General features: G+C 38.9%; 1 pseudogene; it reads left to right on the top strand.

Moving 5' to 3' along the window:
• Window positions 1–16,961: 16,961 nt before the first annotated feature.
• Window positions 16,962–20,968, top strand: LOC101720643 (52 kDa repressor of the inhibitor of the protein kinase-like; annotated as a pseudogene).
• The last annotated feature ends 42,742 nt before the right edge of the window (window positions 20,969–63,710 follow it).

The following is a 63,710-nucleotide window of genomic DNA, read 5'->3' as shown; positions in this document are numbered from 1 at the left end:
ATTTCAAGATTTTTATGATTTTTGAAAGTATTGATATTAGTTAAGTGTTCTTTTCAAATGAAGAAAAATTAGGAAGTGGCTAGTAGTTAAGAAACTAAGAAAAACTTGTGTCTCTGGTGATGAAACATACAGTCTTGCAAAAATAACTACTTGTCTATGGATCTTGTTTGTTCATTTTAAAAATGCAGACGTTGAACTATATGTTTGTCTTTTTCTTCCAACATTTTCATGTTAAACCATTTACTATGTAGTGTAATTTTATAAGGTTAACTATTTCTAGGGATTACAGAAGTCCTCCTAACTAGGGAGGGGTAGTTGTTCCTTAATTAATCTTCCTTAGGGAACATGAAATAGAAGTAGGAAGGGAGACTAAAGTAATATATTTCTCAGAAATACAGCAATGTTTCTTTTCATCCCTTATAGTTTTGTTTGCTCTGATTTTTCATTTTGAATGCCAAATGCTGTTTGGAGAATTCCATTTGTTTTAAGATCTGGGGAACACTTCTTTACTTGTCTTAGCACATATGTGGCCTCGATAAAGTGAAACTTATAACAACTACAAAGTGAGGTCGCTCAGACTGATCTTGACCTTTGACTCTGAGACTTGTCTTCATTACTTCCACTGTCTTCGCACGTTTCCCAAGAGATGCCCTGTCTCCGTTTTTGAGTTTACAAGATCCCTACACAGTGGGACTTTCCCCCACTTACCTATGAAAAATAGCATCCTTCTTTACCCACATCACTTTCTCCCCCTAGTATGACTTTATTTGCTTTCATGACGCTTATCAATGATTAAACACAAAGAGTTTATTCTTCGAATTATTGCCTTCATCCGACTGTTCTCTCTGGTTTCTCCTTTACCATTTACCAATTTGTGCACACAGACGAGTGGTTTTCTAACTTCCAAGTGAAGCAGCAAATGTGAAATGAGCACCAGGGATCAGGCTGTTGTTCAGTCTTACACCCCAGAATATTGTCTGATACACATGTGCTGTGCAATAAATATTTATTGTAGTAATCAATGCATGACTTTGAATACATAATTACATACAGAGTGGCTACTGCTGATGTGTTTTGTCAGTTAGCTTCTCTCTCTCCTCCTTTTTTTTGTCAACTCCTTATTTGCCTGTGTTCTTTCATTTTCCAAAATAATTTTACACTACTCAAAATACTTTTAAAAATGAAAATTAAAATTATGCATCTGAATTACAAAGATGTCCCAGTAATTTCTTCAGGTCTCAAAAGTGCCATTACTAAAATAATAGATTCCAAAAAAGAGACTTCTAAGCTCTCTGAATTGTTTTATATTGAAAATACAAATTTGAAATCAGACTAATATCCACTTGAATCCTAGGCTGACCACTTATTAGGTAGAGTATGTGAGACAAATCACTTATCATCACTGAACATCGTGTTTATCTATCTGTGAATTGTAATCATAGGACTTGGCTGATGTGGTACTTTTGATGAAATAAGTGGTGATTTTGTTCAGTTAAAATATGAGTTAAAACACATTAGCAACGATGGAGCCACAGCTGTTTAGGGAAGGCACTACAGGACTGGGGCATGTTGGGAGCTAAGGGTCCCTCTCATATCAGGAGAAGGCAGAAGGCATGGTGCCACCTTTAAAGCCTCACTGGTAATGTGTCATCCAGGAGTCCTGGAAGAGGTGTGGTTGGCTCCACCTGTCTGTCCTGCCTATTTCAACAGGGCTCTGTGCCCTTCCTTTTGCACTCAGTCCTCTTCACCACTGCTCTTTGTCAGCCTTAATCAGTCCGTAGTATTGCTTGTCATCAAAGAACTCAACTTAATACCCAGGGCATTCAAAATTTACACACAAAATTTATGCCTGAGGCAGCTAACTCTTCCCCTTGCCTCACATTTTCTCTTCATCCCCTTCAGCTCCGCCTCAGTGTTAGAGGTCTGGAGAGAGAACTGCTCCTCCGGGCTTTGTACATCAGCAGCAGGTGTCCTGACTGCCCCGTGCCGAGGTGGCACTCAGCTGAGGACAATGGGGAAGGTGCCCTGGTGACGAAAGCTGGATGCTGCGAGGTGAAGAGCTGAGCTGTGTGGAGGCTGAACACCAGGCTGAGTCAGACGGTGTGCAGGTTTTCTACACATCCAGTCTCCCCGGTGGCACTTATGACCACGTGCTGGAGCATAGCAGGTGAGGACAGCACAGGAGGAGCAGGAGAACATCAACGGGACGCTGCACCTGCCACGTGACAGCCAGCAGCACGTCCTCAGAGGCAGAGCATGAGCATGGGACTCTCGGATGTGGATGTGGGCCACAACCAGAGGCCCAGCTCAAATCTGGAGCAACGAAAAGGGACACGCAAGTTCAGCAGCCATATGTTCATCACCCACGTCCAGTCACGCCACTTTAGGGAGACGGTCAGCTTTAATTGAGGACATTAGTGCCACGAGTAAAGTAAAATGACTTTCTATTCCCAAACTTCTCCTTTAAAATCACATAATTTATTGTTTTCTTGCCCAAGAATAATATACTTAGGCTATTTTGTCATGTTTAGCTCTATTTATACAAATAGGTATGTACGTAGGTGTATTATAATTTTTGTACGTATGTGCAATATTGGGGGTTGATCCCAGAATATTTGCACTGAGAGATACCCACAGCCCTTTGCACATTTTTAAGTTTGAGACTGGGTCATCTTGCTAGCTTGCTAAATTGTCCAGGCCGTCATCTCAAATTTCCCATCTTCCTGCCTCAGCATTCCATAGTGCTAGGGTTACAGGCCTGTGCCACCTCACTCAGGTAACTTGAAACATAATTTCCGTGAGTTGTTTTTCACAGTGCAAGTGGAAACGGCCCCACAGGGCAATCTGCTTATGTCCTTTATATCCTTAATTGATTGAGCCATTAAACGTTCACTCCCATAGATATCAGCCGAAGTACCAGCTTAACAATATTTTTGACCCCTAATTTAATGGTGAACTCCTTAAACCAACGTTGATGAAAGCAAATGGAATTTTTCAATGATAGAATGAAAAAGTAAAGTAGATTGGTACAAACCAGCCTGTACCTCTTCTGCATTATTGAGAAGCAAATGCTGTTCGGATTGTTCACGCTCCAAGCAATTTCCTACCTGAGCTCAATTTTTAACTTTTCTTTGTACATGTTCAGGGGCATAATCTCCACAGCCACCCTGGCTAATTTAATCGATGGCTTCATGCCTTACACACAGGCCCTGTCACGTTCAGGCTCTTTGTACAAGGGTATTTCTTTTCAGATAACCGAGCCAATCACTTCGGTCTAACATTAGCAGAAGCACAGTGAGAGCTGCAGAGGTCTGGACAAGCAGAAATCCTCCTTCTCAAGAGCCCTGTGTACTGGGCCCTACTCCAGCTTTCCTCCCTCTTTTGTGAGCAAAGGGTCTCATCTGCCTTCATTCCAACCCAGACAGTGCTGTCTAACTGTAATTCTAACTCCATGCTAGCTTTTAAGCTTGCAAGAGAGGATTCAATTCATCAAGCCGTGGGGTTTACTGAAACCCAACCACCAGCCTGTCAGCCACTCTACTCCCTCTCCACCACACTCAGCACCCAAAGGACCCCTCTTCCCTCTGCACATAAACGTGGTGTAGCTGTGGTCTCGAGAGACAGAAATCCAGGGAGACCCACATAAGCCCATGCCTCTTCTCAAAAGTTCCCAACTGGACCATACAAAAACATATGACTATTTTCTAGTATTCTCATGTTATAAGTGAGGTTTGACAAACATAGGAAGAGAAAAACAAGTTCAGCATGGAAATTGTCCTCGTGTTTACCCTTTTCTACTTCTCTCTGTACTCTATCCACACAGTACACATGCAAACCAGAGCCTGAGCTTGTAATTCTACTTCCCTGCCTTCGTTTGCCTTCATTAATGTTTCAGTATTTACATTTCTGCTTAATATACTAAGATGGATCACACTGCCTCTGGACAGGCCCAGTATAGGCTTCCAGCTGGTGGAATGTTTGCTCTCTTCTCTAATTTTTCTCTAATACCTAAAGCTCAATGTCACTGTTCATATTCATATTGTGTCCTCATTTTTCAAAATCTTATCTTCCAATGTAATATTTTCAAGGTAACGGCATTTACCAGCGGCATTAGTTCAGTCCCCGGGGAACATCTGAGCTACTCCACATGCTCAGTTCAGTCTTCTCCAGCTTTACAGCTTGTCCCAAGGGTCACACTGCCTTCTTGGCAAATGCTGAGCACACGAAAAGGGATAAAAATAGAAATATTAAGAAAAATCCAATCAGTTGACATTATGAAAGACCTCAGTTTTTTCTTTAAAACTTTGCATTTCCACAACAAGCCCGGCCAGGGGCAGAGAAATACCTTGAAAATCAACATACAGACCACAAGAAAATATGTGGTCTCAGAAAAGACTACAAATGATTTTCCCAAAATCCAACTCTGTGAGCAAACAGCAAAATACACTAGCACTTAACTGAAAGGTCTCCATTCTTTGGACAGACTTTGCTAAATCTTGGCAGGCACGGGGGTTCATGGAAACACAGTTTAAGGAGATGCAAGACTGGGGGAGGCTGTTGGATTTGAGACTTCAACAGCACAAGACTTTTACCAATGGACCAGAGAATGGTTCTGGAAGCAGCAGATGTTTGCTGAACACTTACAAAGCTGGCTGCACTATGTTAGATGCAATGTAATTGCTCTGTAACTCAGTGTCTCTACTGGTAGAGGAAAGGGAGACTTAGAGAGACCAAGGAGCTTGTCTAAGGAGGCAGCACAAGAAGATACAGGACCCTGAATTCAAATGCAGTTGATTTAACTTTTAACTGTTAGGTGCATGTGGAGGACATGCTGTGCCTGTGGGCATTTCCAACGAAATTTATTATGATGATAACTGTGGAAAAAGAGATGGAGACAGAGGCAGGAAGGGAGAAAGGGAGGAAGGGAGAGAGAGAGAAATGTTAGAGAGCACTACTAAACATTTCAGTGGTGAAAGCTCTGATAATTATTGATGTCTCTGACTCTGGAAATGAGACCAGAGTCTGCTGTCCATGTGCATAGCACACTTCACCAATGTTCCTCTTATTATGAGCATGTTGCTGCTTTGGATTTCTCATTAGCATTTGAAAATGTTAAACACCTATTCATTGTGACACATAAACACAAATCCAAGCATGCAGCAACCCCAAAAGCAAAGCAGCCACCCTTATTTTCACCCTGGTGGGAAACTGCAGTGGGCTAGTGTGGTGCAGACATGGTGTCCTGGTCCCCTCTGTGGAGCTTTACTGAGCTGTTTTCAGGAGCAATTTTAAGTTGAGCTTCCTGCACTGATGTGAAACATCATACTGAGATGTAATTCTTCTTTGATACCTTCTCTCTTCTACTACACCCACAGCTCAGAAGCCGCAGCTCATGTTGGGGCCCCATGTGCTGAAGTTCTTGTCTAGGGATGCTTTTGGGTAACCCAACTCAGGAGTAGATGCTAAAATCATGCAACTTACTTCAAGTTCATGTATTATTTTACATAATTCACCCTTATCAATGCTTACATTTACATCACGTTTTTGTTCCATCAAGGCGTTTCTGACTTCTGCTACCAACTCAGTCAGGAAGGATGGTGAAGTCCACGTTTGTTTGACAGAAGCTGAAACTATCAGGGACCTTCTTTTTATTTGATTGTTGAGCTACTTTATTTGTAGAAGATTTGCTTAGTTAAATTTCACTTTGGCTAATGTGAAATCAATCCTTCTTCCCACGCATCCACAGGTATCTGAAATGGTTGTGATTTGAAAAAAAGTACCCTGGGTGGCTGGGGGAGTGACCCTGAGGTCACACATTGTTATAGTGGAGCAAGGCCAATCCGGGAGCCACTGCTTCTGAGCACACTTCCTGCCACGCTGAGCACTGGTTGAGGCCACGTCTCACTGGGGTCAGCACACATGGGGACTTTGTTCATCACCCAGGCCAAATCACTGCAGGCAGGAGCAGCTACCAGCTGTCTTTTTCCTTTTAGTTCTGCATCCATTTTTAATTTTCTGGCAGTTTTTTAAATTATTTCTACTTTTATTTCATCAGATTATTTCAAACACTTCAGATGACAAATTGTTACTCATTAACCACAACAATAAAAAATTCAGCCACTTTCTCCTCCACCCCTCTCCATTCCAGCTACTTGTGACTCAGGAAGCTGTTTTGCCGTGTAACTACTTAAAACAGAGTTTGTCTTTGCTATCGTCTAGCCTTCCAATCTTCAAAATAAGAAGATCCGTATTGGGAGACGCAGCCCAGGACTGTCCTAATATTCTGCTCAGCCTGCTGAAATTTCAGACAGGTTTCTTCCTAACTATATACCTCTGCTCCTCCTTCTTCGTGTTCTTAGAAAACATGATTGCCAGGTTTTTACCAGCCCTTGAGATTTTAAATCTTCTCCCACCTTCTACCCAGTTTTAACTCACAGCGATCTTTCTCAAGGACCTGATTGCCATTGTTTGGAAATGTAATCATCAGGCAAAATGGGGCCCTATTTCCCATTCTCTGTAAGAGGGTAGACGCTTATCTTTTGTTAAACACCAATTAGCGCACACAGATGGTCAAATTATTTTGACTAATTTTCCTCTAATGTCCTTGGTCCTTTTCACTAGTTCATCTCAGCACTCAGCACTGTTTTTTCCACTTGATTCAGTACAGTTGAGTTCAAATTTCTCTCTCTTTTGTAGTAGTCATGAAACTTATATTGGGCATCCTTAAATATATTTGTCAAATAAAAATAAATTCTTCCCTGCCTGTTTACCTGTATGTGCTGCATCTTTTCCTTTGACAACGTTCATCTTCACTTTTTGTGACACATTCAGCCATAATCAGCACAGAGAAAGAGAGGCCAAGCCAATGTGCACCGAGTGTGTCTGCAATGAACCAGGAGGCGTCGGGTGTGTAAGCTTCCTTCCTCAGAGTCTGGCCATGGCATCTCGCAGCAAATAAGGAAAGCAGGCTCTGCCTCGCCGACGATCATAGTGTCCACTTCTCTTTTCTCAGCTCCTCTCCACCCTGCCCACAGTCTCCGCCTAGTCATGCTATTTTATTTCTTCCTCAGTCATGTATTTCCCCTCTGTCTCAGGTCTATTTCTTTATCCTATTCTGAATCTAGATTTTCACATGAAGAGGACAATCAACGATCATAACTGAGTGAAAGGAAAGACATGGTCATCTGGGCCTCAGTTTTGCTTTACATCCTGACTGTGTCATTTAAATAAAAGAAGTAACTTCACCACATGGAGCTTCAATTGTATATTTTTCAAAAAAAGAATAGCATTAGGTAGCTTGTGTGACCACTGTAAGAGGGATGTAAGTAAGGAACATAAAGCAATGGCAACATCCTGGACACACAAAAAACAGTGAGTCATAAACACAGATCCACATGTTGCCTTTGCCTGCAATGAAAACCACTCCCTGACAAAAATCCAAAGAAGGATTGAAAGGTAGCAGTGACCTTGATTATTATAGAGCAGGTATTAGCTCCTAGAACCCTGCTCCTCTTTCCCAACTGTGACACTGATGGTTTGTGAAATTTTCCTGATTTTTGATGGCTGATTACTTGAGAAAATCTCTTCTATGTACTAATGGGCCTGAATAGTCTTTAGTAGGCTCAACTCTCAACAGGGCCCAGGAGAAGAATTTATGTCTGTACAAAGTCCTGAATTCTCCCCTCTGAGGAGTTCCAAGGAGGATTCAGCTGAAAGGCAACAAATGAATAACAATTAAGGTGCAAGATTCATTTTAGAAAGCCTGAAATTACTGTCCTCAAAATAATCTTGCAGGAGAACTTCTTTATTGGGAATTAACAAGTTTAATATTTTATTAAGAAATGCTATATTTTCTAATTCTTTGAAAAATTGATAAATTCAAAGAGAACAACCTGAGTGATCTCCGCACCTCAACAGTGAAATCTAAACTCTGTTTACTCAGGTTAATCGTCAGCCTCACCCCTTTCTTATCTGGGTACGGATAGCCTCTGCCAACTAAGTCACGAGTCTGTCATGACTACAGCACTACAGCGGGCCTAATAATCACAACAGCATGTGCTTTTCACATTCAGAAGACACAATCGTAATATCGCTTTGTCCTCTATGATATTGGCAGACATAAATCCTGACCCTCACTTCAGAGCCTGCGTTGCTAGGCAAAAATATGCAATTGCATGTCCATGGTGACCCACGAAGACTCCCAATTACAATGCGATATTCAAACTCTTGACCAAGGTGTGAAAAGAATAAATTACGGTCTATAACAAACAGTGCCAGCTTTAAAGCCAAAAATATACAAATTCAAATCTCTACAGCAAATTGTTTAACCTCTCTGTCTCTGAGACACTGGGTCATTGAAATAGCTCAATAATAGCACATCCATTTTTATTTGTTTTAAGATATATATATATATATATATATATATAGTACAAGGAATCTACATAGTCTGTAATTAATAAATAACCAAATTACATCAAAGTCATGATTATTCAAGGGCTATTTAATAGTACTTCAAACACAACATACTGCTATTAAAATAAGTATTGCATTTTCAGAAAAAGTACCATTTTGTAAATTAAACATTTTCTGGTTTAGGTGACAACTCTTTTTTGAAATACTATAACATTCAGCCAAAGATCAGTGGAGAATTATTTAGGCTCATGTGCCCAGTGCTATTTTTAGAAAAAAATGTGCCCATAAATCCAGCATATTTAATGTTTCAATTGTGTCACATAAACCATAAGCATCTAGACCTTGGATACTGATGACAACTTTGTGTGAATGGACGGAAGGAAAACAATGGCAGAATGAAGAAATAACTGCAGATTAAACAAGATTCCAGCAGAGCCCATTCTTTCCTCATTGTTTTGTCATTTCTCCAAGTATAAAGTTAGACAGCATTTCCCAGACTTCTTTGAATGAAATGTGAACATGTGTGTGCGTTCTAGTTAGTGGACACGAGCAGAAAACACTCGTCTCTCGCTTAGGCTGGAATGATAGAATGCTTGCCACAATTCTCTCCATGGTTTGGATCATTCATTCTCCATGCATATATGAAAGTTAGACTCCAAAGGATAGGAAGATCACACAAGGAAATCCCATTCTGAATCTTCACAGGTGCAAAAGCCATCACATAACAGAAAGACGTGTCTTGGACATTTACCTCAGCAAAAGCATAATCTTCTATGATTATGTTTGTCACTTTCCAAAGTGAGGAGTCCTAGATGGTATCATTGGTCTGCTTTACATTAAGCATTCCAGTGTTGGGTTGACCATTTGCAAAAACCCAGTACACTGTGGCAAAAGCAGAGAGCGTCTTGGAAATAAAATACTGCATGCTAAACATTGGGTGTAATCTTAACTAAAACATTTATACTTAACACATTTTGTACAGGTCTAACCACATTGGTCTGATAGTGACTTGCACTTTTTACATAATTAAGAGCAGACTCTCTACTAGTCTACTACTTCCTAGGGCTGCTGTATCAATGTGCCACATACTGTGGTTATAACAATTTTTTTTTTTATTCTGGAAGGTAAGAGTCTTAAATCAAGCTTTTGACAGGGTGATACTCTATAAAAACTGCTGAACATTCCCTGAAGTTGCTGCTTCCAAGACTGTGAGAATTTATTGGCGATCTTTGGTATCCTTTGCCTTGAAGCATCGTAAATCCAATCTGTATGTTTACTGTCACATGATGTTATGGGTAGACATATACATGTCTCTGTTTTCACACGGTCATTGTATAATCAAGATATGTCATATTGGATTAGGGGTCACTGCTTCAGTATAAGATCATCTTACTTCATTATTTCTGTGATGTTCCTTTTGTTCCAAAGTTCATATTCTGAAGTACTGGGACTTAGGACTTCAACTTTTCATTTTGGGGGGGCATTTAGCATATAAAAATTAGTATTAATATGGATTACTTCAATATATCCCTGCATCCCTATAAGAATGGGTCCTTGGCTGTTCTCTGTACCCAGTTAATTCATCCTCATACTTCAAGTCCCATTGTATGATTTTTCTCATTCAGGAAGCCTTCTCCAGTGCTGATCCACAGAATTTTCTCCTTCTGTAGAACCCTGTATTATAGCCCTTAAGTTACATTCCCATTGATATTCATATCGTGTCACAGTTAGAACAGAAAAGCCCAGCCACTGAGAGACATGGATCACACACACACACACACACACACACACACACAGTGTGTGTGCGCTCATACACACATATACAAGCATGGTTTACCGTTGGTTATTGAACATAACCGTTTGAGCTAGCTAAACACTCTTCATGAGATGACTATTTCTGAGTCAGAATTAGAAAGGGGCAAAGCAGGCAGAACTTGAAAAGAGCAAACAGGAAGCCACAGGGCTGATGCGGAGTCCATGGGGAACTGGAACAATGCCAGGCTGTTATTGTGCTTGCCTCAACCTTGAGAGACAGGAGGAGAGGGTGATGCCTCACATCACGGAAGTACATATTCTTTTGTCCCAGAAAGTGAAAATTCGAATGTGGAGATGCAGCAGTTGGTACCAGAGAAGATATGGGTAAGCAGCCCAACCCAGCTAGGTGGCCAGAGGGTGAAAACACATAGGAGATGCTCCCAAGCCTCTGAATATAACCAACAGGGATTGCTTCTGCATTGCACACCTAGGGCAGAAGATTTCCTGTAGTTTGAGGTACAAGAAATATATTAGGAAAAGATTATGGAAAATGAAGTTTAAACCCAGCCAAGTTAATGTGATAAGAATCTACCACACTATCATTAAATGATTCAGAGTGCATCTACTTTCTTTCCTTGTCCATTTATTCTTTCACTGAATACACATTAAGCAATTATCTTTTTAATAACTGTGTTATGTACCAAGACAACAGGGATTAATCAGTCAAGGTCGCTTGCATCATTCAGCTTCCAGTCCAACAAAGAAACAGCCTGTAATCATTCAATTAGCATATGGTTTAATAAGTGCTATTACAATGGTATATAATAGAATAGAATTCTATGCATAGAATCTTAGAGAGCAAGGTGACCAGCTCTGCCCTGAAGCACTATTGAAGACTTCACAAGGAAAATAAAATTGTCAGGTAATAATACAAAGTTTTGCTTACTGAGGCTGTTAATAGGTTCTGTTGCTAAGCATGCATGCGTGTCATTTTTAAATCCTATAACTATCTTGTGATTCTTTTAAAAGCCCATTTGTAAGTTAAAAAACTGAGGAATAGAAAATAAACATAATTCTCCCAGAATCCCCACTGAGAGACCGGTTGTCATGCTTAAAACTGACTTCTAATCCTGAAGCTCCTAACTTCTGGGCTCATCAGAGTTTGTGAACTCAGGAGTAAGAAAGATACCTGCCAAGAGAGCACAGTGTGTGTGTTCCAGGAAAATTCAAAAATTATGACGTCTGACGGAGTGGGCTGGAGTTCTGCATGTCTAGAATTAAGGTCAGGAAAAGAGTGGAGGATGGGGAAGAGGCAGGGACTAAGGGCAAGGAGGGCTTTGAGGGCTGAGGGAAAACTGGTGTGGTTTGAAAGGCAATTGGAAGACACTGGGGCACTTATCCCGGGTGTGACTTCGCAGTGATAGCTAACAGATACTGAGTTCTCTCATTCTTACTTATCCCTGTCATGTTGGCCTTACTAAAGTCCTGGAAATTAATAACTGATATTCTCACTTCAAAGATGAGAAGACCAAAACACAGAGAGGTTAAGTAACTTCACAGAGATCATACTGCTGGAAAACTATTCAGCCGAGATTCGAACACAGACTCTAGCTCACTTTAGAAGTCGAGCTCTGCCGTGAATGTTAGGATACCTTCCATGTCTTGTCTTTATTTGGAAAAAGACAAAGAAGATCAGAAAGAGGCTTTGGGCATGGTCTGACACTCCACAATCACGGGGCAGGGGTGTGTCTTTAGCTGCGTTAGGTGGTAAGCATTGTGTCATTGATTGATTAATAGCCCAAGTTATAAGCCACCTCCATCCCTTAGAGATTGTTTGTATAACTCTGCATCTGAGCAGTGGAGCTATTAAATCTGTGGCCTGAAGAATGTTGACATCCAGAGGAAGTTCACCCTCTCATCTTAGCTCTGTCTTCAGGAAGACTGCCAGACGCCATGGGTGGGCTGACCAGCTCCTCCTCATTCACCTTAGATTTACCCATTTCAGCCCTGAAATTTCCTCCTACTGGCAATCCTCGGCCCTGGGCAATCCTGAATGGAGAAACACATTCTCCTTCTCTTAGTAAATAACCTAAATTACATTCTTCTGTAAGAAAACTTGCACAAAAATGTTTATATATTTATGCCTCAAGGTGAACAGCCCAGCTTCTTAAAACACACAGGAAATCAGTTCTCTGATTTGGAAAATTTGGGGAAAATTTTCACTGAGTGCTACAGCGCCCTCTACAGGTAGTGTCATGAGCATGTAGTCCGTAAAGCAAAACCAAATCTGTTCAAGCCCAGCTTTCCCTACTGTGAGCTCTTTCTTTTCAACAGAGCTTCGTTTATCTCCGTAGCACTATTTGTACACACCAATTAGCACTTTCCCTGGGAACGTTAGTTGGTACTTCAACCTAATGTAAATGTAAAAGGGTGTTAATGAGTTAGGAATCATCTCTTACATGTTTTCTACTTGTAAGATTCAAATGTCAAAAGGCTAGTAAGTCCTTTCACCCACTCATTCACACACTTATTTTTGTACTATCCTTTGCTCTCTCTCAAAGTTCTGCTATTTGTTAGTTATTATGGAGGTCATCATCAACAGATTTTCTCTGTGACCATCCAAAAATGCTTCCTATAGACCCAAATAGAACTGGGAAATGGAGAGAAAATTTAAAATGTAGTGGTGCTTACCATCCATGCTAAGTGTGCTTGCCTAAGGTTGTGTGCTGGCTTTGAGGCTGGCAGAGAGTAGAATCCAGCTTGTGATGCGCAGGTCCTCATAGCCCTCACTGGGCTGCATCTGCCCACAGGGGATGCATTTCTCTGATTTAAACCAAGTTACTGCATGGTACTGTGAAGATTATTCAAGGGCCGGAATCTTGTGTCAAATTTGATGCAATCATTAACTTGAAGCCTATCAGAACAATTTTTGGTTAAAAATGGATACAGAAAACAAACACAAAAACTTGAGCTTAATAACTCAGAAAGAGAGCAGGCTAAGAGAACAGTAGAACAGCTCTGGTGTGGTGGCCCTTGACTATAATCTCAGCATATGGGAGGTTGAGGCAGAAGGATTACAAGTTCATGCCTGCCCTGTGCAACTTAGTGATTTAGGAAGATTCCATCTCAGAATAAAACCAAAAGGGGCTGGCAGTGTAGTTCGATGTGAAGGATTGCTTTAAATCCCCTGTACTAGAAAAAATGAAAGAACTTGAAAACAGTTATTTTTTTAAGGTGGACTTTTGAAATCAGACGACCATCAAGATGTCCTCCTCTGAGCCACTATCCCAAGCTCCTAGGGAAGAGAAGGTGAGCCACGTGGGTGCCAGAAGCATCCTCCACCCATGGAAATGAGAAAACATGTAAACAAGCCTCAAAAACAGATTTCTGGATCACCTACAGCAACCCCAAAGGGAAAGGAGATGGAACAATCTGATACTCAACCACCGGGACTCTCTGAACTGGAAATAAAAGAGGATCTGGGAAAAATGAAATCAGAAATAATTACTCACATAACAGCAAATATTGTGCTCATGGTGCAAGACATGATTAATAAATCTAGAGAGGACACAGATTAAAAATAGAGGATCTAAGGAAAATTATGGAATACCAACATAGGAAACAAATGGAATCCATAAAACAGATACAAACAGATTTCCAGGAGATTAAAAACTCCATCAAAAGTCTGTGTAGCAGAATGAACCAATGTGAGGATGGAATTTCACATATAGAAGAAAAGATTGCAATTAATGACCAGGAAAAGAAAAATTGCTTTAAAATTGTAAAGGAACATGAGAAAACAATCCAGCAGCTGCTAGATGATGCAAAGAAGAATTACATAAGACTGATTGGAGTCAATGAAGAAAGAGGAGAGAGTGCAGATGACATAAAAAAAACTGTTCACAGAAGTGATGGCAGAAAACTTCCCAAGGAGGGGAAAAGAATTTGACATACAGTTAAGTGAGGCATATGAGATTCCAGCTAGCCTTGATCAAAAAAAATCTACACATAGGCATATAATAGTTAGGATTCCAGAAATCCAACAGAAGAACAAAATTCTACAAGCAGGAGAGAAAAGAAATAAATCACATACAAAGGAAAGTCCATCAGAATCACAGCAGACTTCTCAATTCAAACCCTCAAGGCAAGAAGAGCTTGGAGTGATGTATTTCAAGTCCTAAAAGAAAACAGCCTCCAACCCAGATTGATGTACCCTGCAAAACTATCTTTCAAAATTGATGGAGAAATAAGATACTTTCATGATTAAAGAGCACCTCAGGAACTTCATGAATATCAAACCGGCACTCCAAAAAATTTTAGACAATACCCTAGGAAAAGACAATGAGGATCCCAACCCCAGGAAACCCAGCAGAATGAATCCATTGGGTGTGACAAATTAAACGCAATGGGGGAGAATCCAACAAAAAGAAAAAGTCATGACAAGGCTTTTAAAACTTTTAAATTCATCTCCCTAGTGAGTGTATAATTCAACCTTGTTATTGTACTGATTAGAACTTGTCTGATCCTAGAGTTGCATACCTTTCTTTGTGCTATACTTGCTATTTATCATGTTCTTATGTCTACTTTTTAATTGGGTTGTCTATTAATAAGTCTAAGAATTCTTTATATATTCTGGTCATAGGTTATATGCATTGTAAATATGGTCTGTTTAAGGACTACTTTTCATTTTAATGATGTCATTTAAAGTTCTAAATTTTGATGGAATCTCATTTATCAATTTTTTCCTTTTATACATCATGTCTTTTGTATCCTAGGTAGTTCTCACCTACTCTGAATTTATAAACATTTTCCCTTATAATTTCTTCTTAAAGTTTTATACTTTTAGGCTTTCATATTTAGGGTTCATAGATCCCTTCAAGTTATTTTCATGTATGGAAATAAAGGGTTGAGGTTTAATTTATACACAGATACCAGGTGTTCTAGTGCCATTTGCTGAAAACACTATCTCTTCCTTGGCTCTTGAATTGAGTTTATATTCTATAAAATGCTAATGTTAAATAATCTTTCAAAACTAAGTGGAGCATATATGTATGATTCTATTTCTAGATTCTCTGTTTTAGTCAAATGATCTATATGTCTTCCCTCACACCAACACTGCCTTGATTACTGTAGCTTTAGAAGAAGTCTTAAAATTAGGTACTAAACATCTTCCAACACTGTTTTTGTTTTTGTTTTTAACTTTTCTAGGTCCTTTGTACTCCTACATAACTTTTAAATTTCAATATCCAATTCTTCATTTATAGCAAGTATACACAGACCTGAATTTTTATATATACCTTGTGCTTTCTAATCCTGCTAAATTCAAATACAAGTTCTAGGGGCTCCTAGAGATTTCTTAGTATTTTATCTGTAGATGATCATCTACATATAAAGATTTTGCTCCTACCTTGACGATCCTATCCTAATTGTGTCATTTTATTGCCAGACTATTTTGGTGGGGCCTAGGTTTCAAAGTTTAATGGACAGATAAAGAGTAAGCATGTCTGTCCTTGTTCCCCACCTTAAGGAGAAAGCATTGTATCTTCTCCATTCATATAAGGCATTTTTGCTGGAAGTATGGAGTACATGTCTTTAATCTGTTGAGAAGGTTCTGTTCTACTTCTAGCTTCCTGATAGCTTTTACCATGAACAGCTGTAGAATTTAGTCCAATACTTTTTCTCTAACTAGTGACAGGATCATATGGCTTTTTCCTTTTCTCTGTTAAAATGGTGACTTTTGGGGGTGGATCTTCCAATGCTGAACCAACACTGCCATCCCTATAACAAAACCGCTTTCTACATACTGCCAGATCTGACTTCTAAGAGTTTGTTTTGTTAAACAAATTTCTTTCTATGTTCATATTTTTTCTTCTATTATCTTTATCCAGTTTTAGGATTAGCACAATGTTGATTTCCTAACATGAGAGGAGAAGTGTTCCTTCTTTTTTCTGCTTTAAATGTTTGATATAATTTATCAGTTAAAATGTATATGAGCCTGCTGTTGTCATATAGATAGGTTTTCAAGCTAGGAATATACTTTCTTTAATAGGCGCTATTCAAATTTTAAATTTCCTCCAGAGTTAGTTTCATTAATTTGTCTTCCAAGGTACTTCTTAGAAGTTGTCAAATTTATTTCAAAACAGATTTTTGTAATATGCTTTCTATATCCTTCTAAATTCTGCAAAATCTGTGGTAATGTCTCCTAGCTCTTGATATTGTAATTTTAAAAAATGTATAATTGATATTGTGTAATAGGAAGAAAAGGTCTAAAGGAGCAGGGGAAGTGGGAGTGGTAGGGGAAAGGACAAAAGGGAAAATAAAAAATATCAGAAAAGACAAAAAATGGAAACCAGGTCTTTGCAAATAGGGAAGGGTAGAGGGGGTGAAGGGAGGCCAGGGGAAGGGGAAAAAATAAGAACCAAGATACATCATGTAAATGTACACAATCCCAATGATGTGTGTAACTGTATTTTATACTGAAAATGTACCAATAAACTTAATGGGAAAAAAAAAAGATGTCCTCCTCTTGTGTTGGAGCTTTCTCCACAAAGCCCAGTACACCACTGGTAGAGCCCTGGTTTCATGTGTTCTTGATTTTACCCCATAAGGAGGCCGATCCAAATGTTATTTCTGGTGCCAAGGGCAAAAACCCTAGGGAGTTGGCTCATTTTCCAAGTTTGAATCAGGAACTCAATCAAACTGGGTTTGATAGGGTTCTAAGAAAACATTTTCTTCCCCACGCACCGGCCTGGCTCCCCTCTCCGGCCCGGCTCCCCTCTCTGGCCCAGATAACAATGCCGAACTTCTGCGTGGCCCCAACTGCACATGGAAGAGCATGCAGCTGGACCTTGCCTTAGTCAGTTTTCCGCAGGATCTGGCCAGACGCTGGAAGTGGGTGGAGAATTGTAGGAGAGCAGACTTCGAAGCTAAAACACCTGATCAGCTAAATAAACATTATCGGCTGCATGCCAAACACTTTGAGACCTCTACAATCTGTAGAACTATACATTTTGCAGAGGCATCAGAAAACTAAAGAATGATTTGGGTTATTTTATTTCTCAAAATTAATTGAAGCAGATACTTGTGGAGTCATTGGGTGAGGCCTTACAGGACTGTTCTTGGAGACAATGCAATACCAACAATATTTAATCTTACCAGGCATTTGAACAATCCACATAGTAGACACAGAAAACGAATAAAAGAATTGAATGAAAATGAAATCAGGACACTGAAACAGAAAAAAATTGATGAAACTTCTGAACAGGAACAGAAACATAAAGAAACAAACAATAGCAATGCTCAGAATCCCAGTGCCGAAGTGCAGGGGCATGAGCAGGATGAAGACATTTACCTTTGACCCTTGAAGCAAAGGAAAACAAAGAATCCTGAAAGTCTCTATTTGAAATTTTGATTCTTATGGGAAAACAAGACATACCTCTGGATGGGCATGAGACCCACGAAATCCCAGAAGGTTTCTTTATGCCTGGTAGCTTTCAAGCTTTGTTGGAGTGCAGGATAAATTCTGGCAAAGCGGTTCTGAGAAAGCACCTGGAGACCACAGCCATTAACACATTGTTCTGCTCAAAAGCAGAGCAGAAGCAGATGCTAGAGATCTGTGAGAGCTGTACTCAGGAAGAACTCCTCAGGGAAGTGAGAGACTCACACTTCTTTTCCATCATCACTGTTGATGTGGTGGACATAGCAGGGGAAGAGCACTTACCTGTCTTGGTGAGGTTTGTTGATGAATCTCAACCTGAGAGAGGGTTTGTGAGCTTCCTGCCTTATGAAGCTGATGTGGAAAGTTTGGCTGTGAAATTTCACACAATAACTGAGAAGTGGGGACTAAATATGGAGTATTGTCGTGGCCAGGCTTATATTTTATCCAGTGGATTTTCTTCTAAAATGAAAGTTGTTGCTTCTAGACTTCTAGGAAAATATCCCAAGCTATCTACATGCTCTGCTCTTCCTGTGCCTTAAACATGCAGTTGGCAAAGTCAGTGCCTGCGGTGGGAGTATCAGTTGGATTAGGAACAACTGAGGAAGTTTGTTCTTTTTTCCATCGATCTCCACAACTACTTTTAGAACTTGACAATGTAATTTCAGTTCTTTTCCAGAACAGTGAAGAAAGGGGTAAAGAACTGGAGGAAATAAGTCATTCTCAGTGGACAGGCAGGCATGATGCTTTTGAAGTTTTAGTGGACCTCCTGCAAGCACTTGTTTTATGTTTAGCTGGTATAAATAGTGACACCAATATTAGGTGGAATAACTGGACAGCTGGCCGAGCATTTGCACTCTGTAGTGCAGTAGCAGATTTTGATTTTATTGTTACCATTGTTGTTCTTAAAAATGTCTTATCTTTTACAAGGGCCTTTGGGAAAAATCGCCAGGGAAAAACTTCTGATGTCTTCTTTGCAGACAGTAGTTTGCTGCATTACACTCACTCAATGAAGTGATGGAAAATTTTGAAGATTATCACGAGTTTTGGTTTGAGGAAGCCACAAATTTGGCAACCAAACTTGATATTCACATGAAACTCCCTGGTAAATTTCGTGGTAAACTGCATTGTTGGAGAATCAAATGAAAACATAGAGGGAAAGACGTAGAGCTCCCATCTACTATTTATGAAGCCCTCCATCTGCCTGAAATTAAGTTTTTTCCTAATGTGTATGCCTTGCTGAAGGTCTTGTGTATTCTTCCTGTGATGAAAGTTGAGAATGATGGCCATGAAAATGGACAAAAGTGTCTCAAAGCATACTTGAGGAACACTTTGGCAGACCAAAGGTCAAGTAACTTGGCTTTTCTTAACATAAATTTTGATATAAAACATGATCTAGATTTAATGGTGGACACATATAATCAAACAATGTACAACTAAATCAGAGCTTCCTACAGATAATTCAGGAACTGTTCAAAATATCTAAGAGACTTTTACAGTGGGATTCTTCTTATATTTGCTGTTTGAAAGAAAAGCTATAAAGGGGTATGTATGCCACCTAATCACTGAATATGTTAGCCCACAGGCCTGTCATTGGATATATTAACCATTGATAATCTCCATATTTAAATGGCCCCTCTGAACCCTCATGCACCTGAGACCTGTCTGTTCTTCTCCATGCATGGTTCCACCACCTGCCTCGCAAGTGCAAGGTCCTGAGTTCTTTCCCTGGTACCAAAAACAACAACAACAACAACAAAAGAATGGCAGAAGACAGCATTGTAAGTGCCACACTTCGCTTTGGCATGACCTCTGCTGGTGGCATTATGGAATTGTTTTATTAAGTCATTTTAGACAACACACTGTCATTGTGGATCCACTTTCAAGTATTGAGTTGTCAGTTTTTGAAGAAATGAATTTTGAGGTGGTGTGGGAGAAAAGAATGAGTCTTATAAAATCTTATGGTGAAAGCCATCATTGACCTGTGATTAGTAGGAGTTTTAAGTATGTTATTAAAAATGTAATGAGCAATTAAGGAAATTACTAAAGAGAAGTTTATGAGCCTACCAGATTTCAATGTAGATTTTGTCTTTATTAAGTGAATTTAAAAGAAGAGTTTACAGTTTAAACTTGAATGGAAGCACTTCCCATTGTTATTCCACATCTGGTTATTGCTGTTTACATTCCTTTGTGGAACCTACATCTTCATTAGCTTTCTAGCAGGTAAATGTTGAACACTTCTGCTTCATTGTCGAGACAGAATCAGAGGCCATCCATACAGGCAACTGACTTGTCTATTTTCTTGTCTTTTTCTGTGACTCTTATCTACTACCTCATCTTGATTTATAAGCAAAACTGAAAACCTACAAAATGAATGTTTTGTGGTTTATCTAGAAATAATGCAGAAAATATTGCTGTTATTTTTGGTGAAGAAAATTTTGTATATTTTATTTCTATCTAAATAAAATGTGAATTTTGTGTAAAAAAAAGAAAATATTTTCTCTCTAGAAAACAGTGAGGGCCTGAAGGGGTTGTCTTCCTGGATGAAGAGAATCATAGGCCAGAAGATGAGCTCAAGGCCAATCTGAACGATTAAGCACCATTTCAATTATATGAAGACTGTAAGATCAGGCATTATTACACATTTGGGGTTATCTTCCTAGAAAGCAAGATATAAAAAGGGAGAAGCAAAATATATACTCAAACTAAAGCCTCAAATATCTTACCCTTCAATTTCAAACTGGATAGTTCTCTTACAGTTTGTTCTGTTTAAATCCCACTGAAAAGCAAAGCTCAATTTATATCCCTCATTCTGCTAAGCCTTTCTCACTAGCATATTCTTCACCAAATCTTCTATTTTCCCCATTCTTGGGGTACAGCTATCTTGATATATATATATATACACACACACACACACACACACACACATATATCTGTCTCAATCACACATCGATTTAATTTTTGATTAGTTGAATTTTAAATTCCTTGAACCCTTCATAATAATTATGATGAAGAGGACTACTAATTAGCAATCACCTACTTTCTGTTTCCTACACTTGGGTCACACTGAGTGGGCTTTTTGTAAATGTGTTTGGGGACAGATCTTGAGAAAATGAAAACATTGCTTAAATGAAGATTGAGTGCACTAAATGAGTGCCTTACTCTATTATTACAGAGTTATCCAGACACATAGAAATGATAGCTAGAGATTCATTATGGGAGGTGGTTGACTCAGTTATGGAGGCCAGGTTTCATGACACCATGTACAAGCTGAAGTACCAGAAAGTTGGTGACATAATCCAGCTTGAGCCTCAACCTGAAAACCTTGGAGAGTTAGGAAAGGTGCTGATAAGTCTGAAGACCTAAGAATCTGGAATTCTGATGTCCAAGGGTAGGAGAAGATGAATAACTCATCTCTGGAAAAGAGAATTTTCCCCTCGTCTGCTTATTTCTCTTGTCCAGGACCTCAAAAGATTGGTTGATGCTCATGAACACCAGTGAGCTCAGATCTTGTTTATTCAGTGCTGATTCAAATGCTAATCTCTTCCAGAGACATACTCACACACATACTCAGAAATTATATTTTATCAGTTACCTGGGAATCCCTTCAGCCAGCGAAGCTGACACCTACAATGAACCTCCACGCTTGCTCTTTCCTTAGACTCACTGAAACATGTGGTAAATAATGATGTCAAGCTAGAAGCTCAGACACAAGTGTTTGCAGTATCAGCATCAATGCTTTGTCCCCATAAATTGGTATAAACAAGTGTAGTAAAGACTCTACATCTCTCTCTTCAATTTTCTACTTAAAGTATCACCTAAACAAAGAAGTTCAGAAAATTCACAGAAAGGGAAGTTTTTGGTAGTTCCCGGCAAGCAGAGAAATTTGTGTTTCAGTGTAGATTTCCACCCAAGAAGCTTGTCAAGTCTCACAGGCAGTGAAAGGGATTAGAACACTAGTTCACTCTTTGGAGTAATTAAAGTAGCAATCAATTTGAATTGGAGAAAAGATAATCGTGAGGCATAGTTAAGAAACACAACAGCTGGAATCTAATTAACAATACGTGACAGTAAAATTTTTGACAGGGAACCTTTTATTTACTGAGTACCAGATGAAGGTTTGCACTAGCACATTTACAGTTAGGCTGCAATGTTTGCAGAGTGATAGAAAATAGATTTTTTTCTAAAGTACAATGTTGTGTTCTTTTCATCACACTTGCTATATTATTGTTATTTAATTTAACCTGAGGATGACATCTGTGTGTGTGTATGCGTGTGTGTGTGTGTGTGTGTACTACTTTGCAGTTCCAAAGTAATTCCTCCTTAAACTCTGCACAATCAGCTAGGAAAGCAGAACTGCTAGTTTTCCACAAATGAAACTGAGGGGCTTACAGATTTATGATTTTCCCAAGGTCTGAAATGAGTGAGACATGGCACAGGATCAGTGAGCAAAAGTCTCCAGTTCTTGATGTACCATGGAACCATGGATCTGATTGCACAAATTGTACAACACTGAGTTCCGAGCACACTGTATTTTCCTTGAGAGACACATGTTGCTATACCAGTAGGAAAACTATAGGGTTAAAACACAAAAAGAAGATAGGTGATAGATCAAAACAGTGATGAGAAAGAAGGCAATAAAACTAGAGTCCAGGTACACACCTCATCCCTGAGACTACAAGGGAAAAGGTGAAGACAGGAAGAAAAGGAGGAAGTTTTGTTCTGAAGAATTCTTTATCTCAATGAAGGGGACAGATATATAGAGAAAGAGGGGAAAGGAGGTTGTTGCTTAAAGAATTTGATAAGAAAAGATAATTTAACATCAGAAGGAAATGGTAGACAATGTTCACCAATAGCAGATGACAGGGCTGAATGTTGAACCGAGACTACTGTTTTAATATTTTACATAGAAGAATCATAAAATAATTTTGTTAAAAGGAGTCAGATGAAAATGAACACTGTAATTCCATTTATATTATATTACAAATACAAAGAGGTAAAAAACAATCAGTGGTTGCTTTAAGGAGGTGAGGGGCAGGAGGAAATGTTCACCACATTGGTTGTGCTATGGTTTCATGTGTGTGTCAAAACTTGATACTGTCTACACATAAAATATAATGCTCATAGCTCAATAAAACTATGAAAATAAAAAATCTTACAAGCACAAAACTCTCTTCACTCCTTATTATGTTTTGAATAAGCCCCCCAAAGCTCATGTACTGGAACCTTAATCGAGTGCTATAGCGTTGAGAGGTTGAGTCTTTGAACAAATGAGTAAGTCTTGAAGGCTTTGCTCTGTGGACAGGTGGATGTTGTTAGCCTAATGGATTTGTTATAAAGGCGAGGTCAGCCCTAGCTCACTCCCCTCACACACCCTTTGCTATGCAGTGCCATGGTCCGCTGTGGCTCAGCAAGAAAGCCCTCAGCAGAGACAGGCATGATCTTGGAAGTCTCAGCCTCCAGGACCATGCAATAAATACACTTTCTTTGTGTATAAATTACTGAGTCTATGACTTTCCATCTCAGCACAAGTCACGCCTAGACTAAGCTCAAATTCTTAGGGACCATATGGAGAGGGTCCCCCGGTCTGGGAAGAGGAGAAGCCCAGCCCTGCTGACTGGCTGAACTGATCTGAGCTGAGACCTTCTTGCTTCTTTCCCTGACATAATGCACTTAGAAAATAATGCTATATATATTCATATATATATATATGAGAGTCCAAACTAAGTGTGACGTCTCTATGCATGTGTACTTAAATGTGTTCTGTGTGTGTACATATATACACAAAAATATGTGTATAGTAGGTTATGCATATCATTCTATACTGTGTAGAATTGTCAAAAATAATTTAAAATATAATAGGTGCATCATATATACAAATTTACATTTATTTTTTAGAATAACCTGTTTTTCTTCTCTAATGAGGGCAGATAATTGGAATTATGTGCTTTTTGCTTTAGCATCCAGTGTCCCCTATTTCTTTGCTGTGTGCACTCCTACTGCAGAGATGTTCATAGAGGAAATTGGATTTCCTCTTTGCATAAACCAATTTCTTTAGTCGGTGACTGTGAAGATCTAATTAACTTGTGTAACAATGTGAGTGAAATGAGCTTGTTGGAGTCAGGGTTTGCAAGGCAGTAGATTTAACACAGGACACACAATTTCTAGGGTGATTTTATAACATTCACCCAAAAAGTCAAGTGCAGAAGAGTGTGAGAGACCCGTCCACATGCTAGAGACCCGAAGAATCCAGCTCACGCCCTGGATTCTGTCAATGTCCTCCACAGAGTCCGCATCAAGGATCAGGGCAGGTGGGGAAGCTAGCAAGTCTCCATCTTCAGGGTGAAGGCTCTGTGCCACCAGGCTGAGGAGTCTGCACGGAGCCAGGAAGAGATGCTTACGGTGAAGACCAGAGCTCCCCTGACGAGAACAGCTGGCTTCCTTCCCGTGCCAGTGAGGCCCGAGCTCCCCCTCTGATGAGAACAGCTGAGTTGGCATCAGGAAAACCACACTGCGAGCCTCTCCATGAAAATCAGCAGCCCCATCTTCCCTCCAGTTCTCCTTTTATGCTGTTCGCAACATTCTCCCCTGGGTCTTCCACACCCAGACCACGCTGACTGGGTCCAGCTGGGCGGTCCTCACTCACCTTGACCATTAGCTAATCCACCACAGAGGTCATCGGGTTATGTCGGTAATTAGATTTAATTTGGTAGAATGCTCCCTATAACTCATTTAAAATTTTAAAACGTATTGAAAAATGCTATGTAAGATAGTGAGAAGTCTTGGAGAAAAATGAAAGAAGGAGTCCTTTGTTTCTGTGAAGACATATAGGAAACCTAATTCCTATTAAGATATAAAGAAAATTACATTTTATTATTAAATATTTAATGACCAATTATTTATACAGTAAAGTGTACAATATAATGATGTGTCACACACTATGATTTTCATAATCAAATAAATTAGCACACCTACCACCCTTGTAGTTTACCTTACAAACCCAAGGTTTGCTTGTCTTAAAACTGAAAGCTTTTACATTTTCATCAACATCTTTTTTCTGCCATTCCAGAAACCACTTTTCTACTCTGTGCTTCTTTGAGGTCAACTTTTTTAGATTCCACGTGTAAGTGAGACCATGTGGTATGCGTCTTTCTATTTTTGGCTAATTTGTATCTAGCACAACACCCCCCGGGTTCATATTTATTATTAAACACGGCAGGATTTTCTTCTCTTATGGTTGAATATCCCATTGTGTGTGTATATGTGAGCACATTTATTTATATTTGTGTGAGACATTTTCTTATCCTTTATTTGTCCACACACACTTGGATTGTTTTTACATCTTGGCTCTTGTGAATAACACTTCAGTGAACACAGGAGTGCAGGTATCTCTTCACGATGCTGATTTCCTTTCCTCTGCAAGAATACTCAGACATGGCATGGCTAGGCCTTGTGCTAGTTTTACTTCTAAATTTTTTAAGGAACTTCCATACTGTTTTTCATTTTAGCTATACAGTGTGTCCCCGTATCCATGGTTTCACTTCCCATGGGGTCATTTGTAAGATGTCAACCATGGTACCAAAATATAAAATGCCAAATTCCAGGGAAAAAAAAAAACAATTTGCAAGTTTTAAATTTTGAGTCATTCTGAGCAATATGAATCACCCCACCAGGGATATGAATCATCTCCTTGTCCAGTATATCCACACTATTTTCGCTACCATCCATTAGTGGCATTTCCAGTTCAGACCAAGTTCCAGTATCACAGTGCCTGGCTTCCAGTAATAGCTAAAGCTTGGAATCCTGACTTTCTTAATAGTGGCCCAATGCCACTATTAAGCGTCAATGCCAGCAATTCAGATTCATAGCCAGAGAGCATCTACGAAGTACTTCTCTTAAGTATTACCTCATATCATCCCAAGAAGAAGGGCAAGTAAGACATTTAAAGGGAGAAAGAGAGGAAAGTCACATAATTTATGTTACATTATATTGTTATCACTGTTCTATTTTCATTGTTGTCAATTTGTTAGTGTGGCTAACTTATAAACTAAACTTTATCAGGTCTGTATGTGTAAGAGAAAATTTAGTATCAACAGGAGTGTGTGCTGTCCGTCCATGGTTTCAGGCACTGATGGGGAATTTTTGAACATATCTCTTCCAGATGAGGGAGAGGCTTCTGTATCACATTCCATTCCCACCAGCAGTGTGTGTGATTCCGGTTCTTTCATATATTTACCAACACTTGTTATACTGTTTCTGGTCTTCTTCATAACAGCTACCATATTCCTATTATGTGGGACATTCTTGTACATGCAAGGATATACTTAATAAACACTTCTGAATGACGAATTTATAGAAGTAGTTATCAGTTCAAAAAGTTTATATCTGCAATATTTTGATAAATATTAGCAGATTGGCGTGAATGTATGCTTCACCTCAACAACTGTGCTAGAGAAAGTCCATATCACCACCTGATTAATTCTTCTTTTTCCCCTTAGATTCTTTTATTGGTGCATTTTAGGTATACGATACATTTACATTTACCATTGGGTGCTTGTACCTGAACATGATGGATCTTGGTTCTTATTTTTTCCCCATTTCCTGTCCTCCCTTCACCCCCTCCACCCTTCCCTATTTACAAAGACTTTGTTTCCATTTTTTCCTTTTCTCATTATTTTTCCTTTCCCCTCACTTCCCCTATCCCTTTGGACCTTTTCTTCCTATTTCCCCATTATCAATTATTCATTTTAATCATTATTTACACTTTCAGTTTCTCACACCAAAGTCCAAATAATATAATGGAATTACACTTTAAGTAACATTAGTTTCTAGAGTCAATGAATAATGTGCAAATTATATGCAGGCAAATATCTTTACAAAGTCAGTGTGTGTGTGTGTGTGTGTGTGTGTGTGTGTATGTGTGTGTGTGTGCATATTTATACATTATTTGGGATGGATTAATTCTTGACAGTTTTATTCCTCTCAACCATAAGAACCACTGAACAATAAACAAAGCCTTAACAACAAACAAGCAAAAAATATCAGGAAATAGCGACATCTAAGAACTCAAATTATTCTGTTTTTAAAATAAACACTATGTACCTGGGTGAGGGAGGGATGGGGAGGAACTACTGAAAAAATATTTGTATTTACCTTCATGGTCCATACCACTCTGCTTTACAACAAGTCTACCACTTTATAGATAAATTTATTATTGCAACAGTAAAATAAAATACAAAACTATCCACTGCTGCCACAGATCTTCACTTTGAAATGGAAAGCAGAACTCAAAATTTAAGTCTAAACTTTGCTTGATAAGACTGATATCTCTACTATGTTTTATTGTTTTCAAACTTAGTATTTTCTCTTGTAAAAATAATGAGTGATGTCCATAAATTTTGACCCTGTTATCTAGAAGTGATACTGGAGAACGAGTAGGGTAGGAGTGGAGATTATTTTGACTAAAGTCTAAATTCAGCATTAAGTTAAACATACATAAGTTTCCATGCCACTAGAGACAATAACACATTGTCCCTTTGATGGCCAGTTTTCCTGACTCCTTAATCAGGATAGTTATGAAGCTGAGAATTCTCCATTTGCACCTTGTTCCTTTCTATTTTGTATCTATATGTGGACTACTCATCCTCTACAGCGTCTTCCATTTTGGTTGCACTGATTTGTAATAGTTTGCTACATATTCTGGATAACAGAATATGTCTCTGTTTTTTACCTATAAAGCTTTGTTTATAGTATCTATGAGAAATAAAATGAGTTTAGTTTGTAAACACTCTGAAAATCCTCCCTTTATGTCTTTATTTGGATGTAGTTCTTTAAGATTTACAATGAGCTCTACACTTCTCATCCTTTGTAATCTTCTCAAGAATCTTTGAGGATCCCATCTTATGGATGAGAAAATGAAAGTTTACTATGGTTACCTGATTAAAGATCAGATTCTAAGTATGTCAGCAGAAATCCAAGTCTTCTCCCTAAATTCTTGGCTGACTGCCTTGGTCATGAAGGTCATGGACTATTCTAAAAGAAAAGTTTGTCCAAATAGCTAAATAAGTAAGAGAGATTTTATTCAAGATGAACACAAGAGGGAAGAGAGATTGAATTCAGCCAAGCTGGTATGAAAAATAGAAGAGTTTCTTATTTATTTAGTATTATTTAAGTTGTACATACTTACAGGGCAGCGTAAGCACCTGATTAGTCTAGTGGAAAACTACTGGACCCTTTGGGCCCGAGGTTGGTCAGTTAGCAGGGGCACCTACAGAGTTAGGCTGCTGTGTTTTGGAAAGAATGGGAGACAGCAACGTGCTCTCTCTGCATGATAAGTTTGCTAAGAAATGTCTCACAGACTTTGAGAAAGGGACTCCGGGGTTGTACGTGATTTACACCCCAAATGGGCAGAGGAAGAATGTACAATCACCGGTTTTCTCTAGTGGACGTTCTAAGAAAATGAAAGTCAGGGAGAAACCTGCAGAAAATGTTTTCAAACTAAGGGAAAATTTTAGGGTATCTTGGTCACTAAAAGTGCCGAATATATTTGCATTTTGAGTGTTACTTTAAGACATGGCTTGCGACAATGTGCAGTTGTTCTAGGATCATTTTTTTCAAGTGGCAGAAATTAAATTCTAATTAGAGTATTACCTTTAGTATCCAGGCCCCCGCAGACAGAGTTGTTGGGATGATCCGAGGGGCACCCAAGCTTCCTCTCGCTGTCTCTTCTCCTGCGTCTCGAGACACAGAGCCGTCTTGGTGCATTGGTTACAAGTTCCCCAGCACCGAGTCCTTATCTCCTGTAGCTGGTCTCCCTCCACATGGTGGCCTGAGGAACAGGCTGTGAGGAAAGCAGCACAGCCATGCTAACCCATCACAGAAATGGACTCTACTTGCCCTAAAAAAGAGCCAAATGTCGCCTCTCCCTCTGCCCTCTACTTCCCAACCCATGTCTCTGGGAGAAAAGTGACCCATTCCCACCTTTTTATTTGAGCAAGTATCCTAAAATAAGAAGGAAGAAATATGTTCATAGATAAAAACCACCTCTTTACCAACTCTTGCAGTTTTTGAGCCCATAGAGTGCCCTAGATAAGTTGTTTAGGTTAAATTTAGTCTGGAGCCCCAGGTGATAGAGGAGATTTTTGTTTGGTTTTTGTTGAGTGTTGTTGCTGTCCACCCTTCCTGATCACTAGGATAGCAGAGAATTTACGAGTGATTACCTGAAACTGGGAGAAAATTCCCAAACAGCAGCCCTGTGAAGAGAGAGGGTGAGCGGGAAGAAGGGGTGGAGTGCTGAGATGGGAGCCTGCCGCGGGGTCCCGGGGGACAGCCACCAGCAGGGGCTGTCCAGAGACCGAGGCCAGGGAAGGTGCGCGGGGCCCAGGCTTCACGCTACCCTCGGGGACAGCTTTCTCTCTAGTCCTTTCTCACGGGGAAAATCAGAATCCACACCAAGCATTAGGAAAGGGCATAGGGACCCAAATGAAAACGTGCTAAAGCTGCAAAAGACCTATGTTCAGGCAGGTCTTCTTGACCCAAGGTCATAGTATTCTGAAGGAGAAAAGCAAAGCAAGGCTGCTCTTTACTGCTAATCTTTTTAGTCTTCCTATTCGCTGCTCACTCCTAACATTAATTCATTTTATTTTCCTTCAAACCCAAAGAGAATTTATATCTCACAATGAAATCTCTTACTTCTTCAGGTAAATATGCAAATGCTGTACGGTTTCTTCAAAATCTATTCTTAACACCGATTTTTCTAGTTCGTTTGTCTCAGAAATCTAGAGAGTGGACCAAGAAACTGGAGATCAGCTTTTACACAATCAATGAAAATCTGAACTCTGTTTTGCAGGTGAGCGTGGCACTGTAAGAAGAGAGGCCCATTATAAAGATGATAAAAATGAGAAGATAAATAAATGAATCTGATGCTGGAAACATAAAAGGTAGGTGAAGAGAAGGGGAAAAGTAGAATTGAAGTGTGGTATTTACATGCACCAATTCCCTACAGTAAATGTAATCTTACATACAGCAAACATGTACTACTAAAAGTCAAATAAATGACACTCTTAGTTTCTTGGAAACCCAGAAATAGAGAGCTAACTCAAATCTTTAAGGGAACTGAATTTAAATTCAAGCTTCTCTATTTCTAACATTCACCTGTTTTTATTTCCATCACGTTGCTCCAGGGCAAGTATTCTCTCTGCTGCCTTGCCTCATGTGATTCTCACTTAACAAATATTTTGAGAAGAAGATATTAATTAAAGTACCATAACTGGAATAATGAAAAAAGGAGTTTTCACAAAACAATCTTGTCAATATCAGGAAAATATATATTTTTTGAAGTAGTAGGATTGAGCTCAGAGCCTTTGCACTGAGCTACAACTCCAGCCTTTAAATTTATTTTTAAGATAGACTTCCTAAATCACTAAGTTGGTCGGTCTGGTCACGAACTTGGAATCAGTCTGCCTTAACCTCCCCCCGCCATGCTGTCATTAGAGGCAGACACCACCATGCCTACAGGTTTCTAGTATTTTATATATTTGGAAACAGCAGAGAATCCCAGTGACTAGATAATCAATATTCACAACAGAAATAGTGGTCAGACCACCCCAGACCTCCAGGCTCCAGAAACAAAAATGTTTCACCACATTCTGCTGCTCAGGGATAGGAGCAAGAGACCCTCACTTATTTTAACATTAACAATTTTCCCCTAATAAATCTACCTTTTTCCTCACTCAGGGAGTAGATCATGAGGAAGGATGGTTGCTCCACAGCCGGGGGCTTTGGGTGTGGCTGGGGTTATCTCAGCACCATTGTTTCTTTTCACCTGTCCTCGTCCCTGTGACAGAGATAAATAATAAAATAAACACTATGAAATAATCTTCATACTGTACAACAATAAGGCTCAATTTCAGACATCTCACAGACCTTCCAAAGCCCCATTCTCCTCTGATTAAGTAACTTACATAGGGCATGTGTTACAGTTTAATCTAAAATATTCCCCTCTGATGTTTCATGTGTTCAGAAAATGACTGGACTGTGGGGGCACCATAGTTCTCGGTGGATTACTCAGTTAGTCAATTCACAGCTGACTGTGTTGTCTGCAGTTAGGGCCTGGTTGGAGGAGGCATGTCTCTAGGGGTGTGACCTGGAATGGTGTATTCTTGTCACCAGTGGTCCCCTCTTTCTCTGCTTGCTGGCCACCATGATGTGAACAACTTTCCTCTATACTTCTCACCATACTATTTCTGACTTGAAACAGGTCAAACATGGACTGAACCCTCTCAAACCATGAGCCAAACAAACCCCTTTCCATTTCAATTGCAATTATCAGGTATTTTGTCCAAGAATTGGGAAAATAGAATACAGCACGTATCTTAAGACTCAGTACAATTGGTGTTGAGACTATTTCGGAAGATTGTATTGAACCCAAATTAATTGTTGCATATTCACTTTGACTTTTACTCTAGCAAAATGTACCTATGACATTTTATTACTAGATTTTCCACAAAATACATAAGAAAAATTACTAGAGGGAGATATACTTGAACATATGCCAAATTATAAACATAACTGAAAGTTTGTGACATTCACAACTTATATTGTGTAGTTTTATAAAAGATTTTGTTAAGCTATTATTTGTAAAGAGTTTGCATATATTTATTTACCAATCAGTTTTACTCAAGAAAGAATCCTAATATTTAATTTGCGTATACTTTTGGGTTTTGTCTCAGCAAACTTTGTTGGTACATCTGAAAGTTAAATATTATCAGGCTGTTTTCTGTATTTTATTGATAAAGCACAACCTTGCAAAGGAAACCAGACCTTCCATAACTAAGTGAGATTGTCTTAGTCTGTTTCTTGTCATTTAGACATGATACCTGACACCCATAACTTAGGAATGAGAGGTTTATTTTGGCTCATATGTTTAGTCCCTAGTTGGCTGGCTCCAAGGAAGGGAGGTACAGCTAAAGGGCCAGAGAGAAGAAAGCTGTTCACATCATGACAACCATGAAGCAGAGGGAGAAGAGAGGAGGCAGGGAAGGGATGAAGCCTTCCAGGCCATGCCCCGAGCGTCCCGCCCCTTCTGACCAGGCCTCACCTCCTAGCAGCACACTTAGCTATAAACTCATCACTGGACTCACACGCCTATGAGTGTATGAGGATTTGAGGAGACATGGGGATACAAACCATAAAAGGAATGTTATTATACATGTACTGTATCATGACAGGAAGCTTATGAATAATCTTGGAAACATAACCAATCTGCTGAAGATAGAAAAGAAAAAAATGGGCTCAGTATAATTCCAAATGTGACAAAGTGGGTTTTAAAAAGAGGCTTCTAACATAAGTTTTTTCATGTGCCTTAATAGTTCCCTCTGCAAAAATCCTTTTGTTAAAATCCATAATAGGCATGTAGAATATGATTTATCAGGACTGCCAGACACAAGCCAAGGACTACAGCAAGTCTCAGCAGGATGAATGAAGTAGTGTACACTGTATCACCATGTCAGGAAGCTAGCAAATGAACCAATGAATGTGTTTTGCATGTTTTGTTCAACAAAAGACCCAGAGGGGTAGGCCTTACAACTATAGAGCATTTGTCTAAGAAGTTCAGGAAACCGAGTGAAGGTTTGGCTTCACTGAGTGCATTTCTGAAATCCCTTGCACATGCCCGTTCCTCTGTATGGGAACTGCCTATGCTGTACGTTGGGGTGTGTGTGTGTGTGTGTGTGTGTGTGTGTGTGTGTGTAGAAATTACTAAGGCTTTTATCATCAGATAAAATTTGTAAAGATGCTTAACCTAAATAAGAGTAAAGGTAGACTTTCTAAGGTTAAAAGACAAAGGAATAATATGAAAGGAAGTAAATTCAAGAAGAATATGTTATGCATTTCAGGTTGGGATGTTAAGCAAGAAAAAGTTGTATTTCCAGCTGTAAAAGTCACTGAATGGATTTGTGGAACCCATAACCTCAGAGTTGGAAGGTGGACTCAGTGTCTGTTTTTGATATTTTCTATTGTGAAGGAACCACAGCTTACATGTTCATAAAATAAAAAAGTAGGGGAAAGTTTATCTGTTCACAAATATGAGGAAAATCACAAATATAGCCAACAGTCACTGTTGGAACTAGAAGTTAGAATAGTATTACGTTGGGTCATTTTCTCTTCTCTCTTCTGAGTATAGCTCAAAGAAAGAAATACTGGCTCAGAAAAAGAAAAAGAAATATCTTATCTTTTATTTTTTAAAAAAAATCTGTGATAGCGAGCATATTTCAGGATCAAATAGGCAAGAAAGTTAGATGGACTGAATGACCTTGAAAATCTCACAAACCTCTAAGAATTAAGTTAGAATCTCCACGTTTTGGAATACTTGAAATGAGGGCTTATTTCCATACCAATAAAATGATCCCATTTACTAACAGTAATATTATTATTGTGTCAAGCAAGCTCTCTCAGTTTCACTAAGGTAAATATTCAAGAGGCAGTCAGCAATGTTGGATCACAGCATAATGCTTGGCATTGTAGTGTCTTAAGTTTAGATTTCAACAAATATCAATCATTTGTGTGTATTTACACATTATATTTTACTTTTCTTAGCCTTGGTTGTATACTTTACTAACATGCAAAATGTTTTTAAAGGGTAAAATGGGATCATGAAAATAAAGTGTTTACTACAGTGCCTGTTATATAAAAGGACCACGAACAGTATTACAGTTATGACTACTATTACTGCTGCTGCTGCTAAACTCCTACTAAAATGTGCACTGGAACAATAACATTGGCATTGCCTTATATACATCTACTCATTTTCCACTGACACAGAGTGAATGTGGAGCAGAAAATATTACAGAGTGAATATTATAAACATTTCTGAGAGCAACCTTTTACCCTCTCTTTAATGATGATATTGTTTTTCCCTGCCAATGAGTAGATCACTGCCCTGTACTTTTACAGGCAAATTTCTTTGGTCCTGGTCCTTTTTCCCATCACTTTTTCCATAGCTAAAGGTAAGTTAACTAAGGTAAAGAAGGTCGCTTGCAACTGGAAGGCCTGTTTTTCTTTAAAATAACTATGTGATTTCAAGTATTCATAGAATGTCAAAAGGAAACATAGTTATTCACAAAGTAATATCAGTTTTCTAATTTGATTTCAGCTATAATCATTGATTAACACCATGGCTTTATAAATAAGTCAGATTAATTCTAAGTGACTAATAGAGCAAATGTCGATTATGATTCTTTGGACCACAAAATCTGATTTCCACTATACTGTTGCATTTTGTAATCCATTTATATGATTAACCAAGAGTTAATAATTTTCACAATTCCTCTCTTCTCATTCAGTTTCCATTTGATGGGTTTGGACAGTGCCCTCACTGGAGTGCTGATTATTCTCTTTCAGTTTTGTATGCATTTTAAGAGCACAGATTGATGCTTCATTTCCACCTAGTGAAGAATGAGATGTTACTGAAAGAATGAAAAGCTAAATGTTTGCAGATGGAAAGATGAGGTGGATTTAGGGTACAAGGAGCCTAGATTGAGAAAGAATTGGAGAAATAGGAGATCCAGAGGACTGGTAGTCTTGTGGCTGCCTTGGGTATCTAGAATCAAACCCTTAACGTCATTGTGTGAAACTGGAGTGGAGAAGAGTAGCCGTTCTCAACTCTCTAAAGTCCTGTGGCTTCTGACGTGTAAAGGAAACTCAATAGAAAACGTTGCTTTATGTATTTTTGCAAGTAGAGTGGGAGTGTGTTTCACTGTAAGACTGCAATGAACATGGGCACTTGGATACTTACTGTCCTTATAGAATAGTGATTTATTCATACAAATAGGATAGAGGATGGGGTTATGGAAAACAGAGAAGGATGTTAAAGTACAGTCATTGTAAATACTTTATTTCCTTACCATGAAGAAGAACAAGTAGTTCCTTTCCAGAGTTACATGATGGCTTTAGATCTTTTATTATTTTTGCTTTTGATTCCAATCAATTTGATTCACACTCACTCAATTCACATTTGAGTCACTCTGAAGAGAAATATTTGATTCTTTCAGGAATGTCCGTCTTTCCTTAGTGGACACTGAAATGCTGCTTATGTCCAGAAACATGCAGCATATACACAAATTCTATACCAGAGGTCTCCTCATGAATACATTTTGCACTTTCACTAATGAACCTGCCTATGTCAGTCTTTGGAAATAAATCAAATGGCCTCGGAGTATGGTCATCCTTTCAGAATGTTAGAAGATACATGGTTTTCCTAGTTACTCCCATTATAAAACCTATCTGAGGACCTTGTAGAAGACTATTTTTGTCCTTCCCGAGCATGCTTTAACATTTTTATGTATATGCAGTTTTTTCACCTAGGTCAAATCTGCTTGGTGCTTAGAAATGACCAAAACAAACAAAAGAGAATTTCTCAGACTCAAACCTACAAACTGCATGAAACCCAAACCTTCCTTAGTTCGTGTTGGAAGTCTCATAAGGAGGATGGAAGGAGCACCTGGCCATGTTCCTGTAGGGGCAGAAGGGGGAGGGGGCTGTCCTTGCCATTTCTCAGGGTGATATTGTCGGTGTGCTCTCAGTTTCTCAAGCTCTGTGGCTCGGGGAGGGGCACTGCTGCTCCAAACCCTGAGCACAGAGGCCCAAGTCACCTACCTCTGCCTACTTCATGGACTTCAGTTCTCTCCACGGAGAACACCACAACCCCCAGCTGTTGCCATGGGATCACTCAGTGGTCCTCACTGTCAAAATCTCTCTCATGTCTCATTTTCTCATAGGAAGAACTTCTCCCTTTTCTTTTGCAATCTCATTCTTAAAAGTCCCTCTGTTCTTTTCATGGGTATTTCCTATCAGAGCCTTCCCAGTCCTCCTTAGCATGATCTCTGCAGTGTCTCTTTCAGGATTCTTGCCACTACTATGAATGTGTGTTCATTGCTTCATTTTGAACAGAAGACAAAATGTGGTGTTATGCATCTATTTATTCTCTACATTCAGCAGTCCTTAAGATGCAGTAAGGACACAATGAGAATTTGTTGCATGAATAGATTTTCTTGAATTTCCTACAACTTCAGATGGCATATAACTTTTTGCCAAAAAATAATTTTAGATTGATAAATTTACAGAACAATTGTATCAAAACTAGGCAGAAAGAATATGGCTTGCCAGAAGGAAAACAAAACAAAACAAAATCCAGGGGGAAGTCAAGATGGAAACCGAGTAACTCTATTTCTCTAAATATAGAGGCGTAGCCCAGATGCACGGTGGCCAGTTGCTCACTCACTAACTGGGAGGAATTCAGCAAAGCTCACTGGTGGAACTGTTCATCTAGCTCACCCTGGGGCCATTCTGTCCTGGTAAAATGACCTGTAACAAGCGAAGCTGCTCTATGTTCAACTTTTCTCCCCCAGATATAGATTCCTCGGCCTTCTGTCCTTTCCCACTCCTGGGCAAGTTGCTGATGGTGCTGTCCATGAAGGCAACACATCCACCCATCTGTTTGGAGATGTCCAAATGGAATATGTCCTTTATTTCACAGCTCCACATACTCAGGAGATGAAGAGGCTGTGGAGGGAGTGGACCTATAACTGCGCATACTAAAGGTCTCTGGCAGTGTAGCTGAAGTATCTCTCATCTCTTCAATGTTGGGTAGTACAGAAAAGTTCCTGGATAGAAAGTACAAAGTTCTTCATGGCACCAGCATCTCAATTATCTTGCTTTCTACTCAGTGTTAAGATTTGTTGGACATCCCTTGGCAAACTATCCTCTATTGAGATGAACAAACAAACAATTCAAGAGTTCTCTCAAAGCCGAGGGGAATCAATCCACGATGAACAAACAACAATAGGAATCCAGAGCAGGCTGTGGGCTTTCAGAAAAAAAAAAAACATTAAAAACTAGTTGTTGCAAAATAACGAAAGGAAAATCTAACCAGAATAATAAAGATAACATCTTTTCATGCCAAAATTGATTTTTATTGCTTTAGAAAAGGAAATACAATACTAATTAATATTAATGGATGCTTTCAATGTTAAAAAGAATTTTAAAAGAAACAAGGAAACAGAGAGACATCTTCATGAATGTAAACTTTTACCAATGCAGTCATGTTGGTAAAATGGAAGAAGGAGGGTGGAATGCATGAGACCTCCTAATAATGGCCTGGAAGAATTACTTGACTTGCTCCTAATCATCTATCAGCCACAAACAGCATTTACAATTTGCTGCCCTGGGCAGTGTATTGATATAATAAGGAAAAAGAAATTAAGCAATTCATTAATGAATCAATAAAAGGAAGAAAATAATTTTTTAAGTGAAGTAGAGATCCAATAAATAGTACCAATGAATGGGTAGCATTCCTTGAGACTACTATTTGCTACCCCTAGGTTAGACACTGTATATGTATTCATTCATTTTCATTTGGAAGAAGTACTTTTTCTTCTCCGTGGGTCATTAGATTACCTCTTCCTAGTATATACTAGGTATGAGCTCGGGGGAAATGCTAGTGTGACTGTGATAGAGAACTTGCGAATAAGAAGCATCTGGGTATACAGCTTACTCTGGCCACTTTCACCTCACAACAAATTCCTGCTCAACCTTCCATGATGCATGGCTCATAGAGAAGGTCAGCATTCATCTCGCAATGTTCTATTGTTACCTACATATGGGCACACTTTTTAGAAAAATGTAGATTTCCATACTGTGGTTGCAGTGGAGGTTGGAGGTTATCATGAATTGTATATGACATCTTGTTTATCTCGACCTTTCCAAAACATAGGTTGTGCTTGGTCACACGGAACAAGCAGTATGGCCACTTGAACTGCAGCTAAATCACACCTTGCTGTGGGCCTCCCTCGGAGCTGGCAGCCTTCTGGGTTACCTGGTACAATCATCTAAGGGTTTAAATTTTCTCCCTCCAGTACTTGAACATGGTCCTTTGTGGTATTTACTTCCTTCATTGTGGAAGGAAGCAACTCATGCAAGAATATATATTGTATTTTGGAAGGAATGTCCTAGCTTACTACAAAGTATTGAGTTTCTAAATTTTATTCATAACGAATGTTACTCAATATTTGTTCTGTTTATTTCCATCCTACTGCAGCTCATGGACATTACCAGGTCTCCAGCATTGTTACTTTTTGCACATCCCATATGATGGCATGTTGTCCTCATACAGTGAACAAGTATAATTCTGAATAGACCCAGATGGCCTAGGTCTCCTTGGAGTATGAAAGTTGACTATGCTTGGGGAAAAATGAATTTCTGAGTGTCCTTCCTGATGAGAGAGAAAAGCATGAATTCTCCATACTAGCCATATAAATGTTGCCTGAGTTCATATTAATGTGATCTATCAAGGATGACACATTGCCACTACAAATGGAGTTAAGGCTACAACATGGCTGAGTTTTTGTTGATTTGTTAAATATTTTGCCAGATAACATGTGGTTTTTATAGTGGACAGACTGGTGAAGCAAATTTGGTTACAATGGGAAGTAGCACTGCTGAGCCTGTAAGTGTTTAAGAATGACTCTAATTTATGCCATTCCACTCTCCATTGTGTTTGCGTTTCAACCTCGATGAGGGGTGAAAGTCATTTTATGAGGCTGCCTTAAGAATTTCCCACTATGATAATTCCTATCCCATAATATAAATAACAAGTGTGGGGCATGGGCTGGATTCCAGACTACCTGTGTGTTTAGGCATCCCTAGTTTATTAACATTTTGTTAACCGGGTATATGGCAGTATAAAACTGGACATTCAATTATGGCTTCTTATTAAAGCAGTGCCCCTAAGTCACCTAATATTTACCTAATATTTATTTGTATAAAATAATGAATATTGTAAGCTGACAATCTGCCTTTCCCAAGGCAAAGAATTCTATTAGCTGACTTTCTATTCTCTGTCACTCAGATCCCACTGACTGTAACTGTAGTCATGCTGTTCATTATGATAGTTCTGCTTACTTTTCTGAATATTGATTCTGCTACTTCACCCCTATTATTTCAAGGTCCTATTATCCCATTACAATTAGTGAGGTCAGTCCCATACATACATCTTCTAATGATGCCAGTGCCCCTCTTACCAGCCCAGCCATCATTGCCATGGTAACGTAATATTTAAATTCTACTGAAGAACATAGCCATCTGACAATTTTCTGGCCTTACTTACTGAATCCTCTCTAACATAAATAGTTCTCTGAACCTTCTGACCCATTCTTCTATGATCTTCCAGTGACATTATGGCGTTTTTGCCTAGCTTCATGAATACCATCACTTTCAAGATTATAAGGACACCCCCAGGCAGCATGTTAGTACCACTTCTCTGTGCATTTTACAGGGTGTTAAATATGGCATACCTTCTGAGTGCTACCAAATCATTAAAATATCCCTGATCCAACTTTATATTCTAAACCTGACCCTCTGCCAATAGCAGAAATGGGGAAATTACTGTTATTGAAAACATCAAGAATCTATATGTTTGGCTTGCGCTTAACCATGAGACCCTTGTCCTACTGAGATAGAGACGTCAGGGGAGCTGAGTTTTCAAGAACAGGGTGACAATAGTGTGGCTTGGGAACCTCAGATCCAGGTTTAAGATTTGCATTCAACATCAACAAACTTCATGAAAATTGTCAAATTGCAAATCTGACCCTTGATTTCCCATCTTTAAGACTGGTGTATCTGGACATTCAGTGATCGTAACTATTGTTTTTCCAAAGAAGAGGATGAAAAGGTGGCCTAGGGGAGAAAAAAGAGATGAAAGAGATTTCAAGATCAAAAGAAATTAAATTCACTGAAATACCAAGACTTCAGGTAATTTATACCAAATGAGGACTTTTTACCAGCCAGAATTTTATTGTGAAAAAAATCAAGTAGTTTGATAAAGTCAATTTTGTATAAAGTCAAATAACACCTATATTTTACCAATCACAAAGCCATTTAACACATTTTAATTGCAAAAGGAAAGATTGTCCTTCCATAAAAGGGCCTCAAAACAATAAATGTTATTTATATCAACAGTTAATATTCATTTAATCTCATGAGATACATATTTTTATTTCAGTTATTTTGTAGTCATATACAAAGTTGAAGAAATGACTTTCAGAGGTTCTGAAACTGGTCAATTATGGAATTACAAGAAAATGGTGGAAAATAACAAAGCTCCATCTCCCAAACCTCAGATTTTAGCTTCTCTGTAATTTCTGTCACATACCACCCTGGAGACAGAGGATATTTTATGTATTGGTTGGCTGTAAAGAAATTCTGGAACCCAAAGCACGGGAGTTTGAATACCAGCTACGTCATGTCACAGGACATTATGCAACTGTCTATTCCTTGGCACCAAGATATCCTAGAAACTGAAACAGGGGTAAGACAAGAGGGGTAAAGTTAAGTTTCTATAGCACCTTTATGTGAAACTGACCTATTCCTTGAAATAAAACAACGTAAAGCAAATTACAGGTTCACAATGATCAGAGAACCAATGTAGTATGATTTCACCTTCTATTAATAAAGCATCATACTCCTTTCTAACCTGGTGAGTATGTGTGTCTGCATGCTTCTGTGTGTGTGTGTGCGCGCGTGCATGTGTGCGCTTCCACAGTGATAGTATAACAGACACAAACATATTTGGTCCAGGAATCTTTTTCCTTAGTTAGAAATAATTGTGTAATCATCAAAGTAGCCCATATTTACATGGGAGTTTTCAAATTCAAAGTTCCCTGACGTATCATAATCTTTATATTGTATCACTGAACAGGTAGTGACGTTACCCATTTTCAGACAGGAAGTTAAATCTTAGATTTTTTTTTTATTAATTATATTGGTACATTTAAGGTATACAAGGGAGAGCAGGGGAGTGGGGAAAAATTAAATCTTAGACTTGAGTTATAAGTTCTCCTGCTCTCTGACTCTAGGCTCCACACTCTTTCTTTTGTAGCCTGTGATGATATATGTATTGCTATTATGTTGCCAGATTGTGCTAGACACTGAGCAGATGGACTGGAGTAAGATACAGTGCACCTCCACCCTCGACCGTCCTGCTTGAAAGTCACTGGAAGAGGGTGAAGACAAGGAAGATGTATAGTGTACAGCACACTGCAGTTTTCCAGTGTTTACCAGAGTGTTGTGTCAGAATACAAAGGCAGTGGGTCAGTTAAGCTCTGAATAAGAGATGACTATGCTCATATACAGAGGCTGTCATACTTCTCCTGAATGGTTCTGAGCCCTATTCCTTGTGACATAGTTGTATAAAACAACTTCATCCCTAGCTATCAACGTGGACAGATCCCATGTATTTTTCCAGGACCCTTTTTGATATACAAGCATAAAAAAATTTTGTTTGAATAGTGCAGTTCACTCAGCCTTTGAATGGAGATTCTCCATAGGCAGAAGAATATGTACTGCAAAAAATATTGATTAAAAAATAAAAAGAAAGAAAGAAAAAGAAGTAAATTTAAAAAGACCAGTATGTATGACTTGAAGAGAAATTTTATTTTCTTCTATAGTGTCTTTTATATTCCACTCCCTTACAATCATAATTACCATTGAACCTGATGCAGCCTGTTGAATTAAGGATTGACAATATCCATTTCCCTGTATTCTTGACCAAGATATAAGTCAACAGCACAGTCACTGAATCAGACAAGGAATGATCGATCTGTCTCTAATATCCACAGGGAGCAATAAACTCTCATTTGGTTGCATACTTCACTCCCTTGCTAAAAAGTAAGCAACGGATCCACTCATATCACCTCTACCGCTAACCTAGGAACTACCCAGAAGAACTCCATGGAGTGAAATTGATAAAATGTGAGCATCATGCCTGAAGAATCACCACAGTGAAACCCAATAGCTTTTGAAAATGTGAGACAAGTTTATTTACAACCAAGTTTTCCAAAAGAGCTCTCAGCAGACATCTTGGGCAACAGAGCCCACAGAGAACCCAAATACCAAAACACGGGCATACTGCTTACTTGTGTAACAACCGAACTGTCCTGAACACACACACACACACTCACACTCACACACACACACACGTACGTTATTTTTTCTTTTATTTTATGAAAAAACAGAAGTTCATAATAAAATAATATGAGGATAACAGTAGTTAATACACTTGCATAATTATCTTCAAACAAACAGATCTAAACGGTCCCCTGCAAAGTCTCACGTGTTCAGAGGTAGAGCTTTGGAAAGGTAACTGGGTCAAGCGGACACTACACTCATGAGTGGACTCTGCCATTTCACAGCTAATGTCCTGCGTAGTGGGGGAGCCTGGTTGAAGGGCTAACTCACAGCAGAGTGTGACCTGTAATGCTGTATTTCTGGCCCCAGCTCTTCCTTTTTCTCTCTGTTTCCTGAGTGCCATGGATTGAGCACATTTCCTCTGCCATTCTCTCCTACCATGAGCCTCAAAGGTAGCCAACCATGAGTGGCACCCACTGAAACCCTAAGCCAAAGTTAACATATCCTCTTTTAAGCTGTAGGTGTCAGATACTTTGTCCCAGCAATGAGAAAGTGACTAACACACACACACACACACACACACACACACACACACTCACTCCCCAACAATTACCAGTGGTTGAAATTTCATTGTAAGTACCTTTTATTTCTTCCTGTAGACCCTGATTACGGTTTCTGTGGATGACTTTAGCAATCAATAAGTGGTTAATACCACATCATTAAGAGGTTGGAGGAGAAAATAGGCAAGATATTAGTCCTCAGGACAGTAAGTTTCTGCAAAATCAAGAGTCAACTCTACCCATAGTGAGGCCACAGTGACACCTGAGATGTGGAGTATTTGAAAAAGCTTTGTTAAATTTATATTTAAGTGTCGCCTAACTTACTTTGTGTAAACTCTACACTTTAGCTAATCCATCTGTAAAATGCAGGGTAAAGTTTTGGGGAATTTTGACTGAGGCCAGGGCTATGAAAGCTCCAGCTGCATATTTCCTAATACATCAGAGAAAGGAACACAATCAACAGCATTTCTTTCTACTTTGGTACTGTTAGTTCTCCAACCAGTAGGTTCAGCTAGTTTTGTATTGAAATTATCAACCCTTGACCAATGAATCAGAATGAGAAATGGATGGTTTGGCTTCAGAATCCAATTGTCAAAATCTACCTCAGGTACACTGTAGTGTATCTGTGAAGGCCCTCACACTTTGGTGGTCTGGAACATGGAGTTAATATGTTGAGCTTCTTGAATCACTAATGACAAAAGGCAAGTGTATAAACAGTGAAAACTAAGTGGGTCTGGCTCAATGGTAGTTGCTCAGCAGATGTTCAAGAAAAGCCAGCTGCTGTCAGCACAGGTCACATCTGCTTAATGAGTAGGAAAAGGAATCTTTCTGTGGCCACAAACGAATTAGACACCTACAGAAAAATGACCAAAAGGTCTTAATGATGCTACACTAAACAGAGAGGACAGAACACAGCCTAGCTATGTGACTGCAAGTGGAACTGAAGGTTAATGATTTTGTATTTTGCACCTTAATGGGGCATACAGCACCAGGCTGGAAGTAAATGAACATAGAATATAACTGTGTACCCTGGCATTTCACAAATAAATTATTTTAACACTAATTACAATTAAATTCCTTTTCCTTAATATGATATTGCAGTTACATAAAGGGCCAGGCTCTTTCTTAAACAGGCAACAAATGAAAGACATTGAGTCTGATGACATGGTCATGAATATAACTCATACTGTTCTTTCACTGGGGTAGTGATCCCTGGGCATGGTAACTATGTATGGAAGGAGTGTTCTTATTGTGGCTCATCTTTGTTTGTACATACAAAAGAGAAATCCAGGACTATGAGTTGGGTAAAAATAGCATCATTCTGAGGCGGTCTTCTCTCCGAGATGATAATTATTGACAAGGTTTTAAGAAAACTTTAAGTCATCGAGGCTCATCTTTCGTCTCTAGGGTTACAAATGTTTCTGGTCACAAAGGCCATAACTGTGACCCGGGTGTGGTATTGTTCACACCCTCACCAGCTTTACCTGGGGTAGAAGCCCCTTCTCTGAGTTCTCAGACTTCCTAAGCATGCGCTGCTCTCTGTGAGCCACTCCTACCCTAGTACAGTACATCTGTCAGGACCCTGGTGATGTGATTTCCCGAGTCCTGGAAAATGACCCTTTTTGTGCTCCCAACCCTAGAATACAGTGAATTCTCTATGAATATTGAATGGATGAAAAATGAAAGGTAATACAGAAGGATATCAAATTACTTGCTTATGCCAGTCATTAAAAGCTCATGTGTATTTATTCCCTTAACCAATTAATACTTATTTAGGATCTTAGTTATGCATCAATCCCTAAGAATAAAAAAGTAAATATATGATTGCTGCTTTTAAAAAGTATTTTTAGTAACGGAATATTAAAACCAACCAAACAACAAGCACTATTTGTCAAGTGCTATACTGCATTAAATATTAAACTGTTACTCCTTGCCAGAGCCCTAAGACACAATGTTCTATTATTATTCCATTTTACTGAGGAAGGAACTAAGGCACACATTAGGAAACATTATCACTGCTTCTTTGCAGCCGAGTGATGGACCAGGTTTAAATTTAGAGAAAAGGGCTCTGGGGCTTGTCCATGTGACTGCCTCAATACATGACACTCAAAATATATGTCCTGTGAATTCAGTGAATTCAAAGGTGGGAGAGTCATAGATGGTCAAAAATTAAAGAGACCAATGGAAGTTATGCAGCAAGGGAGAACTAATGCTTTAAAGACTGTGGAGACTCTTGGAAACAGATATGGAGAACAGAGTAAAAAATCTCCAGACTTGAAAGCGGACAGGAGGTGTCAGGAGGAGAATGCTTACTTAGGTAAACTCCAGACAGAGGCAGACCTGGACAGAAAACTGTGGAAAGCTTTAACTGCCAGAGTAAAATTCTTCAGAGGTCCTTCCTCCCCCAGCACCCCACACAATGCTGTTCACACTGTTCACCAGTTACTTCTACACCTCGGCTCCACAAAATGCCTGCTTCACCAAGAAAGCAAAAGACTCAGATAGCAATCCTCCTTCCTGGGCCCCCAGCACAGGGCCTGTAATGGCCACAGAAAGCCAACTGGAGGGAACTGTGCTAATCAGGACAAACACTCTCCAGAGCAGCCGTGGCTGGTGGAACAGATGGCATCTTTTTGCTCTTACACAAAGAGGGTCCCCAGTCAGCTATGCCCTCAAATGTTCAGCTAGGCTTCTTGCACAATGGCCGGGTATCAGCCTGCATACACTTTCTCACCACGCCTTTGAGCAGCAGCTAATTTGTCCAGCATTGTGAATCTCAGGCTGAACTACTACACTGCAAATGTTTTATATTTCTTCTCATTTTCAAAGGTTTCCTTAATTACAATGACTGTTTACATTTGCATGTATCTGAAGCTGATGATAAATACTCTCTTATTCTCTTTGGGAAGTGAGCAGCTATTAATGTTCAGTAACAATTATGTGTTACAAAATAATCATTGACTCAGAATTCTATTTATGGAAATACTTTCTCAGGAACTTTTAAAATTAATTTCAAAACTAATTAATAAAACAAAGAAGCAAACAACTAAATAATATCAACCTCAGAAAGTTATATGCAAAGATGTTCACTGTGGTATAATTTATATTCAAATAACATTAGAAACAATAAAGCAATTGCTCTTGCATTCATGTAGTGGATAATACTTCAGCTATTAAAATAGTTACCTTTTACCTGTGTAATTACATATGGGGAGATGTTTGTGTAATATTAGTGTTATGAAAAGTATCAAATTATGTGTAAAACTTCATAGCTATGTTTATTTCAAATGAATTTTTTAAATGCCCACCCCTCCCCCCTAAAAAAAACCCCAGAGATTGCTTTGTGGTAGTTGTATTATTATTTTATCTTCTGAGATTTTTACACTTCCAGAATTTTCTACGGTAACATATATAATTTGTACTATTAAAGTTATCCCCAGTGCAATTTGCTTCAGCATATACACACTGTTTCTGGTACTTCACCACAATTCAGACTGCATGATCAAAAGACATAACATGTGATTCCTCCTTTGAAGGAGCTTACAATCTGAAAGGAAGGAAATGCAAACAAGCTCTCACTAGGGCAAAAGGAAATATCTTTCCACAGGATGCAAGTAGCAAGACATGGACAGTGAATAGAGAGAACAACTTACTGGCTGCCAGAGAGGGGGGGAATGCTCTGTGGAGGTGATTGCTGTTTCCCTTGGCCCTAGAAGAAGATTCGCCTGCTTCACCCCGTGCCCTGTGGCCCAGGGAGTCAGGGATTCTCCTTAGCTGGTGGGAGTGAAGCCCCCAGTCAGGCCCTGTGACAGAAATAAATTAAGGGCCATTGAAGACAGAAAATATGTCCCTGCTTAGAGAATACATGGATTTTTCCATGCTAGAAAATAGGTAAATATCTAAATAATGAACACTGGCAAACGTACAGGGAGAAATAACTTTCAGATTTGGCAGATAGATGGAAAATTGAAAAAGAAAAAGAATAGTAACCATCCTATCAGAAAATAAGAAAATACCAATTTACCCAATTTCATTGTAAAAAATGAACAAACAAACCACACAAATAAAACACCTTCCAGGATGAAATTCAACAGTTGCCATGTCAACCAGATTGAATAGGATGGAAGAAAATATATTGGAAGAAAAACAGGCATTTCAGTTCACTCTTCTTGTTTCAAGAAATTCTGGAATGGTTCTGATGCATTTACACTTTTAACATTCACTAACCTACTTCACCTTGATGATTATGTTACAACTGATATGAGGATTACAATTTTAGAAATACCACACCATCTCCTACTGCCTAGTATTGTTCTTTAAATTATGATTCTGTTAATATTCTACTTCCTAAAGTAATTGTATGCTTAAAGAAAAAATTCTTGCCCTTTTTTAGGTCTTAAAATAGTCTAATCATCTTGTTCAGTATAATAAATGCATTATGAATTCCTTGCTATGTTTGGAATTCTGAGCCCTAAAAGCATGAATTGATGTCCAAAGTCCCAGTGCCTCAGAAAGAGACCTATTCATACACTGGGTCTGTGAAGATATTAGGAAGGTGATGAGAGGTCCCTGCCATGGGCTCTGACCCAATAGAATAGGTCCCTCATATGAGGAGAGTTGGGCTCAGAGATAGACACACAAGGAAGATTATACAAAAACTCAAGGAAAAGCTCATGCGACAATGGAGGCAAAGGCTGAAAGAATTCATTCACAAGTCAAGCGGTGCCAAGGATTGCCAGCCCCTCCAGAAATGGGCAGAGAAGCAAGGGACATGGTTCTCTGTGAACCCCAGAGCCCTCAGAGCCCTCAGAGAAAGAAACCTTGCCCACACCTTCTTTTCAGAATTCTATCTTCCAGAATTGTGCAAGAACACATTAGTGGTATATGAATCCACCTGCTTTATGACATTTGTATTAAGTCCACTCTCGGAATCTGATTTATTGTTCAAGTAGGCTGAAAATAATTTATGTAAATAATTCTCCAAATTGATGTAAGCAGGAACAGCCAGGGTAACGGCAGTTAATATTCCTCAAGGAATCCTCTATCACAGGTTAGATGGCACCAAGTGCTATGAAACTTTCCTATGATCCCTGCCCTGGGCTGCTTGACTAAATGCCACACACTGCTTTTCCTCAGGTGTGCCCAATATATGTTCACGAGTAGTTCCAGCAACAGGAAGATAGATTCTGTCACTTTGCTGTCATGCAAAACCATGAATATTAATTTTGTCAGAGGATGAAAGGATGTGGGCTCCTGGAAGGAGCGACAGGCTGTGAGCCTGCTCAGTTTCCTTCTTTGCAGAGGTCTTACAGGGAGTCTTGTGTTCTTGGTTCGTCACACTCCTAATAGCAATGCCTGGTTTCCAATGGAGTACCTGGCTCCAAGTGTACCAGGAGAGTTAATGCTCAGATATTCACCTCGATGTGTCAGGGTGACTCCACACCCCTCCCAACACTGGCTGTAGGAAATTAGCTGGCCCCACATGAAAGATAAAATCAATAGCTATTTCAGGTGCCATTGTTTTAGTTAGCAAGATATTTCATTAAATTAGGGTGGTAGATGATGGAACAGTTTTAGTTCTTATCAATTATGAATGACCTTCTTTTAGAAAACAAGATATACCCAGAGATCATACAGCCAGGCCACTTTTCTGCAGCTACAGAGATCCTGGCTTAGCAGGCAATCATATCTGGACTTTTTGATCCAGGTTCTGATCTAATTCAATTAGCAATCCATTGCGCTCAGCCTGGCTAATTGAGGAAGACACTTCTCTACAGGCTACACAAGTGGTGGCGAAACTATAGCACATGTGCCACAGCCAGCTGTTCCTTATCATGGAAAGCTCTAAAAAGGTTCTCCACCACCGGGCTAGACTCTGGAATGGATGGCTGTAGAGGAATCCACTCCATCCCAACATTTGGGGAGAAATCAAAGCAGTAAGGGTTATAAACAGTTAAGTAATCCATGGGAGCTAACTGGGTGTATTAATTACTTTATCATCATTGCGACAAAATATCCAACACCCACAACTTCAGTGAGAGGAGGTTTAACTTGCAGCATGGTTGTTTCAGCCTGTGCATGGTCAGCTGGCTCCAAAGGAGAAACAGGATGGCAGACAGGCAAGACAGAGAAAAGGTGCTCAACCTCTGGCAACCAGGATGAAGAGAGTGGGAAGAGGGGTGGTGGTGGGCAAGAATACACCCTTCGGGGTCACAACTACAGTGACCTCCCACCAACCAGGCTGTGTCTCCTAACAGCACATTTAGCTATTGAATCATCAGTAGATGAATCCCCTGATGAGTGTAGTACTCCATAATCCTTTCACAGGCATGAGACTTTTGGGGCCATTTTAGATCTAAACCATAATACTAGGTATGGTGGATGAACAAAGTTTTTAAAAATTTTACATTAACATCCTTATCCCTAATACAATCAATGGTGGAGTGACAGTAGCTACAGTTTGGGAGGGCTTCGAGCACCAAGCCCCAGGATGAGTGTGTATATATCACTAAAACCTCACTCGTGGAAATTGTTACCATCTCTTTGTTTCTTGGATGTCAGAGTTGAAGAAATTGAGTGTCAGCATGGTAGTGATTTCTCTAAGGCAAAAAGCTTATTGTGAATCCATAACATAAGCCCAGATTTGTCTAATTCAAAATCTTATTACCTTACTCACTCTGAGCTCGACCACCAGTCCTTATTTTGTAACACTTCAGGATAATAGGGTAAAGGAGAGCCTGTGCCTGAGGACCTGATTCTCTTTGGGGAAAAATAGTCATCACAGGCACAAGCAAAACCAGCAACTGTATTGTACAAATGTTGAGAGACTACAATTTCTTTGAGAGTTTCCATTCTAATTAAAAATATTATATATAAAGAACTATGGAGCAGAGTAAAAAATAACTGTCTGGACCACTAACAGACAAGCCCAACAGCACAGAGGAAAAGGTCAACTTTCATTGTGCTTAATTTGGTTCCGAATGCGTGGTGTGTACAGTGGTGCTGAAGGAAACAAGTAAGTTTATTCATTTTGTTTCCTGGAGAATGAATAAAAAGTTGCCTCAGTGTACTAACATTCACTTTTTTGGGAGAGACATTGGGTGGGGAGGGAAAAAAATGGGTGCTCTTTTGTTTTGACTGCCAGATTAAGATGAAGCATTCTCTGAGTCAGCCATTCATGAAGATAATGTACTAGATTATGCTTTGTATTTGAAAATATCAGGGTTTTTTCCCCTACCTAGTGTTTACTGGGAGTGAAGAAGAGTTGGGTATGTAGAATACAACAGTGTCAATACCCAAGGATTTTTTTTTTTGTTTTGCTTATCAAATCAGCATAAATGATGCAAATTCCAGGGAAAAAGTAGTGATCATATAATCACATTTTTTCCTTTAAACAGTGCCATTTGGTTCACAATAAACATGTTATGAATACAATGGTTTCCATCATTTCCACTTAATCAGAAAAAAAAATGATTTGGTTAATCTCTTTCTTTGGAAGATTTACCAGTTAATCTTAATTGTCAACTTGATTGGACTAATAGAGTCCTGGAAAGTTGATTGGATCATGGTAGTATTACACTCATTAGAGGATTAATCCAAGGTTGTTCATAGCTGAATGTACTATGGAACTGGGATCTAGTTAGAGGTGGGCTACAGGAACATGCCTTTAGAAGGTACATACCTCTGGATGGTGCTCTTCCCCTGTGTTCTGCTTCCAAACCATCAAGAAGTGAGCAGCTTGGTCCGAGAATGCCATCACTCTATGTTTCTCCCTTGCAGCCAACCAAACATGGACTGAAAACTCTGAATTGTGAATCAAATTAAACTTTCCTCTCTTTAATTTGTGGACATTGGTTATTTTGTTGCAGGAATGGAAAACCTGAACCATACAGGAAATTAGCACGAAGAATATGATATAGCTCACCATGTTCTTTAGAAATCTTTGGAACAGACTTGTGGAAAGAGTTTAGAGAACTCTGGAGACTCCGACTAGGGAAAACCTTGAGCCCTGTAAGCAGGGCTTGATAGGTTATCCTGCTGAGGGTTCAGATGGCCAGAATGCTGATCTGAATGTGGAGAATAAAGACAAACTTCAAAGAAGTTTTGTCTGTTAGTAATAATTGGAAAAGCAGGCAGGTGTTTACTGGCAAATGCATCCAGAATTATACAGTGAGGGTCTGTCATCTGTCATTAACAAGCACTTTTAAGTGAATATGCATACAGCCTTCACATCAGACTCCAGTGGGCTTGCATTTCATTGTGGCAATGTTTTAGCTGTAATAACATCACTCAACTCTCTGAAAGTTAATCTTATCACCTGTAAAATAGGGATAATATTATTTGACCTATAAAACTTTAAAGATACATGTAATTTTTCATTTGGATGATTTATGTCCATGTTAATACTTGCAATAATGCAGTTTAGGTAGACATAAGGAAATTGTAGTTCACATAAGTTTTCCTTATAAATTATTTTAAAATGCATGCAGTGATGATGGTAGGGGAAAAGTGCTTTTTATTTAAAGCAAAAATACATACATACATACATACATACGCACACACATAAATGAATAAATAGCGGTACAGTCCCTAGACTTGTCAATAGGACCAATTATAGCTGCACTGGCGTAATGAAAATAGTTTGCACTTACTCTTACAGCTCATGCTTAATGTGCTGCTTGACAATCTATCTCCCTAACTACTGAATCAGAAGCAGATAGACATAAAAATATAATCCATCCTTGTCTTCCAAATGATTGGCCAGCAAATGAGGAATGGTTGACATATCCATATTGCAGAGTGCATAATTCACAATGGCATTAAAAAGCCCTGCCTGATGTTATGTACATGGCGAATAAAGTTTTTAGGTAAATTTATGTGTTTCATCAAGTTAAACACTCCTGTGCTGAAATGCCTTCACACACTACCCTTAGAACACAGTTAATCCTCGGGCTTGTCAGATGCTCTTTTACCAGGTCCTTTTGGACATTAAATCTGCCAGAGAGAAACATGTGAAGTGTGACTTAGTTTTCAAATAGTGAGAATCAGAAGTTCTGGGTTTCAGTGTCACTCTCAGGGATGCACTACCCTCAGGTAACCCTTTAAAGGAGAGGTCCTTCCAGCCATATGGTCCCCACCATTCCGCTTTGAAAACAGTCAGATATTTGCAGCTCCTGCTTTGCTTAAGGAGTTCATCTTCTGAAACAGCCAAGTGATATAAACCTGAGGATGCAATGACAGCAGCTTAGGCACACATGCTTGTTTTTCACCTCACGTTTCAGTGGGAGTGGAAATAAGAGAATTCAAAATCATGATTGCACATCTCAAGGACAAGGGGCAGTCATTTTGACAGGTACAAAGAGTGCCCGGAGAAATACTGGAAATTGGTTTAAAATCTATCATCCAAGAAACAAAGAGGAGATATGTTTGTGGCTTGAGTTGGCAGCTTCTGTCTGGGATTTCTGAAGACTTGAAAAGGGCGAAATTCAGAAAAACTTTCCTCTAATAGCCTGTTTTGTGATTAAAGTCACCCAAAATTCTTGAGTGATAATGTTTTAGCAGACTCGACTGAGTAACCAAGTGTGTACCTTTCATCCAACTGACAATGTTTAGGCTTCAAACCCTAATTAAAACAAAGTAGATTAGATTTTATTTTTTGTGAATATGCTTGAGTAAAAATCTCCAGCATGGTACTAGGTACTATATATTCTATAATAACTATATTCTAGATATTTTATAACTTCTCTATCCTCACATAGGACACCTTATTTTCTGCCTTTATAAGTGTCCCTGCTGATGTCCAAGAAAAACTAGACTTGAAATCTCCCTGAGTCACTGAAAAAGGTTTCCTTCCTCAGGAAAAGTTAAGGTCAGGAAATATTTATCATCTGCCTAATAGGTAATGTCCTTCCTGCAGAGGAAGAAAGAAGCTTGCCCAGTGGTCTGAGGAAATCATGGTGCACTTTCTTTCCACACTGTGTATGTGTTCTACCTGACCCTCACTGAAAAGTGTCGCCTGCAATCGTGAGCTCTTCAGAGAGCAATGTTTGACTGAACTGAGTCACTCTCTTCACCAGTTTTATGTCATAGAACAAACTAATTCGCGTCTCTGAAATGCAGTGCAATGTGTGTGTGTGTGTGTGTGTGTTAATTTTTATAAATGAAATAGGATCAACATCTCGGTAAAGTTAAGGTAAAGGTTAAATGATGGCTACATGTAGTAAGTGCATAATAATGAGTCAAGGATCTCAGCTTTTGCCCAAGTCTTGGCTGGAGGTTAGTTTATCCGGAGTATTAACAGTCAGATGTGACTGGTATTGGTAATGGTTTCTGCCCAATCTAATGTTTTCTCACCAATCTGGCTGTCACCGCCATGTTTATTTCATGTTTGCTGGATTCACTGGTGATAGTGATATTATTTATTAAGTGCTTATCATACAACAGAATTTACCTAAATAAACTTATATGCACTCCCACACAGTTCCATCAGTTTAGAACTATTTCTCCCATTTCGCAGGTGAGGAGACTGAGGCTTCAAGAAAGAAAAACCTTTGCCTAGCGTCACACGTGGGCAGTGTTCAATGTGGTGTTCAAAAAAGACAATTAATGAATCTCAATGTACGCTCCCACTCAGCAAAATCTCTTGTAATTCAAATCTAGAGAACTGTACAAGTTAGAAAGGGTTTTTTCTTTTCCTTTTATTCTGATTGGGAAACTTAAGCAAACTCAAATTTTCTTTATGGATTCAAGCACTGCAGAATTCTCCAGTTTTTCCGTATTTTTTATTTCTCTTTTTCTTAAAAACTGATAAATTTAGCCTCCACTTTTTTTTTCTTTAGTTTACGTGTTCTTTCCTTCCTTGCATATTATAGATCCTTGAAGGGAAAGATTAAATAGTCTCAGAGCATTGAACGCTATGAAAACAGAGTCAAAGTGGAGAGAAATGACAGGGGGAGAAGCGAAATTGCCCGAGTAGAACCTGGCTGGCCCGAGCAGGGACTCTGCTGCTATCCTTAAGAACATACAGGGCTTTGCTCCTAGGAGAGGAAAAGTGCTAAAGGCCCACACAGGTGTTCTGAGTCAAAAAGAAGATAATCAGATTTCTCCAGAAGCAGGCCTGCCGCCTGGTACACCCAGACATCACCGTCAGAAGCACGGTGAGGCGTTGCTCTGCGGGTTAAGGTGTATGAAGGGTGGAATGCTCGCCCCAGGGCCCAGCCTCCTCCATGCGCCTCTGCCTTCCCTTCTTGTGTGATGTGCCCCTCCCATAAGCCTCGAGGGTGATACTAATAAACAGCGACGGCTGCCGCCTCTGTTAGCTTCTGTTCTCACGGAGCTCAAGCAGAGATGGAGGGTTGCGGCCAACTTGCAAAATGCACAGCCATGGACAGGACAGGACAGGAAATGCAGTCCAAAGCTCGGATGAACAGCTGCGTTGCCTTCTCACTGAGGCACCGAGTACCTGACAGTGCGCTGCCTCACGGAGTCACGGCCAGGACGCGGGTCTCAGGGGCCATCTGGTGCGAACCCACACACAGGACACACCTGGACACACCTGAACACACCGACACACCCTGACACTCAGACACACCCGGACACACTGACACACCAGAACACAGCCCGACACACTGCACACACACACCTTTGTCTGTGGATACCACGCGTGGCCCGTGGCTTTGGGTCCAATTCCCTGAACCCAGGGCCCAACCCGCACGCAGTGGGCCCGAGCATGACGGGGGACAGGTAGCACCCCGCAAGGCCCTCCTTTATTTTTTCCTGGTTGTGCTGCTCTCTGCCTTCCCTGATTTTCTTTTAGCCCTGGGTTAAGGATGGGGGAAATGACCAGCTTTGCTGTTTCTCCCAGCCCCACCCCTTCCGTGACCTGGGAAACTGTCTGGACAGTAGATAGCTGCTTGATGGCTATTTACCCAGACGAAAGTCCAGGAATGATGAAATTTTTTGTGTATGTTTTCCTTTTCTGTTCTTTGTATGTTTATTTAAACTGGCCACATTTCACCTTACCATTGGTAATATGCAAACAATTAGTAGCAATTTAGTAATTATTTTTATCTTAAAATTAACAGACATTTTTAGAACTGGTATATATCAGTTATGCAGAAAAATGAGCTTTAGTTTGGCATATTGGCACATTTCTATTACATGTTTTGATTATTTTCATCTCCATTACTCACCTCTCCTTTTCCTCCATTCTCCCTCTAGATTCTTTCCCTTTCTCTAAAAATCTACTTTCTCGTTTCTTGTTATTTTTCCTTTAGTAATTGCCCAAATGCCCATCAACTGGACACTGGATAACAAAAATGTGTTTTTTATAAAATGGAGTACTACTCAGCCATAAAAAGAGAAATTAGAGACATTCATTGCTAAATGGATGCACATTGAGGCAATACTCTTAAGTGAAATAAATAGGATACACATGTGTAAATACTGAATAGTTTCTCTAGTGTGAGAAACTGAAAGTGTAAATAAGGACTAAAAGGTATAATAGATAATGTGAATAGGAAGAAAAGGGGCAAAGCAGAAGGGGAAGTGGGAGGAGTAGGGAAAAGGAAGGAAGGGAATGGAGTTAATATGAGAAAATGAAAAAATGGAAACAAAGTCTTTGTAAATAGGGAGGGATGGAGGGGTTTAAGGGAAGGCAGGGGAAGGGGGAAAAAATAAGAACCAAGAGAGATTATGTGAAGGTGCAAATTTCCAGTGATGAATGTCATTGTATTGTATATCTAAGATATACCAATAAAAATAAATTTTTTAAAAAAGAAGCAAGATATATCACATACAGGTATAAATTCCCTATGATTAATGTTATCATTATGCATATCTAAAATGTACCAATAAATGTGTTGCTTCTAATAAAAGAAAATATGCCATTTTAACAATATTAGTTCTAGTGATGCATAAACAAGGAATAGTTTCTGTTTTCTAATGTCTTCTTTAATATCTTTGTTCAGCACTCTGTAATTTTATTATAGAGGTCTTACTTGCTGAGACTGTTTCCGTGATTTCTTTCTTGGTAGGTTCATTGCTGCAAAGCTATTGACTTTTGTTTAATTTTGCATCCTGAAATATATATTTTTGAGCACACATCAAATAACTTTTTGCAAAGTCAAAGAGTTAGAGGTTAATATTTAATATTATAAGACAAAATTTGTTCACTCTATTTTAAGTACATTGATTATATAATTAAGGGGCTTTTTGAAATTAAACAAGGAAACCTATGTCATTCTTCTTTAAGACAGGAAGAAAAGTACTGTCGAATTATATGAAGCCCTGAAAAAACTGTACCAGTCAGTTAGCCTTGAGTTCTCCTGTCATGCTTACATTAGTTCCATCATTGTAATTCTGCCTTCAACTGATTAAACCTCTTATTTGACGCATCTGGTCCTTCTTGAATTCTATTCATGGGGTCTATATCAACCTAACGTAGGGAGCACTTGTCCTGCAGAAGGAGGAATGTTCTGTGGCCCGAGACTCACCTCTGGCTGAGGTGCATCCCTTATGAAGGGGTGCAGCCACTCCTTCCAGCTCCTGGATCTCTATGAGAAGAGATCTGTGCTGCTTGAGGCAACAAACAGAGAAGCTCAGCACTGAAGGCTATGGCTGAGAAAAATCCGCCAACTCCGACCTAGAGTCCTAAGTAATAGGCTGCTACCTTAAGAATGCTGTATCACCTGTGGACTCTAACTTTGGATAGATGAAAGGATTATCCTTTTTGTCACACTGGGCTGATGAGAACAATTCTCATTTTAGAGGGGTTTTGAAGCAGAGAGAAAAACATTCATTCGCTGTTTCTGTAACTTTCTTTCTTGTGACTGTTAGGCTAGTTGCTTCAAAAACCTATCCCTGTTAAGCAAGACCCCAGTTATATATGTGTTAATTCTTGTTTAAAGACAATGAAACTAAGGTTTATAGACATTAAGATCTTTCCCAAGGCCAAAGAGCATGTAAATAGCAGAATAATCAGTCTGATCTGCCTCCCTCTCACTCTAATGTTATTTGCACCTTGCCATGTGCCTTCCAAGACTTGCATTGCATCCCTATCTGTGACTAAGCAGTCACAGCAGGCTTTCTGTCAGGATGCTCTTTATCACTGGAATGTGTGCCCTGTGACTAATGGATAGCTTGGTCTCTTGTATCTCTCTCTTTTTTTCATTAAGTTTATTGCTAAATTTTAGGTATACAGTGCGATGACATTCATCATTGGGAATTTGTACCTTTACATGATGTATCTTGGGTCTTATTTTTTCCCCATTCCTCTGCCTTCCCTTCAACTCCTCCACCCCTCCCTATTTCGAAAGACTTTGTTTCCATTTTTTCCTTTTCTTGAGACTTTTATTTTTAGAGCAATGAGTTCTTCATGGTCACTAAGCGTCCTCACTCTCTCGTTCACCAGAAAAGGCGCATTAAACCAATCTTACCCAGGGTAGAGATCATTACAGCAAAGAAAAGTTGCACTCAACTCCAGTAGAATATTTAACTGAAGTGGAAATGCAGAGGACACTTACAGAAGTGTAAACCAAACTTGGTTGGCTCAAACTGGGAGGGATACATCACCAAGTAGCATGTACTCATGTCTGTGGGATTTATTTGAACCCTTTTGGTCCTAATGTTTTAGATACCCTCTGTCCTGGGGGTAAAGGAATGCCTGAGGTGACATTTGAAGTTCTGTAACTATTTGAGCAAGTTAAGGAAATGACTTGTAGCATAAAAAAGTGCTAATCCTGATTCTTGTAGATAAGTGACTTGAATTGGTTTGAATTTCCTCATCTGATGGAGTGCTCTCCTGATCTGGATCTACATGACACATGGAAATCACAGAATGTGATATAGTTTGTAAAGCATAAATTGTCTTAAACTGAAATCTTTAGGTATAAAGTTACAAAAAAACATTACCAAAGTAAGAATAGGAGTAACCCTTCACTGGCTACTCACTTGTATAATTTATGCTGGTTCAAAACAATATCCTCTCTGTGTTTTTATCTGTATGCATATCTATGGTTTATCAATATCTATCATCTACATCTGTATTTATATTATATCTATATTTATCTAGCTGGGAAGAGAAATAGTTATCAAGCTTTTTTGAGAAAAAAATATATATACTTTGCAGTTTCACCCTCGAACACAAATCAGAATCAATTCAGATACTTGTTTAAAAAGCGAATCCCTGCTGAGTCCCAGCGAAACTACTGACTCAGTGCATCTGAAGGCAGGAAGCGCGTCTTAGCTACTTCCCACGTATTCAGATACTCCACAGACCACCCTGTGGGACACGTGGTGGCGATCGGGAATCACAGCTGTCCTCCACAGCCAGGCCTCTCCTCTTGGGCACTGACTAGCAGGATCTGCTCCTCTCCTCTGTCAGAAGAGCTTGACAGCAGAGGAGGTCTATGAGGACAGCGACATCTAAGTTAGTGAGCTCATCTCCAGTTCTCACTCAAAGCCTCACTGGAGACACAGGTGATGATGCATCAGGAGGGCGTGAGCTTCACCAGGCAGGAAACGGTGGGAATTAGACAGACTTGAAAGGGTCAGTGATATGAGCATTCCCAAGTGTGCACGGACGCACCTTCTCCCTAGTACTCCTCTTTCATACGTTCATATTGAGTCGTGGTTTGGAGCCCAAACACACATATGACTTAGATCCCTGGTTAAAGTCTTCTCATGACCAATTTTCTATATCATACATTTTCATGTTAGGATATATTTAAATGTTAGAAATATATATAAAAATCTTAAAACTATATGGTGAAAAAAAGACTCTACAGCTACCTTGTTCTTCATTTCTTCAGATTCCAGCTGCTTCTTCATAGATAATCATTTTTATTAGATTTTAAGATGTCTTTTCTACATTTTAAAATAAAAATACAAGCAAATACGAATGTAACTTCTTACTGATGATTCTTTCTTCTATGTTTTTCTTCCAATACTGGAGTTGAACCTATGGCCAATCATCTACATTGCTCATCCTTTTTGAAACAAGGTATTGCTAAATTGCCCAGGCTGACCTCTAATTTGTATTCCTTCTTCTCTTGAGTATCTGGGATTACTGCTTAGGAGTCTTCACAGTTATCACCTCTTATTTTTAAACAATGAGCCAAACAAGCAGATTATTCTCCTTGTTTTCATACATTCTAATATTTTTATCATTATCATGGAAAGTTTTTCACTTGTTTTACTGATGATTGTTTTTCCGCAAATAGATTAGTGATAATTTATTTAACCAGCCCTCTATGGGTGGACATCGTATGGTTTGTTTTTAATTTAATTCTGTGGTTATTAGAAAATGGTGTCATGAAATGACTTATATAGGTATCATTTCACACAAGCACAAGCAAATCTACAAGATGAATTCCTAGGTGTGGAATTTTGGGTCAAGGTTCACTTGCATTATAAGGCTGAAAAAATAACATAATTACTATAAATTTGAGACAAAGTATTAATTTTTCAAACCATTTGTGAGAAGTAATCATGTTCGAGTGCACAATGTAGCATGTGCTTTTTTAGTTTTAAGGGAAATCAATGTACTCTTCAAGAGAACTTTTCCACTTATGTTTTTATATTAAAATTTGGTCTCATTTCTGTACATATCTGCCTTGAATTAATAATCCTGCTTGACCCAATAGCATCCATATTTCACATTATTTCATGCCTAGTTGTAAAAAAAACACCATGAATGTATTATTTGAAATGGCTGGGAGACATGTTTAACCTTACGTGCACAACTTACAACTTTTGATGTACATAAAGAAATATATTGAGCTGTCCATAATAACCAAGCCAAAGTCATAAGGAATCCTACTTTTTCCTAAGTAGTTTCTTTTCAAAGTTGTATTTCGGATTATTAGTACATGTGTGTACCCAATGCTCACACTCCTTGTCTGAAGTTGGTACCTGACATAACACATCTTAATTCCTTTCTGCATGCCCTTTGTCTGTCCCTCTACCTGTCTCTCTGTTCCTCTTTCTTTCTTTGTATATTTCAAGTAAGTGATGTTTACTTCTGTGGGATTGCCACATACACATAACAATCCAAATTCCTTTTTTCATCCCTTTCTTCCTCCCCTCTCCCTCCTCTCTTGATCCCCTTCCCACTTGAGAACAATCTATCTTCCCCTTTCCTATTATCTTTTATTTTGTTGTTTATTTTCACTCTAGTTTTCTCATAAGATAGAAATTCTGTGATATTTAAGTTTATATGTCTGATTTGTTTCACTTAACATGAAGGTCTCAAGGTGCATCTATTTTCCTACAAATGACTCAAGTTTTTCTTTCACTAAGCCAGAATAATACCATATACAAAAGAACCTCAATATTGGACATAGATTTGCATTTTTAGAAGAATATATAGGATAAAAATATTTGTAACCCTTGCTTAGCAAAATATTTCTCAGATATGACATAAAAAGCATTAGCAACAACAATAAATTTATAATCAGCCTTATCAAATTAAAAGCTTTTACTCTTCAAAATATACCTTCAAAGAATAAAGAGAAGCCACAGACTGAAATAAAATATACAAGCATGTAAATACAAAACATATGTCTGATAAAGAACTTACATTCTCAATATATAAGGAATTGTCAAAATTGAATAATAGGCAAATAAATAATACAAAAATCAAAAGAGCATCAAAATATAGTTCAGTAAAGATGTTATATGCATGGCAAATCAGCATACTAAAACATACTAAGTAGCTTATCTAGTGAGGATGTTAAAGTTATAATCATTTTTATACCTCTCATATATTTATAATGGTAGAAATCAAACACAAATGAATCATAACAAGTATTGGCAAGGAGTCCTTGCAAGCAGAATGTATACACTGCTGGTCTCAATGCAAAATGGTATAACTATTTGAACAACAGCTTAGCCCTTCTATTAAAAATAAACACACACTTACCATATGGCCCAGTCATCAACAGCTCAGTATTATTTACTCCATGAAAACAAATGCCTATTTTAAAGGATGTTTTTAGAAACTTCAGTTTTAATACCAAAAAACAGGAAATAATCTTAATGTGCACCATCAATTCAGTGATAAAACAAACCATGATATATCCTCACAAAGGAAACAACAGGATACTATTCAACAATGGCAGGAATGAACTAATGATACATTCAACAATATGGATGGAGTATAAAATAATAATGCTGGATTTAAAAGCTAAAACAAAAATGGTACATAGCTTATGTTTCCTTCTGTAGAATATGCAAAGTAATTTATATTGACAGAAAGAAAATCGAGGCTGTTTGGATAGGGCTGTGGGGAAGGAGAGAGAGAGACATTAAAGTGGAACCCAACACACTGGGGGATGCTGGATATTTTTGGCACATTGCTGACAATGATAGCCTCTGAGTGTGTATGTATCATGATGAATCCAATTGAACAACTTAAAATATGCGTTGTATATATCACTTATTTTTGAATAAAACATAAAAATAAAGTGAGACAGAGAATTTTTCATAAATACAAACACTAAAACAGTTTATCAACAGTAGAACCATACTACAAGAAGTATAAAGCAATTATGGTAATCTTTGTAGAACAAAGATTCTATGGCATTGGCAATTCTCATCCATAATGAAGTTTTGTGGCATAGAGGGAATGAAGGAGAATATGAAAAAGGGATTCCCAGAAGTTAAGTTTTATGATTGTCGTTATCCAGGTTTTGCCAACCCTGGATAAAAATTAAAAGCCTTATTAAGAATCAGAAGGAACTTTGGAATCCTTTATTTTTTAGTGACATTGTCTTGGCTTAACTTAAAAGCAAGCTGGGAGGTCATCACTCTGGCCAGAGGTAGTGGAAAGAAGCCTTGCCTGTATTTAAAAAAAACACAGCTTGAAAGTCTGATCCTTCAGACACCACGCGGTCTACCATGTATGTCCAAAGTATATGGAAAGCATAGAAGAGCTTCAGCTGTGTTCAGATAGTGTCAGAGATATAATCCAGAACCTCTCACGGGATCCCAGGAGGGAAATATTACTCCACTGCAGAATTACTGTGGTTCTGGGCTATCTGTTCACGTTCCACAAGAAGCCAGCTGATGGCTGCTGATTTGGGGAAAGAAGTCATCCATTCAGGAGAAGTCACTGACAAGCTCAAGATAGAGTGTCAAAGATTCAGCCAAGTAGCGAAGTCTAGTGCAAAGAATCCAAGAGGCACATGGCTGGTCCCATGGACAGAACCAACATGGGAGAACAATGAGGTCGAGAGGGAAGTCGTTTCATGGACACATCTACATCCAGACCAGAGAATAGATGCAGGTAACGAGGAAGCCCCATTACAGACTCTGTGAACTGAGTTGGCCGGAAGAGCCATCCACATCCCAGGTCCTCTGGAATGGTTCTGAAATTAAGGACAGGCAGAAGTAGGAAGGCCCATTAAATACAACTGAAAGGGACTGAGAGACAGAGGGTGACTCTGTTTTTGTTTTTTAACTGAAACTTAAGAAGGTAGAGCCTCTCTAGAGCCTCCTTAACTGAGTGTCTACTCTGCATCGGGCACGTGATTCTGTGATTTAATTCTCTTACTAACCTTGCACTACTGACACTATTATGATCAATATTGCATGAGAAGAGTGAAATACAGTGATTTAGGCCTTCCATCCAAGTTCTCAAACATCTTAAACAGCTACAGAACAATGATTCAAATCAGAAAAGCCAAATTATAGAGCCTGTACACTTAGCTCCTACCTTGCAGCAGCTCCTGTAACTTACTGGGAAACTGTTGGCTGTGACAGGAAAACACACGAGCTCACCATCCCTGAAGCCACAGCAAACCATCCTACTATTTTCCAAACGAGAATAAGTATGTTCTAGTGAAATTTGAGAGAGTGTTAGAGTTTTGAAATAGTCAGTACTTTCTTCTCCTTTGTGTTTAGAACATTTTATTGGTGGACTGGGAGTGGTATTCCTCACTTACTAGTTGAGGTAGGACCAAGAGAAAAACGACAACCTATCTATCTTCAACATATGAAATTAGTACTGTTTTTTCCTCATAGGGTATAGAAAAGAGGCATGGGTGGATAGCAAAGAGGAAACAAGGGAAGAAGTAAAGCATGCCAACTATGCAGAATTGGCAGCAGTTATAAAATGATATTGAATTGGATACATTGTATCTACTTAGAAATGTCCCATCAGTCTCCATACGATAAACATCAGCATATGTGGCATTGTGATTAGCTTTGTATTTTATCCAGTGTCCTATTCCGAGGTACAGAAATGTTTAACTTTATTATGGGTTGTTTTATTATATTTCAAACAAATCAGGGCCTGATAAATTATTGAGTGAAACCGAGATAGGAATCCAACACCCTCTGCATGGAAAGTAAATTTGATTCCACTAAATTTAGTTTTGACAAATGGTTTGTACCTTCATGATTTAACAGCACAATGTGGAATGGCCCTGGACCAGCATGGCAGCAGACCTGCTTTGCATTTGTGCCTTCTGTAGTGGATGGAGAGAACAGGCCACATAATATAATTCATTTCTGTAAAGGAGGTAAGGAAAAAATTTGTTTTGTGTTAAATTGACAGCATGTGGCTCAAACAACAAAGACTAAAGCAAAAGCAATAAAGAACTATAGAACTTATTTGGATATGCAATCATAGAAATTACCTCTGATCACTGATGAGAGAAGATTTATCATCGGAGTTAACTGAGCTTATTAAACCATAATGCAAAGTGCTTTCTTACAAGATAAGCTTCAGCTGACATAGTCGTCTGAGAAATACCAGGCACAAATACAGCATTAACCAGGCTAAAAAAGTGTCCTCAAGTAAGAACTGCTACAGATAAACAAGTTTGCAGTTACTTATCTTAGCAACACAACCAAGGGATAGTTAGAATACTTGGAATTTTCAGTTTAGACAGTAGATTTATAGGAATACAGTAGATTTCTGAGACTTCCATGATTGCTAAGATTCTAGGAAATTGACAGAGCTACTTCAATAAACAAAAGCAATTGTAGGAAAGCCTGTTTATTTAATATGATTTAGCCATTAGGCTTTTTTATCTTTTAGAATGGAAGACAAAAAAACATTATATATACACTGTTGCTTGAAAGACTGCAACTAGATCAAATTTATATTTACAAAGTTAATATGAAAAATGAGTAAGAAAAAATATTCTAGAGGGTTGCTAGTTACTCAATTTATTTCAGGTGGAAAACCTCAATTTGTGTTTATAACAGTGGCAGTTTTCACTAACATCCGCATTGTTTATAATGAAATATTAGCAGACATAAATTTTTTTTAAAAATCATTCATTGTTAGAATTTTCTTTTTCTTACTCAACTGTTCTCTCCCAGAACACATACATCCTGGTAAACTTACATGAAACTTTCCCATAGATCCACCAAGACCATAAAATATTATTTTCTTGTTCAGCAGAATCCCTCAATTCCCAGTGACTTAAAGTAGAATGACACTTCAGCCCGCCAGCTGGTTCCCTTTGTGTATCTCCTGCTGTTTTCTACTCTTCCCCACTAACATCTCTAACAGAGGTTTTGCCATTATATAATTATCCCTACATCTCTAAACTTAAAACCTGACCTTCCCCTTTGTCAAA

The sequence above is a fragment of the Heterocephalus glaber genome, unplaced genomic scaffold (assembly GCF_053883595.1).
Source record: "Heterocephalus glaber isolate CG9 unplaced genomic scaffold, H.glaber_assembly_v1.0 deba00001498, whole genome shotgun sequence".
Lineage (NCBI taxonomy): Eukaryota > Metazoa > Chordata > Mammalia > Rodentia > Bathyergidae > Heterocephalus > Heterocephalus glaber.
The sequence above is the reverse complement of the archived record's forward strand: the minus strand, read 5'-3'. Positions and strand labels throughout refer to the sequence as shown.